We start from the raw sequence: 72,089 nt of genomic DNA on the forward strand, positions 1-72,089 counted from the left end.
ATTTTGAGTTACATACAGCAAGAACTGGTTTACACAACTCCATGGAGTGACTTCCCCTTCTGCCATCCACAGGCTCCAGTGACTGACTTCCTCAGTTTCAAACCCCAGTACTTATTGTTCCATCAAAACTGGTTTGATGCTCAGTTCATCTATATGTACAGGCAATTTAATGGAATTTCTGGAAGGCCACAGATATACAATACTTAAACAATTCGGTACAGTCCTCTGTCAAAATCACTCTTTCTGTGCAGCCATGGAAAGAACTTCTTTTTCCTCCAGTGGCAATTTCAGAAACATCCAGATGCTGACAAGTTCAAAAACCGCAAAGCTTTTCAGTGGGATTAAAATCAATCTAATCCAATATTTCCCCATTCTCTGGGAGAGGGCTTAAAACTGGAATATTGCACATAAGCATGAGCTTCTCTTGCTGACAGATATTAAGGGGCAATAAATGAATGGCTCAGAAATGCATGATCCCACAGTCAGTTATCAGACTGTGTGAGGCTGTGCTGCCTTAGTTTCAGTATTATTGTGGATCCAGGTAAGCAGGTGGTTAATTTTAATCCTGACCACTAAAATGCAACACAACTTGTCAAAGAAAAAGGAGGCATGGCTAAAAACAGGAGGTGATTTCCTTGAGTGAACTTAGACTTGATTAGATTTCTGAAAATATAATGTAACACTAATGACAAATTTAAACTTTGACCGAGGTTAGCTCTTTAATTTCCACTGGAATAAAGGCAAACAGATGTCTCCAGAATAACACGAACAAAACAAAAAATGCTATAAATTTGACAAAAAGTCCAAATCTCACTGGGGCAGTTGTACATTCAGTTTCCATTAATATTAATTGTAAGCATTCATTTATGAAAACATGTGTCATCAGCTGCTACAGCTCAGCTGATGAGTGGCAACGTGGTGACTTGAGGCCAAAATCTACTAGAGGCAGCCTCTTTGTGCTGCCTGATGTTTAAAAAAAATGTGGCTTTCAATTAATATTGAGGGACTTAAAGGTCAAAGGTTAAATATTTAAAACAAAGCTGACAAAACTCAAGACACATTCATTTCAAGGAGCAGAGTCCTCACTCCTTCCATTTTGCATAAATCTGCTCTGGTTACCTTTAGGCTTTCACTGAGCAGGCTCCTCATGGCAATGATGTAAGAACCCCAGCTCTGCCCTCTCTATGAGGTAGAAATGAGTTACCCGAATTCAAAAGAATCCAGTCCTATCTAAATCCAGACGAATATCATAGAGACGTTTCAATCACTCCCACAAAGCTCAGACTAACACATGTTGACAAAACTGGGGACCAGGGAGAGATAAAAGAGGCTTCCACAATGTCTTGCCTGAGTCCTTATCACTATTTAACTTTCACATTCTTAAGAAAACTCAGTCAAAAAGACCATACCACTAAATGGCCAGATGCTCTTCTGGTGTGAACTGGTAAAGCTCAAACCCATGTACTTTTTAATACATGGCTTTTTAATAACAATTCGGGTACAAGACATTTGAGACCTGATTCCTTATTCCAGGCAATCACTAGATCCATATTACTATATATTTACAATAATATATTTTTTATTTTAAAATATTTTAAGATTTTGGTCCAAGTGAAAAAAAAGGGGGGGGGGGGGAAGTGTTTTTTAATTTTAAAACCTTCATGCTATTTTTCTGGTCTTAACTTTGTGGTTTTCTGACATGACATATATTCCTAGATATCAGACGCTGAGAAACATCAGATCACATTGAGAAGCAAATTAAGTTGATTTTCTTCCCAGATCTAGATCACCTGACCTGGACCACAATTACTAAAGCTAATATCCTGTTCTATCATAAAGGTCAGTATTTGTCGATTACACTGATTTTTGCCATATTCAGCCTACAAAACTTGCTTTAAAACCTCTGAGAAAACACACAGCTTGTTTGGAAACGTAGAAATTACATACTTGGCTGTAATTTCTCTGAGCCTAATTTATAGATTAATTCGAATATTCTGGATGACTCCTTGCTTAAAATCTTCATCAGAGCACAGCAATAGTGCAGGAGGCGTTGGGGTGGGAGAGACAGTTGGACCAACACCATGGCACAACTGAAAGCAACACAGGGTTATTGTTTGGAGGAGGGAAAGTTTAGTGCAGAAAGGGAATGGAGGGCAGCCTGGAACAGGGATTGGTGTCAAGGGGGAATCCTGCTGCGAGAAATGTACTGAGCCCAGAAACTGTCTCTGTTTTTATTACTATTTATCATTATAAATAAATGATGGTAAGCTTTCAAACTTTCCTTTCACAGCAAAATCCCAAGGTCATGGGAATCACCAATGCCACAAATAGATGAGTGAGATGAAAACATGAAGACCTGCCCTGAACAAGGCCCGTCAGCTACAGGCTCCCATTCCTTCACCCTACGTCCCTCTCCTCCCAGTGCTCCTCATTTCCACTGGACAAATTCACTGTAAGGTGGGCACTACCTCAACACTAAGCTCCAGCAGCACTGGCAAATTTAAGAGTAAGCCCAGGTTCACCATGCACCGGGGCACCAAGCTTGCTGCTTCCCTGTGAGATCCTTTGGCTTAGTGCAGCATTCATCGGAGCTCCGCTCTCTGTGTTGACAGCGATACAACTGCAATTGCCGCGAGGCTCTCTGTCGTCAGCCGAGGCTGGGATGGGAGCCCAGCACAGACAGCACATCCTGATGAGAGCCGTGCCTGCAAGAGCACTTCAGCTGCGGCCCTCGCAGCCTCAGCGAAAAGGGGAGTAGGCCAGGAGAAAGAGACACGTCTGCTCTGAGTGATGGCAAGCAGAGAGAATCAGCAGAAAACAACCATGATTAGGACAGCTGGGCTTCCCTGATGGACTGTCTCCTTTGCTGCCCATCACCTTTCAACCCTTTTTTCCTGCAGATCCCAATCTTTTAAGATCTTCACATCTTACATCATTTGCACTCCAAGACTTCCCCAGACAGCCAAACCAACCCATTCTCCTGCCATGTTCTGCTTGCTGCTGTCCTAGCCACTTCTTTCACATCCACCTTCCTCTGCCGAAGGGAGGTGCAGCTGCCAGTCATACCACACATCTCCTGTAAGCTCTAAGGAGTTCTGTCTTTGCCAGTATTTAAATGTGAAAAATCATTCTGCTGGAAATTTGGGAACCATTTAAATTTGAATGAGAGTAAAAGCCCACAAACTACCTTCAAATCATGTAGAAACTCATATAACTTGGCTATGAATCAGTTTCATTCTTTGCAAAAACAACCAGAGCTTTTTTTACTGCAGGTCCTCGGCAATCACAGCTGTTAGATCACACAGCTCAATACAAGGTCTCACATTACAAGAGTTATTATAGATAACAGTAAATTTATTATTGAAAACAAGGTGTTCTGTGGCTGCTCCTGCACAGCACAAGGAGTCCTGGAATGAAAATTGCTTGTCTAAAAAATAATTTGAATTTGGACAGCTTGCAATGAACACAGCCACATGCCAATCCCAGGGTGCTCTGCCTGCAGCAGGATTACTGAAATAACTTCACTGTCACTTGGGAAGCTCATTGAAACACAGTTTCTTTTGAATGTGTGGAGCTGGTAGGAAATTCTCCCATTTAAAGCAACCTGTACGTCCCTCAGTAAGGTCCCCCCCAAAGTGGGGCTTTGCTTTCCACAGAAAACTGCAACTTTTCATCAGAAAGGCTAAAATACGCCCAGCAAAAAGATTTTCAGCTTTTCAAAGCACAGAAGTTTCTCAGAAAAATAAAATGTTTTCAACATCAGCACCAGGTACAAATTGCCTGGAGCCCCAGGACTAACTGGGCCACTGCTTCCTGCTGTAGTCATTCCCCCTCTGGAGCACTAATCCTCAACTGAGCCTTGAATTAAGAAGCTGTAACATCCACCATGAGTAAGCATTATAGCTGAGTGAAAATTTCCCTCAGCATTTGTTCCTTTGTACATGACTAACCAGGATATAACTTAAGGTATTTTTTCTACCCTCTCTTTTTACAATGCAGGCAGCACAGACAGTTACATTCTAGTGGAAACAATACTCAAGCCACTACCCTCACCAGTAAACACACTTGCTCCTTTCCTCTGATCTGTCCTGAATGGAGCCATTTACCAGCAGGTGCCTCTGATTATTTTGTCCTTGGAGCTGCATCCAGCTATGAACCAAAAACTGACACAAGTATCAGCACAACCACCAATTCCTAAGTCAGTATTACCTTCTGTCAGAAGGATCTCTCTAGAGAAAAAGTGCCAACGAGGTGCTCAGAGAGAGATTAAGGATCACCTTCTCAAAATTGTTTAAGCACAGGTAGGCACTTAATGGGGTTCTCAAAGGTCCCTACAGAGGTTAAGGATCCAAATCCCTTAGGTAACACAAACATTTAGGACACCTAGATCGCTACTGAAACAACAGTGAGGCCACAGAAGCATTCAGGAAGGCACCATACCTTTTACTGAAAGTAACATAATACTACTTAATCCCATATAACAAGGTCATATAGTTAAAAAAAATAACGTAGATGTTATTTCCACAGGAAAAAATTATCTACTTTCTGTAATCTTGGCAGCCAATGATGCACAAACACAGAAAAGTAGTGTGATCTTTCTTACATGACCAAGAGATGCTCAACTCTTACAAACACTGGAACTCTGGAGATATAGAAAGTGGCATTTGCTGTAAAACTCTGCTGCAGAATCAAAGTTTATGATAATGGGGTTTTTGTTTCTGTGGCTGCAAAAAAGCAGATTCAAAATGTGAACTGAACTCAGAAAACAATTTTCATTTTGTCAGGACTACAGATTTTGCTGTTTAATTCCACATTCAATGCCCAGTTGTAGCCAAAGAGAAACAACTCTGTATCTTACTGTTTGTGGGAACATGCACAGAGCAGTGAGCTATCTCTGTTCTTTCCTGTATCTGAGGTGCTTACTTCAGAAGCATCATTCTCTCCATTATACAACTAAATTCTCTAATGTTTTCCCCCTCTGGTCCTTAAAGCAGGGTTTGGAAAAGCAAGCCCCTAACTGTGCCATCCGCAGTGGAGATGCCATCTCAGCAGCCAGCCAGCTACACTTGGGCCAGGCAGCAAACACCACCTAAATGCTGTCTTCAAACATCTCTCACTCTATCCAGGGAGCCTTTTCCTCACACCGGATAAAATTCTGGGCACAGAAAGGGCCTGGCTGCGGGAGGGAAGGAGAAATAATATGGGATTTCCAGTTTCTTTTTCAGTTACTATGAAAATATCTTTTGAAATAACAACCTTTAAGGTGAAAAAACATTTTTACTGCTCCAAGATGTGATTCTTACTTATTTTGTAGTTTTTAAAGCAGAACAGAACTCATGCGTGCTTTGGTCATTTGTGAGCCCTGGCAGGTTTCAGAGAGGTTCAAACCCATGGGATATAGAGTTTTAGCCCTGTCTCTGGAGGCTTGCTGCTGGGAGACCTCTGAGAGCTGAAGGGGCCTCCCCTGTGCCCTCATACAGAGTCCAAGCACTGGAGTACCAGGGAACTTGGAATTGTGGATGCTACAATTAAATCAAGTTCTCACTTCCCAGACACACAAAGCCCAGCCACGTCACAACTGAACAGCCTGAATAAAATCTGTGCTTCTCAGACGACAGGAGACCTTCCTGTACAAGTACCAAAGCCTTAGTAGTGACTTTGTTTTTCTCCATGTCAGCCAGGAGCTGACCCATCCATTAACACAAAGGACACTTATTCAATGTTGATGGAGAAGGAAGTGTACCACCTACTGAGTCACCCATGCCACATCCTAACACCTGGCTGTGGCCTTGCTGGGCTTCCACTTCAACATGAATCTACCCCACGTACAGATGTAGAAAAAGTCTGTAATAAAACCTCAAACCCCACGAGACTTTCCTGATGGGAGGGTATACTGTGATCTCCTCAAGCACACGGACTCCCAGAAGAAAACTGAAATTAATCTGCTTTGCTTTTGTCCAGTTTCAGGGGGAACAACTGTGCATGTCACATCCCAAAGCAAGGTATAAAATTAAGTTTCCTTGAAATCGGACACAAAATCACGGCTACAATTTATTTTTTCTTTCAAATTGACTGCAAAAAACTATGGCAAATCTGGAAAGGTGTTAGAAGCCTAATCTACCACTTACCTTTACCTCTGAAAGCTCATCCAGCATTATCATCATCCTCACAAGACTTTTGAACATAAAATACAGGATTTTTTTAAAGCTAAACTACAGACATTTCTTACAAATTAAATTCTCGCCTACTGGGCAATGAATCACTCACCATCCACAGTACACCCAACAGTTGACAAACAAAACAGTATTTGCCACCCCATTGCAAAACATGGCACGACTGTATTTTGGGAAATGATTCTTCACTAAAAAAACATTGTCCAGTGCAGTACAATGCTACAAGAGTCCCACAAATACGATGCTACATCCTGTGACTGGCTCTGAAACAAGCGTGAAAACAGCCACGTTTTGGGGACTGGTGGAAGCACACTCTTTTCCAGGGAACTTCAGCTCAAAGGTGGGCTCACTCACCTTTGGTCTGTCCTCAGTCAGACCACAACCCCTTTAACCCTATGCTGAGGAGCTCAGCCCCTTGGCAGCTCTCCCACAGGCAGGATGATCCAGCCCCCACCTTTCAAAGGCATTTTCTCCAAAATGCTGCCACGTGGTTTCCCCCACAAAATCAATGTTTACCTACCTAAAGCTTCACGTCCTACTGGATCTTCCACATGAAGAAATGAAACAGCTCCGTGCTTGAGCTCAGGTCCCAAAACCATAAATGCAAAGTATGAGGGGAGGAAGACGCAAGCTCGGGAAGAGAAGAAGGAGAGATATTTCTCTAATTAGCATCCTTTTTAAATCTGAATTTCTTGCCTCTTTTAAACTAATGTTTGCAACATTTAATTTTGAAAAACCTTGAGTGCTGAAAGTATCTGCAACAGCTGTGCCTCTTCATATACAGAATATCAAGAGAATCACCCAGATTGGTGCATCACTGTACATGAAAAACACAGACAGTTCCAAAAGAAAAAAACCACCTCAGTTCATATGGCTAATAAAATTGCTACTATGCTTCACTGAAAATAAACTTAGGTCTTCTGGGACACTTACTGAATTTCCCCATAACTTTCCAATTTTCTCACAGAATAATTATTTTTATTGTCACTCAGACAGCTGTATTCTGAAATATAAATGTGACAAGTTAAATAAATTATTTGTTCTATTGCACAGAGGTCACCTTCTTGAAGTGCTCAAGGCCAGGCTGGATGTGATCCTGAACAACCTGGTCTAGTGGAAGGTATCCTTGCCCATGGCAGGGGGGCTGGAATGAGATGGTCTTTAAGGTCCTTCTCAACACAACCATTTTATGATTCTGCAAACCCTGCACATGAGGGGGCCCTGCAAGCACCCATCCTTTCACACTCTGATTTTCAGCTCCTCAAACCGTTTGGAGTAGAGATACAGACAGGCACACTGTAAGAGGACAGAAAAATCACCTCACAAAAAGGTGCAAAAGGAACACCAGCATCCATTCCCACACAGAGGTGAAATCAAAATCTGCATCATACATCAAATCCAAGAGTCTGGCAAGGAGGAAAGGGTGAGATTATTTGGCAGGTTTTGTCTGAGCCACAGCAGGCACCTCCAGTAGGGCTGGCAGGCCGTGACTTCATGAGGCTGCTTATGAAATCCACCTTCTACCTGCTAAATTAAAACATAAAGACTACAGCAGAGATCTCCTGGTTTTATGTTTGTAATAGGAATGAGCCACTTAAACAGCTCCATTTTCTCTAGGTTATGGACTAACTTCAGTGGCTTTGGATGCAAAGCCAGAGCAGCCTGGCTTCAGGGGAACTACTTCATGTTTCAGCCCGATGCCTCAGACTGAATTCAAGTTGAGGGGATGAGGCTATCACGTCAGCAGCACTCTTGCTTAATGTTTTGAGTCACATATTGTATTAGTCACAAGACACAGTAATTGTCTTTCCATCCTTTTTTTCTTACCAAGATGAATAACCTCTCTTATGGAGCAGGTTTTCCTAGGTACTTTTGATTAGAAACAAATGGGTCACCTTCCCAAAAAGCTACTGAGCAGATTAAAAAACCCAACCAGAACCCTACATACACACACACACACACAACTCACAAAGATCAAATAATCCTGCAGTAAAAAGAAAATTTTACTATTTACTTGTGAAAGAAATGTCAGCGGTCTTGGTCCTGGGAGCTGCAACTGCAGTGTGTGGAGCATCAGTGTGCAAACCTCTGGGTACAGCCCCACATTCCCTGGATGCAAATCGCTCCAGCAAGGCCCCTTCTCTTGCTCCCCTGCTGTCCAGTAAATCATGCACAGGTTATCCTTCTCATCCCACCTCATTATTAATTCTTTTAACTAAAAAAAACCTGAGGGCCTTCTCACATGCAGCCTCCACACTGAAATAACCTCCACATTTTGGATTACAGCAATGAAAAGATGGGAACAGCCGGGTTTCTGTCCTCAGCTCAGTCTGGTGCAGTTCAGTGCCAGAGGGATCAGGGAAAAGGCTCCACACTCTAAGTGTGTTGTTGCTCTTCCCTTCCACTTCTGCAATATTAAGCCATCCAAAAAAACCAGGGTGGGGGGAAGTTCAATTTACACAGAATGCCCCAAGTGCCTGTAAGTGAGACATGCCAGTACTACCAGCACATCCCTTGCTTTTTAAATCATTTTCAACTTTACAGCTCGGTGGTATAACAAAAACAGCCGCACAGGGTTGTCCTGTGTCCTTCCCTAATCTGTGCCTCCCTATTTGTGCCTTCCCTCCCTGCTGCTTGCTGATGAGCAGCTCCTCGAACCCTTCTTCTCACAGCACATCATGGGTTTACAGGTGCTGGTGGGACAATCTCACAAATGAACACTAAATGTTTCAAGAAGTTGCCTTTTTATCACGTAACTCTTTCTATTAAAAATAAGGCATCACTTAGTTCACCCTGCCACGTTTTGCAGAGCTCCTACATGTGAGCATGCCCTGCTTTCTTATTGCCCTTGCATGTGTTTCTGCACCTCAGTCCAAATTCCCCATGGCTCTCTCCCGCCCTTTTTTTGGGAGGGTTTTCCTCACTATTTTCATCACAGAGGCTGGAGGCAGGTGCTGGAGGCAGCAATTGGGTGGCCCTCAGCACCCCAAGATTCCTGCTGGGCTGGCAGCAGGGCTGGACATAAATTCACCATTATTTCTTGGGAGGTTGAGTTGTTTTGGTGGGTTTTGTTTTTGGGGTTTTTTTGGAGGAAAAGCTGGCCTTTACTTATGCCCCAAACACCAAGCCGCGGGCACGAACCCAGCACCGATGAAAGTGGAGGGGAGGGAGTCAAACATGGCCGCCCTCCCTGAGGGGAGCCCGCCAAAACACCCTGAGGGCAAAGCGCCGGGGCCGCATGGCTGCCGTGCCGCCCCCACAGCCCTCCCCAGACACCTTCCCCTCAATCCCAAAGACCCTTCCCCACCAGAAACTTCTTCGGATATTTGTAAATAACGACGGGGACATTCGCCCACCTCGGGAGGGAGTGGAGCTGCACCGGCTGCGTTTGCAATTGCACTGGGCTGCCGTGGGGGGAAGGCGGGAAGCGGTTTCCCTCAGGGGCTGGAAGTACGCAGCGGCAGCCCCGAGTAGATCTAGCCCAGGTTTTCCCTTTCCAGGGAAATAAATACTCGGTGTATTGCAGCACCATCTGCTGGTTCTTGTAGCTGGGACACACAGGGATCTCCCAACGGGGTAGGAAGGAATAGAAGAAAGTTGAGAGGGGATTTTGAGTGGATTCTTACGCGTGGTCTTTTCCTGAAGATTTTCCTTCTTGTAAAGGCACTGAGATGTCTCTAAATAAGCAGTATGCGAAACGCCACCACCCAGAAAAAAAAAAGCGGATATATTAGTGCCAAGTTCAGGGATTTTTTTCTGAAGAAGTACAAGAATCAAAACCCAGGTTTTTCCCTATTCCTCTGAAGCAGAGGGTGGTGAATCTGCAGAGCCCTTGGGGAAGCATTTTCTGAGGTGACCAACTGATTGTGGGCACTTTTATTTTTCCTGTATATCTAACTGAGGCTGCTTGCCGTTATTTCTTTATGTTTGCATTTCATGAAGCCCTAAACCTCCGACCCTGTGGTCCTGTGGAGGGGCTGAGCCCACCCGCAGCCACCATCACTTTGCTAAGCCCTTACTGCCTTCCAGTGGTTCCTTTTTCCAGCCGGTTTCCTTCCTGGGCTTGATCCATCCCAACAGTGAAGTCATGTTGGTGAGCTTTATTGAAAGTTGTTCCTTGCTGTTAATTTACAGCCTGGTGAAGGCAAAAGGAAGAGGTTGGGATTTTTGCCCTCTCAGTGGTTGATTTGAGATAATACAAATATTAAGAAACACATTACTTTGAAATTTTGTTATATAGAGAGGAATGGCACTCACCTCTTTTGCTTCTTTAAAATTCAAGTACAATACTAATTAAACCATGACTAAACAAAAGAAAACTGGTCCACCCTATAGAGTATTTGGAAAGAAAAAAAACTTCCCTTTACAGGGCCCAGCAAATGTCCAAGGTTCAAACAAAGTACGAGGTGCTAACGAACAGAGTCTTGACAAACCTTGTTTTCCTGCACAGGGGCTCAGTATATAATGATTTCATTCAGCAGCTACTGTTCAAGCATGGAAAGTGTTGGTAAAGAAATCCCACAGAGATCAGACAACCATTTTCCTTACTTAAGCTTCCCCCTCTGCTCCTCCCCCGTTTGCCTTTCGGGCCTCTGCCAGTCATAACATAAATATTCATCAGCTGATATTTGCAGTAGCTGTGAAGTTATGAATGAGGCCAAATGCCTTTCTCTCCTGCCCCATCTGCAAAATGGCAGCTTCTGGTCTTAGCTCATGGTCAAATGACACTTTCCAAAATCCCCAAAGTGCACTTGCAGGCTTTTCAAATTCAGTCGGGCTTTTAATGCACGAAGCAGAAATGCTGTCTACCTAATATTTACCCTGGGATTACTGGGAAAAAAAAAAAAAAAAAAAAAAAATATATATATATATATATATTACTTCGCTATGCTTTAAACTTTGCGATGCCTTGACGTAATAGACAGAAGTGTTGGCAGCTCAAAATGTTGGTTGGTTTATTTCAGGGGACATGACTGCTGCAGGTTTCCTTTCTGAATCAAATACCAGACACTTGAACCATTTGTTGTGCAGAAAAGAGAAATGGCTTTTATTCTTAATGCTGGTTTCTTAACCACCTGGGTGCTGTCAGAAGGAGCCACATGCACTGGAAAACACTTTTAATAAGACTCCTTTAAGCCTGTCTTAAACCCTGGATCCTGAAAAATGGAATCCCTACTGCCTGTCATACGTGTTTTCTCTCTGCAGATTAGTGAGGGGCTGCTGCTTTAGAAATGTTCCATTCTCACAAAGCCTGGAATTATGCTCTTAAACCTACCATGGGTCAGCAAGACAGCGAGACATCTGATGTAGCTACACCAGCAAAGTGAAAAGCAGAGATGTCAGAGAAACAAGGTGACAGTGCAGAGATTTAATGAGTCTAACTCAGCAAGGTATCAACACTGGATTTTAGAGGATTAAAAATCCTAAATGCCCAGAGCCATTGGCAAGTCCTGATAAAGAGGCTCAGCTCCATTCAGGATCAGGAAACTGGAACACCTTTTTGTAACTTGGGTTGCACAAATCAGTCATGCAAACTATTCTGTCTTGTCTGCTTCTCATAGATTCAGCCATAAATAAAAAAAATTACTGCCAAAAACAACACCTTCCTAAAGGAAGGTGATAGACTTAGAAAGTTTTAAAGATGTTGCAATCATCCCATTTGATTTTGACCATGAAAAAGCCAGAACATTTCAATCAGCAAGTCTCCAATATCTTTTGGCCAAAATAGATCATATCTTCTCAAAAAAAAAAAAAATTATGTTTCATTTAAAGACTACAAAGGACAATTTACCACATCCTTTGAGAATACTCCAACACTCAAAATCCTTGTTGCTAGAAAAAAAGCCCCCATGTTTTGCTTTTAATACCTTCAACTTTCAGCCACAGCACCCTGTATGTCCTTTTTAGAGATGAAAGAGCCTCAAAATCATCTCACTTGCACCTCCAAACCAAGACCAAGTACTCTTTCTATCTTTTTAGTAGTCAGCTGTAATCACACTTCTTGGAATATTTACACTGGCAAAGGCTGCAGAGGTGTTGGGTCTTGCATGGCTTCCCCCTACAGGCAAGAGGGTTTCACCTCGGGGAAATCAGACACAGGTTCACCATCAGGACATAAGTGAACTCCAAAAAGTCGTGATTGGGGCAGGAAAAATTATAAGGCAGATGTTGGATACACACCTTAGCATGGCTCCTCTGCTCCCACATACAGGTAAGTGCTTGGGGTGTGACATTACACATAAGAGCAAAAGGCAGCCCCTTAGCCAGACACATGAGCAAAGTTTTGTTTTACAGACCTAAATCATGTGCTGGAATGGACTTAGGATCACTTGATTTGGGAAGTTTAAATTCACAAATAGAAAACATTTTACTAGGAATTTCTGCTTTTGACAATAAACATCCCTTGAAGTTACAGTCTCTTTTTTTGCACTACACCCAAAAATCCAACATTCTTACTAGGCTGATGATCCTGTTTTTATCAGCTTATCAGCTGTTTACATACTGCTGTGCTGCTTAAAAGCATTTTCTTGGGGCAACAGAAGTGTCTGTGTGACAGCACAAGTGAAGAGTAATTAATTGACACACTTCACTGAACATACAAATGTTGGGATGAGCTGTTCTGGCATTTACTGTGATGACACAGCACCACAGGATGGACTAACTATGGCCAGCACTGCAGACAAAAACAAGGTGTGGGGGGGGGAGATTAATCACAGTGACACCTCCTCACACCCACTGAGGCAGTGTCAATAGAGTCTGTGCTAATTCCAAGTTGAAAAGGGAAGAGAAACTTCAAGGAATTTCTCCATAGCCATTTTCTCATGAGAGTGGGAAGGTGAGACTGAAAAAGGCTAGCTCAGGATGGTCTCTCCTGCATTCCCATATATTAATATTCATAGTAATAGACATATTATTTTTCCCGTGTTAACAACCAAAAAGCACCTCAGAGGCAAAAAAAATCCTCCAAGGTAAATATCCAGTGCACAGATTCAGTCAGAATGGAATGATTGTGCTACTGATGCCATGAAGATTTTTTTGCCTTTTCTTTCTTACCCCTGTTATACCTTTTTACAACTTCTGTATTCTTAGTGCTTTTTGCCTACATTCTTGGACTTGTTTGTCAAGCTGAGAGACTAAACATTTGAGAAGCTTCGTAGCTAGGGATCAGTGTGCCCCGGACCCCAAGGTCCTCTCCAGAACACATTCTGTAAACTAAGATAGAACCATCCAGGAGAAGGCTCCTTGGGGAGGGGGGCTCACTCGAGCCTCTCATTGGGGAATCTTTGATAGATATGCTAATTAGTAAGACCTATAATTATATAGATCTTTTGTGGGTGTGCATTGCAGTGTGCATTTTGGTGCATTCAACCTGGACGTGTGTACCTAAGGATCCTTAAAATAAATACCAAGGTAAAATCCCTTTTCCCCTTCTAACCATGTTTGACTCTTGATTTTAAGACCAGGAAAAGGCATGACTACAGCCACAGCTCTAGAAATCATGGCAGCAGCCACAGTGTTGGCTGAGACACACTTTATGTTGCAGCCAACATCTTTGCTCATCACATAGTACCGAAGATTTCCAAACACTTCAGTAAACAGCAACATGGATTAATAAATGAGCTCAGGGGCTGGATGTGCTCTACAGTTCCTTGTTCTTTGGATGCAGTCTACATCCTCTATAATAACTTGACAATATGGTCCCATCCATATCAGAGCAATAATGGAAAAAGGATTGAGAATCAAAAGGAATCATTTTTTTAATCTTTTTATCTTTATGGTAAAAGGGCCTTTCTGCCATAGATCAAAAGTATGGTTTTGTGCTTGCAGAGGGGACACGTACACCCAAACCCAACACACTTGAAATTGATAAAAAGCAGAGCACGCAGATGGTTGAACTGTCTGGGTTGATGCTCATTAGCATGCCAGTGAATTATTTCGGGCGGGTGTGGTTTTGTAGTCTGTTATGCAGCAGTTACAAACCTACACATAACTACTTGCAAGTGACTATCCCTAGACTAACAGGAGATGATGCCAGAAGGTCTCCCCAGTGTCTCTGGCACCACTGAATAACCAGAACATAAGCTGGAAATGGAACTATCAGAGATGTCTCTCAGACCTCCTGTACAGCTATGGCAGTCTTCCAGATTAGCAGGGAACACACAAAAAACAAAGGTTGGAAGACTGAATCTCTTTAAGGTATAGTTTATGGATAAATAACACAGAGAGTGAAGTACTGAGATCATAAGATATTTGGGTTATTTATACATTAAAATGTGCATGTCATACACCGGGGCTGTTCATCTTTCCGTTCACAAAAGATGGGTTGAGTGAAGCTCTGAGCAACCTGGTGTAGTGGAAGGTGCCCCTGTACATGCCAGGAGGGTTGGAACTAGATGAGCTTTAAGGTCCCTTTCAACCTAAGCCATTCCATGATTCTGTGATTCAGCACCAACTCTGTAACAGTCTGGGAAATACCAGCAGCATTTAGAAGGTAACTGCACAGGCCTTGCCAAACTAAGAACGATCACCACAGCAGCCTTGCCACAGAACTTGCTGCTTTCCTCCAGCTGTGGCCTCAAAATTCCTTATAAAAGCAACCATCAAGCACCTCACATGACAGCTGCAAGTCCCATCAATTCAAATACTGTGAGCTTGATGGGATACACACAAAACTTCAAGTGAAACCTGTGAAAACTTGGGTGTCTCTTGGGAAGGTAGGGAGAACTGCACGTGTAGGTTCCCTTGAAGTTTGCCAGTCTCCTTTTTAGATTCCTTACCATGGCTATGGTGTATGAGAACCAGGGACTGGGTTCCTCTGCCGTGAAACTCAGTGCTTTCTCTACTGATATAAAGTGTTGATGAAGCACCACAGGCCACCAAAGTCCCGCTTATGCAGGTCCCTTGTCCCATCTGGCAAACCTTCAACTTTAATCCGGGGTAGGGGGCTCTTGAAAAATAAAAATGAGCCCGTACCTTCTCACCAAAAACCCCTCAGCAACACCCACACCTGTCCACACCTCATTTCCAACTATTCCCAAAGGACAAAGACTCTGCCCAGTAGTCCCACGCATCTTTCTCATTCCAGGTTCCCTGGGAGATCCAACCCAAGGACGTCACAGCAAAGGCTGGTGTGGACACGGCAGTAAACACGCAGGATGCACTGAGGTGCAATGCCACAACCAAGTGGAGATGGATGCTGCCACCCCCAGTCCTGCAGCCATGGATTAGGAGCTGTGGAACAAACTCCCCAGTAGGCAGTAAGGAAATGAGGTGGATTAGTGCCAACTCTTTAATTGCAGATATATTCTGTTGGTCACAGTCTCAGGAAAGCACAAGTTCCCTTTTCCTAATATACATTTCTCTGTTTGTAACTCTTTCAAAGAGCTTGCCAGGGGAGTTTCTTGTATTAAGGGTGCTGCTTTAGTTTTTCCAGGTTCATGGGTAGAGACATAAGCTTGTTGAAAGGAATTTATACCAAATTCAGCGATTTTTGCTGCTCGTAACTACCTGAAGGGAAGGCTGCAGATGTGTAACTCCTAAGTCAGTAGCAATTTGTATTAAAATTATAATAGAGACCCCCACCTACACTCTTCAACCTGTCTCTTTGATAGGATATGTGCACAGACCCAGAGGAAGGAAGCTTAGATATGGGAGATGATCCTGCTGTTTGAATTCTCATCTCTGATCAGCATTCAGGTCTCACCTGTTAGGAAGACTTTTTATCTCACTCCCATGCTAGGTTTCTGGGTCCAGTAACAGAACATGCTGAACCAATTTGCTGACCATTCCAAGTAGAGATGTGTACAATACACATCCTGAATTTGTGTGACAGCTCAGTTTATGCCATGTCACCTTATTGAAGCATCTTCATGCCTTCCTTTGAAGTCTTTGTGACTGTTCTTGCTAATTAGACTCATCTCACATGAAATAAACCTAGCAGTGAATACCTGCTCTACGGGAACCTTTTTAATGACAACTAAGTGTTTAACATCCACTACTTCCAGTTCTCCTAAAAGGAAAATCTAATTAAGCACAGTGCACAGAATTGAAGAGGTTAGCATAGCACAAAAAGTGCTTGGGAAAAGTGAACCAAAATCATGTTATGCTATCAAATTTTAGAAAACCAGGGAGAAATAAGAGGTGTTCCATTCCCATACTGCAAAGCCACCACGATCAGATTTTACTTGGCAAAGTGGCGGAGTCTCAGTTGTATAAGGAGCTTCACCTTCAGCAAGGAAAAATACACAGGCTAAAGGCTCTGCTGTGCCCCAGCTCTACCTCTGCTCTGTTCACCTGTGGACCTTCCCCATGGTTGTTGAGTATTTGTGGTGTGCATTGTCCACCCCAGATTTACCTGCCTTAGGGAGAACAGCGAATTAAGATAGTGGAAGGGAAAGTTAAAGGACTTAGCTGGGGGAATCAGTTTGTTCCTGCATTTTAGAGAGAGAATTTCTCTTCCTCTGCCTGTCAGTTTACCCTTCTGACTCTGTTGAGCAGAGACTGCTGCCTGCACAAAAGCATCTCAACAGGCACAGTGCTGCCTTGACCGTCACTGGAATTTAACAGCTGCTGCTGTCATAAAATAATAACCAATATTAATCACTGTCAGTCTAGTTATGTGAATGTCTTCCCCTTAGCTGAATAATCCATCAGTATGCACCTCCCAGCCTTCCACACCATAGAGGTGCCCACTGATTACTCGGTCTGGGTAATTACCTGAGCATCCTGCAGGATTTTGACAGAGGAGATGTATTGATGGTCCCAGGGCAGTCCTACCAGGGTGCTCTCAGACACAATTCATCCTGCCCACCTGAAATGATGACTTAGGAGCTGGAAATCCCTAAGGGGGAATCAGATCTTTGAAGTTCCCCTGGGACAGCCTCTGGGTGTCCCTTGCAGAGCTCCAGGCCCTGGGGAAACACAGGGCTGCCCTCGAGGGCGTTCTTACGTTGGCACATAACCAGCGTACCTATGCAAAGGAAGAAGCTGAGCTACAACACAAAGGCATTTTGCATCTGGAGGACATGTTCTCAGTGCAGCAAAACATCTTTGTTATGAATGTAACATATGTGGTACTCTTCCTCTGTTTGGCAGGAGATAAGAAAAACAGAAGCAATGCAAAAATGAAAACAAAATGAAGCATATAAGCATCGTGAAGCAATTACAGTGCTGCATCTCATTAGGATCTAAATCTGGGATTGCCAGTCTTGTTTTAAAAACAGTTTTGTTCAACACCCAGTGACAGAATTTAAAAGCTGACATATCTTGCTGTAATTGTGGGCCGCAGTCACAGCTGGTGTAAATCAGTATAAACTAATGAAGTCAATGGAGCTTCTCTGATTTACACTAGCTGAGGTTATAGCTCAATAAGGTTAGGCTTGCTTTCTAGGAGTGTTCAAGGAAGCCAACTTCTGTGTGTCCTGTGATGAAGTGGTTATTTATAATGGCCTTCAGTGTGGTTTGGAGCCAAATTTCCACATCAAAAGTAGCTTTATAAGAGATATCCTTACAGTGAGGTTCAGTGCAAAATCATGACTTCAGAAGCCAGCTTTCCTCATGCACTCAAGTATTTGATTTCAGCCTGAAAACCATTTGAGAAGCCAAGAAAAGCAGAGCCATTCCTGCCTACTTCCCCAGCTCTGCTTCATCTTTGAGTCGCCTGCATATCCAGCAGGCCCCGACCTACACTGCCCATTTATCAAGGCGAGTTACTCTAAGTGTCTGTTTATTTATGTTCAGAAATTCCATGTAAGACAGACAAGTTTCATGCTTAACCTGAAAAATTGGGGAGGGGGGTGGAGTTCTAACCAGTTCCAGAGCTATTTGTTTGACTTGGCCACTGGCGAAAATAAAACACAATAACATGTCCCAGAGTCACAGCGAGAGGTGGAGGTCACAAGAAAACAGATCATGTCTTTCACAGCTCCTCAGCTTCAGTGCACTGAATTATGACTCCTATTATTTACTTACTGGATTCTCCACCCTGCTTGCAGGCTCCAAGCATTCGAAAAGCAGCAGGTCTCTGCTTCAAAGGACTGACAGGCAAGTGAGAGAGGAAAATCTGTCCTGAAGCTACAGTAACCTCCTCCTCCACGTTTGATCTGAAAGGTCAGATGTTCTCACAACCCTCGGCTGACTCCTGCCATCTGCTGAGCCACGCCTGCAGTCCTGCACCACTGTGCTCTCCTCTGCTGAATTAAACTGCCAGACTCTCACAGCAAAGATGTTTCCAGCACAGCCAAACCTGCTACCTGCTCAAGGTGGGCTTTTCCAAAAGGATATTGGTTTTTTCCTTAGGAGGGCTTTGCTCCCTGCATGTCCATCCTCAATGTGATCTGTCAGCTGTCCAGAAAATATCACAGGCTCTTTCACTGACCTTATCACTTTGAAACAGATTGATTTCTTTAGAACTTAGTGCTAAAAATGCATGTTTTGAGTCCAGGTGTTGAGATCCCAAACCAGGGCTGAAGCCTCTCCAAACGTCCTGAGTGGTTTCTATGCATCCTCTGGAGAATGCCACACTCTTCCACACACTCTTCAGTGGGTTTAATCCTCCACTGGCACTAAGGAGACAACTTTGTGGGGATGCTTCCCAAAAGGGAAACTTCTGAACTGCCAGCAGCAGAGAAATCCACACACAGACTGAACATGAAACACCAGTATGTAAGAGCCTGCGTCGCATCTTAACCTCTTGAGAGGTACCACTTTCTCCTAAAAAGCACAGGATCCTCCTCCTCTTTCATACCCTCAAGGTTTTGCTTTTGGTCTCTTCTCTCTTCACAAAACATCTGATAAATGTTTTCTCATTAAGAGCTGCAATCTCCTTTTCCAGGGAAGGTTCCTGGTCCATTTTGGGAGGTGGTTAGAGAACCCCACTCAGATCACTTTCCAGCCTCCCAAACCAGATGGGCTTTTTCTCAGTATCAAGCACACCAGTTGAGTGCTGTCTTTCTGGGTACAGAAATATCACTCACTGTTCTACCCTTGCTAGGTTTTTTCTATGTAGACATTTTTTCTCTGTATCTTTGACTTCATATGGAGCCAAGGTCAATACAGAAGATAATTTCACAATTAAACTCATCATGTTTGTTATTTGACATTTGGGTAGGCAGTTACATGAAAGCATCATAAATGCAAAATACTTCTGCTCCCCTCTACTTCTGTGCCTTGACTGTGACTAATTGTTCCTAAGAGTTTGTTGGGTTCACTTGTTGCTTAAGACAAATTATTTTCTACTTAACCTATTTCACAAAGACCTATTTTTTTTTGTTATATTACTTATGTTCTTCTCAGAAACACTCCCACAAACCATAGAAAGATCCACTACCACCTGTTCTGTGTGCTCTGTTTTCTTCTCAGCTCCTCCAGATGAAACGAGTGTGGAGATAATTTTTTTCTTAGCCTGGACATTGTTCAGCTTTTTAAATGGTTGAGGGCACTTGGTCTTTATGTTTTTTAACCCAAACCAACAGAATTCCTGCCTTTTTAAAATTTAATAATTTCAAAAAGTAGTTCTGTTTGGCTGTCTCAAAATCAAAAGAAATTCTCTTCACTGTGGAATATTTTAAAAACAGAATTCTACCAAATTAATTTACTTTCTGTTAACAGTTTCACAGCCTTTAAGTATTTGGCTCTAATTTTGGGTTTTAGTGCTTGTCTAGTCTTACTAGGGTTGAACTGGAAGGCAATCAGATGATTCTCAGATAACAGGCAGGAAAAAACAATGTAAACCCCTTATCCCAGAGGAACTAGAAACAGTGAATTACGCACAAGTAACGAGACCAGTTTCCTCACCATTGGAACTTCTACTGAACCACAGAGTTTCAGAACTTTCCTTGAATCTGATTGGGGCAAAGACAGGAAACTGCATCTTCTGAGCTTTAGAAATAGATCTTAAACACGTAAACATAAGATATTATGCCTCTATCTTTTAAGTAACATTTATATTATCTCAAATAAACAGTCTTGCCGAAGTTAGTCTGTAATTGACATCTGACACAGTCCACATTGCAACAGATATGATAAGTGCAGTAAACAGCAGAAATTATGCTTCTCTGTGCTCTGAGAAACATTCATATTTCCTTGCACAGATAAACTTTATTTTGTTGCTACGCAACTCTCACACAACAGACCACATTCTGCAGTAAATAAGAATACAGCTTTTACAACTGGAGGGCAAGCATGTGGCCTTTTGGGTTTTCTCCCCATTTCAAGTTCCAGCCCCAGCTTTAGTTCACATTATAATATTCCATCATTTCATTACAAAGCTGCCTCTAAAGCTCAGTAAGGGATATTTCAAACCCTGCAAAGCAGGAGAGTCAGAATGCACAAGTCCTTCTGAGGCTGATGGGAAACAAATGGTGGAGCTGGTGATGTCAGTGAAACCATGAAATTAAGGGGTTTTTCTCTTTTCTAGTCTTCTTTAAAAATTAACATTAAATTTTCACAGCAAGATATTCAAAACTTGTGTGGTCTCTCCCTGCTCCCTGTAAAACTGCCATACCTGCAAGGGAAGTGAGACAGGTGAAGAGCTACCCTTGGTTTTACCCAAGATGAGAACAGTACATTCTTACCTCCTTTGTTCTTTACAGTTGCAAAATTTCTCCTGAATTCAGTGGCTATTTGGATTGTTTAGAGAACAGAGGCACAGATCCTGCGTGTCTCTGCATTCTCATCATAAGCAGAGTGAAGAACACTAAGATTTATCTGACTTGAGGGTGTGCATGGAAACTAAATAGAGCCATTAGGCTCTTCCCAAGTCATGGGTTAATGCCTCAGTTATTCAAGTGTCCCTTTTGTACGTGGCTGCAAATTCTACAAACTCTCTCAGGTAGCATCAGTCTTCCCTTGCCACTGTTAGCAAATCAACCCAGGTGAAAAATGTGACTTGGAGTTCCAGGTGGATGCAGGTGGCACAGTTTGGGCTACAGGGATTTGCATTACCTAAGGATCTGACCTACATCCAATGCACATGCATAACAGTTGTCTGATTGCAGAGGGGTTTGTGCTACTTAAACAGCAGAATTTCCTCATTTTTCCCCAATTTTGCTTTGTTCTTTAGATCCTTACAACAAAGAGCCCCTTGGGCTCCTACAGCCTACGTGCCACAAGCCCAGATGCTTATAAAGTCCTGGCACAGAGTCACTATGGAAAGGACACTCTGTTATAGGAAAGCAAGATTTAATCTCTGCAATCTACAGTCCAGTTTCTCTAAACAGTGAGCAAGAAGTATCTTTTGCATTTTAAATTTCAGCATTTCTGTTTGCTATCAAAGCATTTGTGTTTATAGTTTCATTTTAAAAGCTAAATTAGTCCCACGCATGGAAATTAATATCAGTGTTTTTTGCAAAACACATTGAAGTTTCTACACTGGTCTTGTATAAAGACCCATCTCTAATCACACCTCCCAGTGGAGCAGCTTTCCTTAAGAGCCTGAGAGATTTGGAAACACCTGTAAAATTTACTTCGAGTCCTCTCTTCAACAAGTGACCTCCTACAGAGCAGAGCGTTCCCTCAGTCATGACTGCAGGATGAGGCCCACAGAGGGAATGCAGTTGGATTTTGTCTGGAAGCACAACAGGCAATGCACAAGGCAAGAGTCTTCAGACCTAAATCTTGGAAAACAATACTTGATGTCTTCGTATCAGTGTCCTGCCAATTTCTTCTACTCTCCGGCATCCTGGAGGAGAAATTGCAGATCAGTTCAAACCTCTGATTTTCCAACCCACTCTAAGCCTTTTCTTTTTCTGCCTCATAAAAATCTACATTCTGTCAGATGAAATCCACCCCTTAGCAACCAAAGATTTGCCCCTACTTTTCGCTGGATTTATTGCTCTCCTTGTGAAAAAAAGAAAAAAAAAACCAAATAATTTTTCACTTAATCTACTCAGTTCTCCCTTTATAAGGCAGGGATAACAAGTCCTTTTCCCATTTCTCCACAGACTAACCTGTTTAGATTGCAAACATTCCCCTCATGCAAGTTGCTATAGCATCTTGCCTGGGGCAAATGAAAGCTCTGAGAAAATGTGATTACGGAGAGGAAATGTTGAGGTCCCACCTGTCAGTGCCATTGCCAGGCGAAACTCTTCCTTCAGCATCTGGAGAACTTCTTTTGCTCCTTCTTCACCCTGGGAGATTAGGAGACAATGTGAACTATTATGTGTATGTGTGTAGGTACAGACATGTACACGTGTGCCAAGAAAAGTTTTATGCACAAACATAAATCCTGAGTGTTTGTCGTAACAAATCTTACATCAGATGATCTGGATGCACACAGACACCATCACACACACGCTCCTCTGTGCACACAGACACACGTGTGTGCATATAATAAGGCTAAACAGTGAGTCTAGGGATCTGAATTTGGATGATCATGCATTTAAGCTTTTCCTAACTTACTTGATAAGCCAACCCCCAGAGAAGAGGTCTCCCAATGAAAACAGCTTTGGCACCGAGAGCCAGTGCCTTGAGAACGTCCGTGCCTTTTCTTACACCACCATCCAGGAACACCTCCACCTTCCCCTCCACAGCCTCCACGATTTCAGGCAAGACATCAATCTAAAAGAGAGAAAGCAGAAACACAGCTTGGTTGCTCCTGAAACCCTATTACAAAAACCCTATTTATTTTTTGAATGAGTTCTTACACAGAGGATCCAAGCTTTACAGCAGCATAAGGAGCAGTTGCATGCCTAAATCTATACCCAAATAACACAGCTTTGTATTGACAACCAGCAGTGACTTTGCAGGGGAGAAGGTACATACAAAGGTCAAATTTATTTGGAGAGTCACATAAACAGAATGAGGATCAGCAGGGTCTCACAAAACGGCCATCTGACCCCATGACACATATCTGACACAAGCCAGTATCTGATTTTTATGCAGAATATGAGAAACAGCCAGCACTAAGGAAGCCTTTTGGTGGTGTTACCTCCCAAACTGCCAGTCTTCGCTAGTTTGGGGATGAAATTGAATCACTGTCCCTTTTTAAATAATCATCTTTGCTTCCCTGTTTAAATTTACCATTCATTTATCCTGAGGGCCAGCTTGGGAGCCCAGAGGCAGGCACCGTACCTATAGACAAGGAGTAAGAGAAACACATGCCTGGAGGAACTTCAAGTTGGCTGAAAAATTTTAATTAATGTATTTTCCCTTTGAAAATGCATCTAATTACAGGAATGACTGTAGAGAAAAACATCTTAATATAAGAAAAAAATGAACTTTCCTCTAAGTTTTGAGCAAGGTGGGAAATAATTTATTTTAATGCACATGTATGTTGCTTTCACCAAGCTCTGCTCATCCCCTTTCTCTGCTTAACCCCTACACCAGTGATACAAGTAAGGGGGGAAAAGTATTTTTACTGTTCTCAAGTTACAAGTAACCAGGGAATTAATTCCTCTTGCCATGCAAGAGGTCCCAATGAAAGGATGAGCCTCCTGAATTCAAGCCTGGAGCATTAATTACAGGGCAACTTCTCCTATAAGGCCAGCTAAATAGTTCTTATTCATGAAAATCAGGAAAGGAACACCACCAGAAGCCAAGTATTAAGGAGACTGGAAACAGTGTGTGGAAGTAAGACAAAAGACACACAAATTCACGTCTTTCAAATACGGATGTAATTCATTTCCTTTCTAATGGATAAAAATGACTAGAAGATGGGGGAAGAAAACTTGAAAGTGCAGTTTGTTTTTAGATTTGGATTAAAATTTTCTTGAAGTTTGGCACTTGCTGTGATTTTCCCCCTCCCTTTGGTTTTGCTCTCTTGCCAAACATATTTTGGATCTATTTCTATATCCAGAGACCACTTTCTACATCCTGACAAACTGTACCAACATTAAAGTGCTCTAATAACTAAAGCATGATGCAAACCATAATTAAAACATAGATTTCCTCACTGTGTAACTAGACACTAGAAATATTGACCAGTTTGGGTTCAGCTCACGATCTGAAACCCCATGAAATTGAAGCAAATTATTATGTTTCTAAATCAGAAACATTTAACATGATCTGATACAGATACATTATAAAAACAGCATTGTGAAGTGTTGTTCCTTGTACCATAAATCCAGGGAACGCATCAGCTTTAGCAGTTCTCCTCTGCCCTGTGGTGTGGCAAAGGAGTAACCCCGAAAAGGGAGTTCGCATATTTCTGTTCTGCTGCAGCTGTCAAAAATTAATTTGTGTTTCTTGAGCTCTCTCATTCCTCAAAATGATGTTTTTAACATCCTTATACATTGTTGCTGTTGGATTACCTCACACACAGGCTTGCCCAAGAGTTTTAAATACTCTCAGTGAAATTAAGGAATACATTCCCAGGAGGTGACAAGAGGACCTGTTCCCCTCTCCCTTCAGGGAACCATCATGGAAAACAGGAGGTTTTTCATCGAGAACATATTGGAAATACTCAGAGAGGCACAACTGGGCTTTGATTCTCCTCCCTTTCATTCTCTTTTTATTTGTGCAGCTTTCCCACACCAAATGAAGCAAGATGAGTGATGACTGGAATTTTGGGGTTTTTCCTTCATCCTGAGCACATACTTTTTCATTTTCCTTTACTTCTTTCTTTTTTGCCGACCAAGAAATTCTCAAATCCCTTTCACCTTTGGAAAAGGCATGGGGTAGCATGACAAGGAAAAGGAAAAAGGAAAAACTGTAATTTAACCACTCTCTCCCTTTTCCAAAGGTGAAAATATTTGAAAGGAGAAAAATGGAGAGTTTTATTCTGCCTTTAGCTGTTCCTTAACTGTAATTTTTCAGAAGCCCCCAAAGAACATTAAAAGGGAAAACTTACTCTAATACAACCTTCAGTGTGCTGCAAATGGCAAGAAGCGTTTTTCAAAAAGGAATGAGAAAGAAGAAATTAAAGAGGAGACTGGAAAAAATTTCTGAAAGATTTTCTGATTTGAAAGGAAATTTTCCAATTTCCAAGGAAAGGCTGTGTCTAACTCAGAGTACGATGTGACATACATAGAGAAGTGGAGAGAGGTTAAAGCATGGCTTAAAGCATAGAACAGTTACTCCAGGTTTTTCCTCCAGCTCCCACATGTTCAGAGAAAGCAAACAAGAAGCCAAAAGGCAGAGAAAATTAGAGATAACTGGAGTGTATTGGCATCAGGACTTACAGTAGCAGGGACCCCATCGAGCTGTCGTGCTCCGTGATTTGACACCAGGATCCCATTTACCCCAATCTTCACAGCTTCTTTGGCATCATCGTCTAGGAGAAAACCCAAACAGGAGATGCCTTTCTGTAACTGGGGGCTTGCAGACACCCCAATGAGGGAATCACTAAAAAAACCACTGTCAGCTCATGCAAAGCCACCTTGGGGCTTCAGCCTTCCAAAGCCTCGCCTCAACACAGAAAAAGGTTTTATCTCTAAGTAATAAGGGCAGAAAAGTAGTTTGAAATGTTGGAGCAGAACATTTTATCCCTTTGGATCAGCCACTTCAGTTGCTAGCCTTTATTTTCTCTATTATGTTCCAAAACCCATCAGTAAGAAATTCTTTTGCTGAACGATTTTGTCCACTGCAAAATTATTGGCATGATCACATTAATGGTGGTGGTGGTGACAACACCAGGCACTTATTTAAGCAGCTGCTTCCACAAACATCTTCACTGCTGGGTTCCTAAGGATGCTTGAGGAAGTGACAGCTCTTCCCTCGCCTTTCCCTGGGAAGCAGCAGAGCTACACACCCCTGAGGATCCCTTTCAGCACGATGGGCAGCGAGGTCAGCCCCCGGAGCCACCTGATGTCCTCCCAGTTGACACTGGCATCAATGGCCTCAGCAACGTACACAGCCAGGCCGCTGTTCTCTCCAAAGTCTTTCCCCGAGGAAAATGCCAGGTCATTGCTGGAAAAGTTTTTTAATCTAAAGTGACAAAAGACATAGAAAAATAGTCTGAGAATGATTCACTGTAGCCACAATCAGTCCCAAATGCCAGCATTCAATATACCTGAGTTAAAGCTTTGCTGCACTGCAGGGCAGGAGCAAAACCAGCCGATGTCAGCATGTGAGATCCCAGTCCTCAGTGAGCCAGAAGCTTTGGCTGGCAAAGTGTTTGATAAGCAGCATAAGCATTGGATCTTTAATGTCCCTTCCAACCCAAGCCTTTCTATGTTTTTAAGATCGTTTTGTGATAACTTTGGGGCAAATTTCTCTGGCCCAAGATAACAGTCCGACTTCTACAGCAAAAGAAATAGGGTTGGGTTTTGTTGTTTTTCAAATCCAGGGAATTCAGCTATGAGAGGAATAGGGGATTGGGTAGGCAGAAGGGAGAAGGAGGAAATGAAGTTTTCTTAAGCTCCATGAGTTAGATGGATGTGCATGAAGCCTTGCAAAGAATTCAGAATTTTCATCTGTCCAATAAGGCAAACAGCCAGCCTGTTTACCTTGTGTCCCTTTTGTGCATTTCCTTGTAAAATGTAGGGAGGAAAGGAAGTTCATGTGAAAACATTAGCTGTTATTTGGGTTTTTCAGCAGCAAAATCTCACAGGTTTTAGCACATCCATGTCCCATGTGAGACCAATTGCCGTGTTCTTCGGAAACTGTGTCCTGTTCCACATTGGGCTATTTAATACTCACATTTCACATTTTGGGAAGTGCATGAGTGTTTTTGCATGGAACCTGGCTGGTTTCACTGCTGATTTCATGCCTACAACAAGCAGCATTTCACATGGCTTTTCTGTTCAGCTCCAGGCCCAGAAGCAAATGAGAAAGGAGCGGGCTCTCAGCAAGATCCAGCTTTTCAGCTGTTGGTTTGTGGAGGGTGGGGTGCCCAGAGAAAAACAGAACCATGGATAAGATTATATAAATAACTGTTGTTTTTCTTGGCCTGGGAAATGCAGATCAACACTTGGATGAATGTTGCCTTACATACATTTCGGAGCACAATGGCACCTTGTTGTTGCTTTGAAACTTTGTTGAAAACCCGAAGCCAAGAAAAAGTTATCACGTAAATGAGCAGAGCCCTGCGCTAGGAGAGTTTCACCGCGGCCTCTGCAACAAAGCGCTGCCCAGGCGGCGCTCGGGAATCTGCAGTGATTAATTGGAACCTTTAAGGATTACTCCAATTTCATATGATTTCATACGGTTCACTCGAAACCTTGTTATGGTTTGGGCAGGTGGGGTCAAAGTGTTTAAGAAACGCTCTCCCTCTTTCCTCAAATGTCTTTGGGTTATTGGACTCACATTCAAGACCTCCTCAACCCTAGGCCTTAAAATTCTATTGCCCCTAAAAAATAAGCTACTTAAATAATTGTTTGATTTTATTTTTAAGAGTAACAGGTCAGTGTATACTGATAATGCGTCAAACACAGATCTATAGCACGACTACGACACAGGGCATACACATCCCAGTGTGGTACATTTTCATGTTAGGGGCATAAGGATTTTTTGCTTTCTGGTGCCTTCCTCCTAAAACTGTTCTTCAACACAGAAATCAGGGCAGAGTTCGGGTTGCTCTGTCAACCTTCATCTCTTAGCTTCAAGCACAAGTGCATGGGGGAGAGCCAACACCCCAGGCTCTGGAGGGGATTTTGCCAGAGAGTTAGAGAATGAGATTCACTGCAGAGTCCCAAGGCTCATCTTCCTTTTGAATAGTATGGAAATTAAGAAAAACCTCCAGATGTGATTCTTGCTAAGTGCATGTTACATACAATGTGTATATAGTGTAACACAACAGTCTGGAGACACAGGAAGAGCAATTCAATTACATTGATAAAACTCAAAACTAGCTTTCACCCAGAACTCACCTCAAAGTTTATCTGCTTCGAAATACATCAAGCTGTCTTTTTTTTTTTCTCTCCCTATCCATTTTTGTGTTCATTTGCAAGCTCTAAATAATTTTAACATGTGCCATGGTAGACTGTGGTTGTTACCAAGCTCTACATGCAAGAATCTCGCAAGATTTTCAACTCCAAGTCCTGGAGTTAAATTATTCTTCCAGCCAGTCCTTGGCTGCTAGAAGTGTGCCAGCACTTCAGCCTATGTTTATCAGGGGGGTCTCTACAGTCTATCAATTTGTATTTACAAAAGGTCAGGCAAATCAGCACCCGTACAACCCCGTTGCAAGGTTAAAATTCTGGTTTAACTCTGTTGTAATTTAATTCCTCATTGGCCCTGCAGTGTGGAGGAACTAGAATTAGTGCTGAAGTCAATCATGATGCCACAGATTCTGAGACATAGAAAATGTCCCAAAACACACTTTGGGGTAAAAATTGACATCATGGAGGATTTAGAAAGACTGATACCCATGTGCTTCTGTATTTGAGTAAAAGAAGAGTTGAAGTTGCTCTGAAAGAGGCTCTGCAGTCAGTAGCAACACGGCTCTGGACCCAGAGCAATGTCATAGGATAACACACAAGGAACCATAACGTCTTTTGGAAGGGAGTTTCGGCCCACTAAGTCCAGGCCACTTTCAGAGCACAGCCAACTCTGCCACTGGATCCCAGTTCAACATCAGAGCAGGTCACTTCGGGCTGTGCACAGCTGAGCTTTGAAGGTAGCCAAGAATACATTAACACATGTATAGAGAAATGCCCCATGTCTCTTACTTCAGCAGCCTCACATTGCCTGGCACAGTACCTTTTACAGCTTCGTTTTGACCCAAAGCAGATCCCAGCCCAAGCACAGCACGCGATACACACACAGATCCACGGAGCTGTTGCCCAGGACAAACTTCTCCCCCACCAGCCCGGGTGCCCATGGCCCTGGCACAGTCCCACCCCACACCCAGCAGCAGAGGTACCTGAGGTGTGGGGGCAGCTGGAACTTGTTGCGCACGTCGGCGACGCGCCGGCCGAGGTACGGGGTGTCCACGGTGACGAAGATTCCTCTGTACCCGGCTCTCTCCGCACGCCTCACCAGCGACTCCGTGACCTCCCGGTCCTTGTACACGTACAGCTGCAGCCAGCGAAGGCCGGCCGGAGCTGCCTCGGCCACCTCCTCGATGGAAGAGGTGGCCCAGGAGCTCAGCATCATCCCTGTCCCCACGGCCTGGCAGGCTGGAGGAGCACAAAGTGATATTCTTTAAACAGGAGCATTCAAATAATGCATTTGAGGCTTCCAACTTTTTGAACATTGCCACATTGCCTCCCAAAAATCGCCCTCCCCAGGCTGACCTCATACAGATACATTTCTATGAATCTATCACTTACTTTTTTCGATATAATCTGTCGCTTATTGTAAAATAAAGGAAAACATGCTGTAAAACTCCAAAATATTATAGAAAGCCTTGTTTTCCTTGGTCTACCACAGTAGGCATATTTTTAATGTAAATGGACCTCTGTTTCAAGACGTCATCCCCAGCCCATGGAGGAATTAAAAAGTGGTCTTTATGACAACATTTTATTAAATAAGGATTACAAACCTCTTGGAGTGGAAACTTATGAACAGCTTATTCAAACAAATTGGTTACACCCTCCCAGGGCCACCAGGCAGTTTTCCCTCACTGGAAATACAGCAGCAATCACCCAAACCACTCTAGTTCGTAGCCATTCCGTTCCTCTCCTTGAAATTACTGGACATAGTTCCCTCTATATCAGGAATGAGCGGGAGGGCTGCGAACCCAGGAATTGCAAAACCCTCCCATCAGATAAGGGAGAAATGTAAATGTTATGGTTCAATCTGCCTTTAGGTATCCATTTCTTTCCATTTTTTCCTTTGATTCCCAAGTCTCTATGGCTGCAAAAGCAAAAATTAAGTTAGGAACTGCACAATAAAACATTTTTGGTGAAGATTTAAATCATGGTGTATCACCATCTCCTTTCAACTTAGCTGCATATGTAGCAATAGAGAAAATAGTGCTTTTCTCTTATTTAAGATTAGATTTAAGCAGTTTGGTTCAATCAGAGTTCAGCCATCCCAAATGGGGTTATGGCATTTTCATGCAAGCATGCTCACAAAATTCCCCTCACCTCTCCTATAAAGTTCACAGCTCTCTGGTGAAGCACCAGCTCAACACACATAGTTTAGATCTCTCAGGCAAATCCAAAGTTCACAGACAAAATTTTTCAAAGTTTTGGAGATTCCCAGATCCAGTTTTGGTCGATCTGTACTTGATCTTGATCATTTTAAAGCCTATTTTGACAATTTTCTAGACTTTTAAAACCATGAGATACAGAGGCCTGAAGTGTTGCCAGGTTTGGTTGGGGTTTTTCCTCTACCTCAAATTAGGTTTTTCTAAAAATACACTTCTCACACATTTAGCTGCAGTTAAAGAAAACAGAAGCAATTCATTTCCTCAAACAACCGTATTTTACACTTCACTTTTGGGGTGCTGCAAATGATTTAATATTTCAAATCAGTCCTACTACAGCCACATTCCCACAGGACGCTCTTGCTGCAATACGTGACATTTGCCAGTTTAAGCATCAGATGTTTTTGTAAACCAGCCTTTCCTCATGCCATTTCAGATTGCTTTTAGTTGTTTGTTTTTTGTGGGTTTTTTTCCCAGGTCTTCTTTTAATCCTGAGCATTGCCCAAAGGACACATTCACCCTTGTACACCCTGCAGGCTCCTGCTGGGGTCCAGGGCAGCGCAGAGAGCACGGCAGGAGCCACACACACGGAGCTGGGGAAGTCCATGGGATCACACAATGGCAGAGAATCTCTTCCTCCCATCTAATCCAAACCTGCCCTCTGGCAGTTGGAAGCTATTCCTTCTTGGGGAACGCAACTGAAGTATTTTACATAGCAACAAATGGGACAGGACCCACTTGGGAGCTTCACTGGGGAACAGAGGAGTGACCTTTTTTAGCCCTTTTTTCATCCTGAAGCCTCAGAGTATCCTCCCCCCATCTGATGGGGCATCAGCTCCTTACGTGGTTTGCAAAGGGTATGGAATTTGTCCCTGTGGGCAAATCAGAGACAACAGACTTCAGGGAGGACACTGGAGAGGAGCCCAGTTCAAGCTTGTGTATTTTGTCAGGGTTACCTTGTATGGGAATGGGAACTCGCTTTTTTCCTCTAGCTGAGCAAATTCCCATCATTTCCCTTTTAGGGGCATCTCTGAAGCACAGCAGCCAAACTGCCCCACTGCAGGCATGTTTCCCTGAATCCACCAGTGAATCCACTGTCCCCAAGCTAAGGGCCAGAGGACGCTCCTTGAGATCAACACGATGTCCTTTTGGCACAGTGGTATTTCTCAGGAGCAGCAGCCGTGTTCTTGGAGCTGCATCTCCCGAGAAACAGAGTTGTTTAAAGAACTTCACGTTACTCTCTTGACAAACCACACTTGGCTGAGAGCTCCCTGTCAGCCTCCCCTTCCTCAGCCCTTACAAAACCCTGCATGCGAGTGGTGTCTGCTGTCCTCTTGTTGACACAACATGTTTTGTCAGCTGTGCAGGAAGGCTGCAGAGGAAGGGACACGTGGCCAAAACGGATCTGGGATCTGGCTGGCCCACGAGGGATGGCATGCCAGGCTGCCTGGGCACACTTGCAGCACAGAGTCCCCCGGCCACGCCGCTCTCCAGGGGGAATCCAGGCCAGGCCAGCCCAGGCCACATTGTCCCATGTGAATATTGTCCTGTCCATGACTCTGGATTAACATTAATTTTCATACTTCAAAATCAACCTCATCTTTTGATCACCACACTGGTAACAGGTGGGTTCAAAGTCCTGCTGTTTTCACTGAGCACAAAATGTAATAGGTGGCCAAATCCCTCCTTCCCAGTCAGAACCATGTCTGATGGGGACAAGAAACCCACATTTCAGTGCTCAGCAGCATCATAGAGAGCAAAAGCACAGTAGCAGCCTGTTAAGAGCCAAAGGAACAAAGGTGTTGCTCCCTCTCTAGTGGGAAAGCCAGAGCTGCCAGAAACTCAACTAAAACAGGGGGGGAAAAGGCTTTTCAGTCAATACTCCTGTTCTCCATTTGGCAAAGCAAACGGTGCAGTCACGTCGCAGGTGATGGTGAAACCCTTCCTGCGTCAGCAGCAGCTTGGGGAGTGGTTTGAGTGCAGCTGCAGAGGGCAAACACAAAAACTTCAGCCCTGAGCTGAAGTCACTGACAGTTCTCAGAAGACCTGGCCAAGAAAACAGTCGGGTTCTCAGCCTGATTTGCAGCCATTGATGGAGAAGTCAGGTATTCCAATGCTGCTTTAGGGTGAAAACACAGGAGTTTGAGGTACTCAGTAAGTGCAATATGGCATAAGCAGGAATATAAACAGAACAGAAATCTCAATAAAATAATGCTACAAGTTGGTTTATAATCAATTAAGGTAGCAAAAAATTGCTGTTTCTTGCTGTGCAGCTGGATGGTGCACAAGATTTTGAGTCAGTGTACTCGAGGTGGGTCCTGTTGACACGGGGATCGTGTTGGTTTGCAAGCACAGCATGAAGTCAGGATGGTAAATGAATGCCTTGGCATGGAACAGTGAATCTTATGATGGACAAGCAAGAAAAAAAGATCCCATAGAATCAGAAGGGTTCTGTTGAATAGAGGACAACCTTTTGCTCTTTAGTGGCTAAGATTATTCATTGAATTTGGCAAATATTTTTAGTCAAAGAGGTTGAAATTGGAGTGGGAAGGATGAGAAAAAAACACCTAAGTCAAAATGTCATGTGTTGATCTTTTCAAAATGGAAATGTTTTCTCCTGAGCTAACACTTTTGTTTCAAAACAGAACTATAGCTAAAAGCATTAGCCAGTAGGAAAATGAAATAAAACATTGTGTTTTGGATCAAATGAAACATTTCAGTTAATCCAAAACAATTTTCCTCCCAATTTTTCAGTTTCTACTGAACAGAAAATCCATTCTTTGGAAAATTGCCACATACACTGATGAACTACAACGAAAATGCCAGGGAATATACTTGAAGGAAGACCTAGAAAAACTGGGAAAACTGCCAAGGTGCATGAAATTGTTTCATGGACAAGAGAGCTTTTTCTGTAAGGAAGGACTCCTGCTACATTCAGACATGTCAAAGAAAACTGAGCGGCAACCTTATTGCAGCCTGCATAGACTTTTTAAAAAGTCATCTACTATTTTAAAGTCCAGCTAACCCGAGTACAAGTAAATCCAACACCTGGATTTGAGGCTGTGCAAGGTTTGACCATGACTGCAGTTGATTCTGATCAGAGTGGGGTTACTTAACCTTTGGAATAACTTACATTGTGTTGGCTGGCCTGTCACCAGCAACTCTTAAAACTACAAATGGATGTTTTTCCCAGGAAAGATCCTTTACTCATGCAAAAGAAGTGTCCATGAAGGGGTGTCTAAGGTGAGAACAGCCCCTGCCCTGTTCCAGGAAGGTGCACACTCCTCTCCACCAGCTTGGTTGCTGCGGGAGAGCATCCTTCAGGAAGCAGCAGCCCCCAAAAGGCTGACAAGCCCCAGAGCAAGGGGGTTGTGAGCGCAGGGAGTTCTAAGGGACACCATGACATGCCCTTGCTCCTAGAGGGGACATCCACCCTACAACACGTGAGCAAACCTGCCAGGAGAGCAGAGCAGTTCCAAGCAGGACACTGTTGCTCAAGGAAGTTCCTCTGTGGGATCAGGCATTGTTCTCAAAACACCAGAAGTTAAGAGAAGGAGCTGTCATTGCTCTCTTCACCACCCTGCTCTGCAGGGCAGCGTGGTGTGAACCAGGATTATCTCTTGGGGTTCCAGCCCAGCCAGGCAGATTCGTGGCACACAGGGATGCTCCTCTGGGAGCTGTTCTGCCCCCAACACGAGCCAGGGCACAGGCTGAGAAGGGGCAGGACTCAGACCATGCTGTGCTTCTCAAGGATCACGACCACAGCAGAGACACCACCTCATACAGTGCTTCCTGCACACCTGAGCCAAAGAAATCCAGGCTTATGGAGCACGCCAGGCTTTGCAGAAGCCACAGGACTATGGATCAGACTTCCTTGGCTTGTGCAAACTGGTGTGGCCGAAGCAGAAGCTGAATTAAAGCAACCAACAGTTTGCTCACTTAAAGTCTGTGCTACCTCTGGAATAGAAGTTGGATGTGGCAAACCCCCTGATCCCGAGTGTCCCAAGTTTCAGGGAACCTTTAAGCCAAATGTGTACTTTACAGCTAACTCCTGTCATCTTATAAGGTCAAACCAAAAGCTTGGCACTGAGTGCCCCGCTCCACCTCTAACAGCACAAAACCAAAGCCATTTTTTTTCTCCCCCCAAATGCCAATGCAATATAAAGTGTGTGATTTTAATACTGCTCTCCTTTGAAAGCATTGAAAAATTCACCAGCCCCAATGGATGTTTTTTACTGGACTGCACATTCTAACTGGTGCCAGTACACCGAGCTGTCCCACCTAGCTTGAAAACCCAGGAACACTGAATGCAATAATAATGTGTTAAAGTTTGAAAATGTAAGTGCACAAAAATCAGGAAATTCCAGAATTAAGTTATTACCACAACCATAACTCAGCCCTGGTACTCAGCCTTATTGTACCACTCAACTTTGCATGCCATTGTAGATTTATGCCTTAAAATGTGGCCAGGCTGCAGCATCAGTGGGAACTCTTGCTAAGAAACATTCTGAATTTGGTGTGTTTCAAATCTTGCTCTCACCATTGCAATAATGTGGTTGCACTTAACAGGGTAATGCTTCAGAGTTTCCTCCCAGCACAACCTGGCCCAGAACTGATCCGCGAGAGTTGCCAAAGGATGGGACAGCACCAAGGCCTCCCCCGGCCCTTCCCACACCGATTCGAGGTGCTGGAGCGCCATCGTGTGGAGCACGCTGGCACTTACAACTAGGCAAAAAAGCGTCAGCTGCCTGATAAAGCTCTTGGGAAGGGAGAAAACGTGGCCCCAAACATACTGTAAAGTTGGAGAGATGTGTTTTTCCAAGCTAGCTCTGGAGATGTGCTGTAACCCATCCCCGTGCACATCACAGCGATGAGAACTGAGAGCAGCTCCCACTGCAGGGCTGAGAATTCAACTCGCTTCACACCAGTACCTGCTGCATTGGGCATGCAAATGCTGTTAGATGAATAAGCCAACCATGCACAGGATTAATTTTTTTAAAAATATCACCTATTTAGGGTTTGTATCCTTCTTCTTTCAGCGCTGGAGCACTGAAATGCACAGCCCAGACCTCTTCCTCAGATTTGGTGCCATTCTGCAGCTTGAGTTAAAGGGGTAGGAGACAGTTCCCCATCTGAATTCTGGTTAATATCCTTTGAAGCAGCAGCCTCTGTGCTGGCAACATCTTTGTGCAGCTTCTAGCCCAGAGGGGCCCTTATCTCACTGCCTCTCTGGGATGCTCTCAAAGAGCTCTCTTCAAAGCAAGGATTTTTCTCAGGCAAACAAAGGCCTCGGAATTTCTAGAGTCAATTCTCTAACAGGAAGACTGTTGCTGTGACAATGTTTATAGTTATATAGAACGTATGGGTAGGTAGATAGATGTTTTCAATTTTCTATGTGACAAATTATTCCCCTCTTCCATACTTTGTTTCCCACCCCTGTTTCATGGAGAGAGAAACCATGCTCAGACAAGTGAAATGGTAAAAAACAAACCCAAGAATCAACCTGATTACTCCGAGCAGCAACTCAAACTCCCCCCAGGAGCAAGAAACCAAGCTGGGATGCCCAGGCAGCAGGCACAGCGCTGCCCTGTCCCTCTCCACGCCCTGCAGGGGGACGTGGCTGGGCTCACCCCTGGCGGTCGCCGTCTCTCCGTGCGGATGAGCCATGCGCTGCATCGCGGTGGCGGCGACGCACACGGGCATGGTGACCCTCTGCCCCAGAACAGAGGTGGACAGGTCCATCACCGACACGTCCCTGAGCACCCGGGGGTACAGCTTCCACCTGGAACACACACGAATAAACTGAGTTTCAAACGGCTGCAGCAGGGGCGGAATTTACAGTTCCCAGTAGGCAAGAGCAGGTTTTCTTGCTGTGAACGTGGTGAAAGCTGTGCTGGGGCTGGAACAGAATCCCACTGTGTGATCCAGAGCTGCAGCAAAACCCCTGCAGGGCACAAAATCTGGAGGGAGCAGGCAAGGAGGGGCCAAAGAGCAGGGAGGGTGAGGGAGGCAAAGACACCCGGGAACATTATTGGCTGGTATTGTTTGAAAGGAAAGACAGGAGCTGTAAAACAGTAAGGTTCATGGTGAGCTTCAGCCCCCTGAAAGCCTCGGGGCAGAACTGAGGGACAGACACTGTGTGCAAATAGGAAAAGTCATCAGCTACCCTCAGTTATTCCTTCGATGGACTAGGGAACCGAAAGACACGGGATTCTTGGATAACACAAGCCTGGCCTGCATGCTTGGAGCTCCCTTTCCCAAAGCAGGGCAAACTGAACCACACTTAATCTGAAATTACAGTTTACTGCAGCCAGGCTGGACACCACATGTCTGCACACACAGAAATTTATGTTATTTTTTCTCCCCCCACAAAACAGCATCACAAGATCATGATCCCTATCACGGGATCAACTGGGCACCATAACACACAAGCCTTTATGAAGAGGGTTGCATTCCTGGGGATATCTGTGCCGTGGGACTTTTCCCCACCATCCAGGTGTTGTCACAGCACTGCCACCACTAGAAGCCACAAGAGGGGGTGCAATACCTGGGGCTGGCTCTTGTGAGCTCAGCCAGGCCAAAGCCTCCCTGCAAGCACCAACCTCTCACTGAGGCCTGCCTCCCTCCCTCCGAAAGGGCTCCCATGGCTCCTGAACTGTAATTACAGAAAAGAATTAAAAATGTGTGGTCTAATACTGCTGAACCTGAGCAAGTGCTCAGCCCCAGAATGCTCGAGACTGATAATATAATTACCAGCACAGAGGTAGAACCAGGGCCACTGCTACCCTCCGACAGGGAGTAGGGGTGAGATTGAGCTTGTGTATTAAAATAACAATTCAGGGAAAGAAAGACAAATTCTCTGTTTTATAGAAAGATCAAGAGACATTTCCCCAAGAAGCCTGGGGCAGAGCCAGGACAAGACCCACCTTTCCGAAGGCCTGGAGCCATGCCAGCTCTCCAGGCAGTGCTCCCCAGGGAGGAGAAGGACAGTTATGATGCTTGGAAGGAGATGTGTGGTTGTGGAAGTCAGCTGTGCTGCTCAGTGCCAAGACACACACGGCAAGAACATCTCCTCACACTTGTTTTCATGCCATTGTAACAGTTTGTTGTTTTCCAGGGGAGGATGGGCTGAGGGTGGGACAAAGCAAACATGACTTCTTTCTCCCCCTTTTCTTTCTAATCCTCATTCTGAAGGCTTCCACTCTGCTCTGAGCCATCTTTCCCCAGCAAACAAAGAAAACAAAAATCCCTCTGAAACCTTGCCAATTAATACAGTCAAACCCAAAAGCATAAAGGATGTGGAGCATCTCCCTCTTCCCCAGGCTCCTGGTTTCTCTGACCTGTCAGATTTTTACCTGCCACTGCCATGTCACAGCCAACCTGTGAGGGTCAGTCCTGAGGTACAACATCCCTGTGGTGCTTTTAGCTGGGAAAAGAGACAGGAAGAGGCAAAATATTCCCAGCAGTGCCTACAAGAAAAATGATGCAGTCCCAAGCAGAGATACCTTATCAGGTCACATCCTCTCAATCAACATCCAGTCAGTGCTCCTGACCCAGGATTGACTGGTCCCACAAAAACACCGAAGGGGTTCGCTACCTGAGTATCATCCTCTTTTAATACAACCTGATCTTGCTTTGGAAACTTTTCCAGCTTGAGCTTGACAGACTTTGAAGCCAGGCATTTTCTGGACAAGCCATAGGGAAATGCCTTTATCAGCAGCAAGGAAACCCCACGGGCAGCGTTTCCCTGTCACCAGGGCACGCGTTCATTCGGCTGCCACACAGCACCTGCTTCCTCCAAGTCTTTCAGTGAAACATTTCCTGCATACTTTGGAAAAAACTTGGAATTTTTTTTATTTTAATTCATCATCTCATCACCCACATCTTTTTCCAGCCAAGTCCATGCTTGTGTGCTGCAATCAGCAGCTGAGAGTGAGTGCATCCTTCTTCCCAGCTGGAAGCGGGAGATGCCGCAGTGGGGAAGGCAGCGAGCGCTCCCGATTTAGGCAACTTCAGCTAAAAGCTGTTTTGAAGGAAGGATTAAAGGGAAGAAAGGAGGATTAATCTTTTGGGTTTTTTTCCTTTTTTCTCCATGCTTAAAAAAATTTCTGATTGGAAATTATCTTGCAGTGGGATAAGAGGGAAGCACTGGCTGCTTTCAGCTGGGAAAAACACTGAAGTTTTCAAACTGCACCACATTTTCAAGCAGCTCTTCTTGTTCCTCTCTTGAATCCCCTTGTGCTGCAGGGCAAGCAGCACATTTGGGAAAAGACACACTGATCAGGCAATCCATCCAAACCCCAACCCAGTTTGCTGGCCCTCTCCCCTACAGCTCCACTTCCCTTCAGAAGGGGCAGGGGCTGGTGCTGTGCCAGGCTAAGCAAGAGCTGCTTTTCCTTGAGGAAAAGTGATCTTCCCTCCCAGTGATGTCTTGCCATCCACACTCTTTTCGTGGTACCCTGCTAATCCAAGGTGAAAGACATCACAACGTAACGAAATTATTTTTCCAAGCATTCCTTTCCTTTTCTCCCCCACAGCTTTCCAGGTTGTCTGACCCAGACCCACTCCCAGCCTTGCCTTTTAAACCAATATTTAAATTAATTCTGTGGCCATTTTAATACCTTTAATTGCTACAAGGTAACACCACATTTGCAGAAAGCCTGTGCTGATGCTGGCACTGCTGAAGCAGCAGCTGCTGTGCCTTCCACATGACACAACAAGGCAGCTTCTCCCAAGGCCTCTGGGAATTCTGTGGCTAAGCACGTCAGGGTGGATTAGCAGGAGCCTGTTCCTACACACACCGAAGTCCCCCTTCCCTGGTGTGCCAAGAGGGGAGACTCCAGATTGATTTCCTGAATGCCATCGAGCTAAAGGCATCCCAACCTTGTCACAAAAATCTGTTCTCCATTCAGGCCCCTCAGTTCTGTGACAACTCGAGAGGGGATTTCAGTGCCAGACAGGGCTGGGAGGACACTCAGCATTCCGGGATGCAGAGCAAACCCAAGGTGAAAGCAGTCAGACACCACAAGGAATGACATATGCTCTGACATCCCAAATCATCTCTTCTGGCCTTAATGCCTCACTTCTGCCAGGGCCATTTGAGAACCATGAATAAGAAATACTCATCCAGCCTCAGCAGGAACATACTGATGTCAACACCCGAGTGCTGGTTCTTTTCTCAGTCCTAGAAGAACTAGGAGCTGGGGGAGAGTTGCTGCACCTGGTGTTAAACTCATTTTAAACACTGTCCTTGTGGAGACAGTTTATACCCTGGTATCTGAAGATCAAAAGGCCAAGACATTCATTTTATAATCCAATTAGTATGAATTGTGCTGCTCCAAAAATGGCATGGGGTGTTCCAAAGAAACTGTAGGATCCAGCAACACAACCATCCATTGGGGTTAGTTTTTAGTAACAACAATAATATTAGTCCTTAATAAGATCATCTATTTATTTCTCCAGAAATGAAAACATTTGCTTGCCAAAAAAACAAAAATAAAGGACTCAGGACTCACAGATGAGCCCAGCACTGGTTTTCCTCCCTCACACCTCACCTGAATAATCCTGCACCACAAAGGTACAGGCTAAAAATTACTGCTTCTGGTTCAGTTTTGTGCTTTCTCTGCCATTTAAACTTATATATATATATAAATACTTAAAAATGGCAAATTTTTAAAATCAGACTGAACCCTGCAACTAAGCTTCTGACAGGGGAAATCAATGGGAAATGAAGCTGAACATATTCCTACCTTTCACAAAATTATCTGACTTGGTGATCTTTGTGCCTCGGGGGTGTAAAGTCCATCTGACTTTATATTTACCCACAAGCTGCACTCAGGAACAGGCAGAAACACCAGGACTGTGTGAGGGTCAGAGTAACAGCTGGGCTGTGCTTCTCCTCAACAGCATCCAAGGGAAAAAGAAAGGTTTTTCCAAGTCCCTTACATCAACCAGGTCTTATAAACCAAAATATTGTCAAATCTTTATAGCAGGTTCTGGCTTTTAGAGATGTATCCCAAGGAAGCCATTGCAAACATGGTCTAATGACTGTTAATGGCAGGATCCCACGTGCTGAGAAAATGGGATCTTGTTTTATTTCAGATAAATATAAAAAGAGAGGGGGAGCAAAGACAGAAACACCCCCTAGCCCCTTCATCCCCACACTGCGGAGGGGCAGGAACCCAACACAGAGGGACTTCCAGCCACACCAAAATTTCATTGATTTCTTCTAATGTCTCAGGCCATTCAAGGCACTGCTAAATGAACATCTCCTCCAGTTCCAGGCTGCTTGCAAATGCCAGTTCTGAACACCTAAAACTGGAGGTTTTTATTGAAAATCTGATGGAAGATGCAGGAAAGATGAGGTAAGCCTGAACCCCACAGGCAACCAGCCCGATGTGAGGAGGTCTCTTATCAGAGCAGTCCATCCCTGTGGTGGGAAACAGCTTCAGAGCAGAGCTGCCCTTATCTCCCTACCAACACCCAGCTCTGCTGATGGCAGCACAGCAAGGGACATGCCCAGCTCTTTGTTAGCCTGTCTCTGGCAGCTTTAGATCCAACCTCATCATGATTAGTTCCAGCAGTTACAAGTAAAACGTTCACTGCTCCGCAGTTTATTGCCTGCAAGCATTTCCTTGGAGTGTCCTTTCCTTAATGTCTCATTTTGGTTTTATGAGGGCAAGTAGCATCAGAGCATCTGGAAGCATTAAAACAGATACAATAAAAAGAGGTGAGCACTACTCAAACCCCTCCTGCTCCTATCTACTCCTCAGGACAAGCTTTTGGCTTGTGTTTGAGCAGGGAATGGCAGCTTCTGCATGGAGCTCGGAGGTCTGGAATAAGCAGTGGAGGTGAGTTGTCTTCTCTTGACATTATAAAGCTTTTCTATGTGCATCCTTAAAATTAAGGTTCTGGGCCCATTTCTGCAATCTGACCTTTGAGATCCTGCTAAATGAATAATCACTGAGTTTTCTACAGCCTTCAACTTGCATGAGATTTCCAGCTGAATGGCCCATAGCCTATGAAAAAGCAACTGGAGCACTGAGTAGGATTGCTGCTCTGTAGCAGAAAAGCAAAGCAGGGAAGGAGAAAGACTAAAGATAAAATGGGAAAAATTGTGGTTTGGTTTGTTAGACTCAGAGGAATTAAAGACAAAGCCTTTGCAAAGACAAGTGCGGGGGGTTCAATGTCTGCACCAACACAGCCCTGAAGGAAGGAGACATCAGCAGCTGTTTGAGCAGCTCCATCGGGCTCAGCTGGGCTGAGGGGAGCAGCCTCCAGCTGCCTCCTTCCCTCTGCCCTGCTCAGGGACATTTGGGAGTAGGAAACCAACTGATGTGATGTGAGTTGTGACACTTCCAACGAATCCCACAGCAAATGCCAACTGACTGTGCTGACCTTGTCCTTCTGAGGCTAAGGGTGACCTGAGCCCAGGTTTTGACAACAGTTCAGGGGGTCAGTCTAAATCAAAACTGGTTTAGAACCGTTCCCAGCATTTACAGTTTCTACTGGTGAAGGGCTGACCTCCTGCTGGAAAGCCCCTGAGCAGAGCTGGGCCACCCAGGACTGAGCCCTGGCTTTCCTGGCTCGCCCCAGAGCTGGGAAATGCAACTCCTTCCTGCAGGGCCCTGCAGCTCTCATCTGGGAAGGCCACGGAACGTTTAGGAGAAATAAGGAAAAGGCAAAACTGACTCAGGACCTAAAAAGTAAAACCCCACCACAAGAACCCCTTGGTATGAACCATAACCCAAAATGTTGAAATTTCAGTTTCATTGGCTGATTAAATATTGGAGCTGAAGGACTCTGGGGAGAATTTCTGTTAACAAAAGAACCCAAATGCAGGCAAAGCTAAAAAGGTGCTAATGGATTTTAGGGACTGCTTTTTGACAGCAAATGTTCAGTGGAGGAGTGAAAGGGGAGAGAGTTGTCCTGAAAATCAGTTCTTTGAAAGTCTTTTTGCTAAAATAGAAAGAAGTTGCAGAAAATTTGAGTTTTGTTCACACAGAAAAGTCTAAAATTGCACCACATCTACCAATAAAGCAGAACTGACACCCCCTACCTCCCGCCCCAGCCTTCAATCATCCTCCTACCTGGAAAACGCTGCGACATTATCTGCCAGGGTTTCCTGGTCATCCGCTCCGGATTGGTAATAATCGTACACGGACTTGGGCAGAAAGGTTTTAGCATACTCCTCAAAATCTGCAATGCATGCTGGCTTGCCAGACATGTTTGCAGATCTCACTGGGCTAGTTTATTCCCACCTCCCACTCTTTTAAACTCTGGAGTTTTGCCTGTAAATCATTAATATGGGACCTCATCAGGACTCAACTTATCAACATTCCCCCCCCCCCAAAAAAGAAAAAAAATACATCAACTTGTGTCATACTGGACTTCAGCACCACCTTTTAGTTCATGTGGTCAAGGCCAACCTAGGACATAACAGAATAAAATATGGTAAAAAGAGAGAAAATGAGTAAGCAAGGAAAGAAATATGTAGTTAAACCTGCAATAACAGGAATGTACATTCCCCTCTGTCATCCAAAATATCCAGGAGGCTGAAAGCAGAAAGAGTTTGCTTACACCCAAAAAGCAAAATCTTGATTTAGATGATTTCTAAAAGCAGTTCCCAGCCTGGACATTTAGGATAACACCTAACACAGGTGAGACTGCAGTTATTTCCACTAAAATCCTGGACACCAAGGCTAGTTGCAGGGACCCAGCTGCCAGAGATCCTTGGGCAAACGGCTCCTGATTTTCAGGTAATTCCAGCTCCAGAACCCAGAGAGCTCTCGTTATTCTTAAAATGTTAAGGAGTCAGATGCACTCACCAGCTGGAAATAAAATCATCTTGTCCAAAAGATGACCTTCATCCAAAGTGTAACAGACTTGGTTAACACTTCTTGATTTCCGCTCGTTTTCAATTTTAAAAAATATGCAGAGTTTGCAACAGGTTTACAGTAATTGTTTGACAGGGAAAACTTAAGAGTATATCACGTGTGTATAATTCAGTTTTCCAGCTGCAGACTGCACATTAATATCAATTTACACACAATTACACCACAAGGTATTTGTCACATATCAGTGTCAGAAACAATTCAAATGCAAACTGCTTTAACCTTGGCATTTCACCGCGCTCGCAGCAAAAAGCTGGGGACATGTCTGCTTGCATTTATTTAAAGTTTGCATCATCTGTGCTAAAAACAGGTATTTATCCTGGAGCCTGAGACAGAAAGTGCTGCATGATAGCTGAACATTTTAATATGTGCAGCTGAACTCAACCTTCATGAACTCAAAGGGTTTTCATGTTGGGAGGTTGCAAATATTTCTGGAGGCAACAATAGCGTTGCACCACTGTTCCCCTCTCCCTGTTCTATAGTGTCTGTATTCTTCAAAACTCTTCCCACCTTGGTACTTCTCTTTCCACTTATCTACTTCTTTGCCACATTCACAGGATATTGGTCATTTACTTTACTGGTCATTATTTGCCACTTGGGCTAAAAGTTCCTCTTCCCTCCCCTGTTGTGAGGTTGCTTACCCTTTATGGATCCTTCCAAATGTGCCTGTCACATCCCTAGGCCCCTCTGGGATCACTGAATTCCTGCTGCAACCCAGCCAACACACCTTGGGAAGCTCCACAGAGCTCAGGGATCCAGCTAGAACTGGAGCCTGCAGCAGGATCCACCACTTCCCATGCTGGCCAGTTGCTGAGCTGTGGTGAGGTGGAAGGTGCCAGGATCAGCACAACGGAAGCAAAACTGAGGAAAACATGAAATGTAATGCCAAGGTCTCCCCAGCACACCTGACACCAAGGCACAGAGCTTCCCTCCAAGTAATTGGCTCCTCATTATAATGACTCTCTCTGGATGAGGTTTCATCTGGCTGCTTAATGAGGCATCAGCTGTTTGACCTTTAACCCTGGAGCCAAGGAACGACATCTGACTGAACAGCAAAGAGCTTGCCCGAGCAGCCACACAAACCTCACTGCCACAGTCAATGTCAAAAAACCCAACCAAGTCAGGGTAGTGTGAACATCCCGTCCCACATCTCCTGCTTCTGCCTTGTTCCTCTGGCAGGAACTACAAACAGAGAATGCTGTCACACCTGGAGCTCAGCTGAGCCAGGCTCTGCAAAGGAAACTTTTCACTGTGGTTCAAAAAGGTCAATCACAAATTCCAGACGAAAAACCCCACAGAGGGTTATTGAACAGAAACACAACTTGTGGCTTAGAAAGCTCTACTGGCAAAACCCAGAAAGACTTCAGAGGAAAACCACAATGTGCTTGTCCTGATGCCCGTTATTTGCTAGAAAGGGAGACTGTGCACAGCCTTCCAGTCTGGACCTGTGTCCTGCTGCAGGATCAGAGAGACAACACCAACAGTCTCCTGTCAGCACACTAAAACCTCTGCAGGGGAAAGATGACCCAGCTGGGACTTTATCCCTTCAGTTAACTGAAGTAAAGATTTACTGGAAAAGTTAACTGCAGCATAGAATTCAAATATTTTAATGTTCAAGCCATTGCCCATTCCTCAAGACTGTTGTGCAAAGCTGTTTTATCAAGTACCTTACATAAGTAAAAGAGTTATTTTGGCTTCCAGATTCCCCACAAACAATTTCTCCAAATAAAGTCATAAAATACCCATTTTCTAGAGTGGTTTTGGATAGCATCTCACATCAGTCAAAGCTGGACCAATTCACCTTGTCCCCTCCAAGTCAGTCAGAAGAACCAACAGAAAATATTTGTGGGGTTTTTACCCCAGCAGCCATCTGGCAACTCCACCATGGGAGTCTAAACCAATGGACGCTGCAGGGATGAGGACAGTTCCTTGGCCATCCAGCAGTGAGCAGGTGGCTGGAACAGGCCCCTGGATGTCTACTTTGGGAAGTCAGCCAGGAAGTCTGGAGGCTGCTGGAATGGCAGAAGAGTGGAGCATTGAGTAGAGGACTGATTCTCCTGGGAGGAGCTGGATGATTCTAAGTACAATGAAACCAGTCCATGGCAGATTCACAAAGAAGATCTGTGTTACTTTTGTCCCCCCAGCCACAGCAACAAAGACATAAAAAGTGCCCTTATCAAGGGTGATCTTTTAATTTCCTGATGTAGACTGACACTTGGAATAGCCACTGTCCTTTCTGCATCCTCTGCAAGCACGTGAGGCACTGGCACAGCCTGTGCCAGGAAAATCCATGGTGCCCAGGTTCAGCTCCCACACTCCCCTGGAATCCAGATTAACAGATATAAAAAGTCTGAAGTACCAGCAGGCTCCAAGAAACTCTAATGAGCCACAAAAAAGCCTTTCCATATAAAATGGAAATTTAAATTAAAATATTAGGATAACTAAATCCCCATTTGTTCCTGTATGTTTAAATATGGAGCTTTCCTTTCTCCTCAGGAAAGATGAAGTGAAAGTAAAAACTGAGTGTTTTAAGTGTTTTTCTAATGGGAGAGGAATGAAGATGTTTGGTTAAAAATAAGTAATCATCACAGTGCTCACTGAAGTGAAACACAACTTATTCCCCAGTAGGAAAGGGAATGACAGCACACACTGCTAGGCAGCTGCATTCCCAGAACTGGTCCAGTTCTAGACAGAAAAACCAAGCTTTTCTACCACTTTAGTTCAGCCACCAGACAGTATCTTCAGTATTTCCTCTACAAAACTAGAGCTTGGATTTCTCTGATTGCTTAACCAAAGTAATTTTCAAAACCTGATCAGATTTTGCCTGCAGCCTTCCACGTGCTGTTTTCACTGAGAAGACTTCATATTCTCGCGTCACAAAAGAGAACAAGAAGCAGCTGATGAAACAGCAAACAAAATGCTCTCAAGGCTTCATCTGATACCATTCCAGCTTCCACTTTGCATTAGGAAATGAACACAGTGGAAAAGAAGGAAACCAAAGTGAATGGCAAATGGCCCAGGCCCTGCAGCTGCTCTGTTCACAGGGAGAGGCAGCTCAGGTAACTCACCTGAGCAGAATGAACCCAGGTGCCAGATCCAGTGGCAGGTCACACCATCCAAGGAGGTCGCAGCGATGGTTCCTGGCAGTCTCTTCTCCCTCTGGCACAGCTGCCCCTACAGCCTATTCTTGCAGCACTGCCTGGAATGTGAGCCACAACCTGAGGATGGCTCCTTTAGGTCTGTACACTTCTCCTTGCCGACCTCCAAATCCCAGAGGGAGTCAGCACAGCTTTGGCAGAGTTAGGGGATTTCCCAGGGATGGTAAAGAATTACCTCATGTGGAGGTAAAGCCTTTAACGGTTCAGTTACGTTGTTGTGCAGCAACCCAGCTACCTTGTGTAGCTCTAAGAGCCCTGATTACTGCAGGAAAACCCTCCAAAAGGAAACACTTCATTGATGCCCAGGTTACTTTTAAAGATTTTTAAGGAATCTTCACAAGTCACAACCTCTATGATTAATTGGAAGATCAGCATTATATAAAAAAAATACCTTTTGTTAACAACACAGATGAGCCAACTCCACACCGAGGAAATGAAAATGACTCCAAGCAGGTCATAAATACAAAATTTATGTGGCATTTCAGTAAAAATACGCATAAGTATAAATTTGCAACACTTTCGTGTAACAGACAACCCTGTGTAACATTTCCAGGAAGAACGCCCACATAACACATGCCACCCCCACGGGGGCAGTAGAGACAGAGCATTCCAAGACATGCATAGAAGTTTCACACAGATCCCAAGGACAGGAGGTTTGGAATGCTGGATGGATAGCCAGCCTCTTGAAAAAGGAACATGCCAGATTTTTTTCATGACTCGCTGTTAAGAATTCCCATTCCAGTGGCAAGCAGCCCAATTGATATTTAAATTGCTTCTCAACAATCTTAAATTAATTTTGACACACAGCTCTAGTTCACAAGCCTTAAGGGCCTGTCCTTCATCAAAACATTTTGAACAGTGCCAGCAGCAGCTTCTCCAAGGCCCTTTTGTCTATACTGGGGTTGCAAGAACAAGTTCCATTTCTTTATGATTAATCCTTACAGAACAGAGATAACAGAACACCCAGATTGCACAAAAGGTTGATCCTGACTTTTTGGAAACACACCAAGTTTAATACTATTGTAACAGTCTAATTAGCACTACTCACATGATTCAATTAAAATGTGTTTTAGTGGAAAAAAACCTGATCCTGGAAGGTATATGAACATGACACTTCTACAGCTAATAGTTTTTCTGTTAAACACAAATTTAGCCTTTAGAGTGTTTGCTGCTTGCTGTTTTCCAGACAAACATTAGTCAAAAATTAGTATCTCCAGTACCACACTACAGTAATTCTCCTACAAATGTAAAATTAAGTCGGAGAGATCAGTGGTTGCACAGTATCACCTTTTCTGTGCAAAGCCTTACTCACAATTTAGTGATCTTTGTAATAAGATACGCCAATACATGTCAAATATGGTCAAATGCACTCCCTACTTTATTAATGAAAACTCAGGAACAACGTTCATCCTATGTTCAAGAACCCTCAGGAGCCTGACCAAGCTCATTTCCAGATTCCAGATTCTCCAAATAAAGACAGATCTACACTGCTGTCGCCTACTGCCGGCTTACTTAATCCCTGCTCATCAGTGATCTCACAGTTCAGTCTATCACGATGGAAAACACTTCCTTATCTTCGGTTTAAATAACCTAAACCCAACTGTGACATGCAACAACAGAGGAAATGTGAGCAGACACTTCAGACACACCACACAAAGGGACTTCTGATCTCTCCCACAGAGAGATCCTCACGAACCACGCGCCTCGTAGGACAAAGTGCCATTTGTGGGTTTGTTTGCTTGTGAAATCCAAAGACACCGCAGGGAAATCCAACTCTTGTGAGAACACCTTACTGTCTTCCAAGTGCACAGTTCTTCCCTTCACACTGCAGCGGCCACAGAGTTTTCTTGATTTTTGCAGATAGAAGTTTAGCTTTCAAAAAGCTGCTGTGTGCCTCACCTACTGCTGAGTTCTGCTGCCTGCCAGCTTTACAATTGCTCAGTTACACGGGACAACACCCAAACACCACAAACTATTCTCAAGATAGTGCAATGTATAGATATTATCAAGTCTATGTTTTCACCTGTGTGAAAGCACATTTACAGGTGTCCACTATATGGAACTCAAGCTCCAGACTGGGAGTATTCCATAAGAAACTTCAAATTCAGGATATGCAGTGTAATTTTCTTCTTTGAGGAGCTCTAACAGACAAATGCAAAGTTTCTAACAGTTTCAAAACGTGACAGGACATAGATGGTAAAGTTGAGCTTTCTTAGAAAATATGTTCTTTATGAGCATTAAAAAACAACAACAAAACAGCTTTCAACACCCATTGGCCCTATTAATCTCAGTCTCAAAGGAAACCAGCATTTTGCACTTGCAACTTCTCTGCTAATGAGAGATGATCTCATCTCTGACTACTCTTCATTCTTGAAGAACAAGATGAAATTCATGCATGCTAGCAAGGTTTATGCAATATATATATTTTTTTTTAAATAATATCAAGATTAGGACACATCTTACGCTCGTGGTCATACATCAACAAAGCAGGAACACACAGGATCTCACTGAGGGTACTCCTTCCCAAAAAAGACTTACATATTAACCCAAAGGGGTGATACACTGATACGTTTCATGACCCAAGTCTAACCACACCTAATGCTGTCTACCTGACAAGCCATTTTCACTTTACACAGTCCAACACACACACTTTTATTCTGATATAAAAAGCAAAACCCAAAGCTTCTCCCCACTACCCACATGTGCCCCTCTATTTTCCCAATGTGATGGTTCCAAAAGTAGAAAAGTGATCAAAGGTAAAACCCTAAGTGCCTCTTCAGATAACATCACTAGAGCAGCTTGAGTTCTGCCAGAAGCATTCCAAGGCGGAAATGGCAGGACAGCACTGCATGTGACAAGCTTGTACTGGCAAGAAATATACAACTTACTGACTCCAAAGTGAATATTTCCTGCTACAATCTCCTGCTAGGAACAAATTACCAAAAGAAAAAAAAAATTTCCCCTGACCAAAACAATTTCCTTTAAACCTTTTGAAAGTTCCAACATATTTTAAACATTTAGCTGCCACTCTCTTTTTGCCTGAGGTTTTTAATTACCCCAACTCCTTGGCTCAAACAACTCAAGCTGCAAAGCCTCAGGATCACCAAAAACTGACACACCTCGGGGTGAGCTGCAGGATCAACTTCTAAAACAAACATGAATAGAAATGAAAGAGAAAGGTGCTTGAAAGTGATAAAAACAAACCCATGGTACACAACATTTTTGATAGAAGACCAGTAAGGTGCCCCCTTTCACTAGTGAATCGTCTCTGTTGCTTCTGTGGCATTTGGGAACAATCAACATTCAGAAGAAAAGTCACAGTCCTGCCAAGCTACTGTGGAGTTAAAAGTCCTGATCTTGCCCAGGTCAGTCTTTAGAGGGACACACACAGAGTGTTCATTTCACAGCTGGTGAACTGAGGCTGACACCCCCTTTTTCTCTGAGAGGACATGGAACAGATAAGACACTGATTTTGATTGTCACAGCTAAAGTCACACAACACACAGCCAATGTGCTTATCAAAGAAAGTAAGCAAGTACTAAGCTTAAAAAAAGAGGAGCCTGCTGGCAGAGCAGAGCTTTGCGTAAACACCAATGACAAATCAAGTGTAAGCTCCAGCTTCAGACCCTGAGGGGGTCTGACACTTCTTTGGTCCAAGTGTACAAAATACACCACTGGGAAAACTATAGTTCCTTCTCAGCCCCCTGACTTTTCCGCTGTCTCACTGTGCTTTCAGTCTCTGATTCAGCTAAAGGTTGTTCACTTAAGTCTTCCATTTCTTCTTCCCCTGATTCTTTTCCAAGTGGTAAATCCTCCTCCAACTCATCAGCACTTGAATTTGCTGCATCTTCTCCATCTGAGAGATCTTTCACATCTGCAGCCTCTTCCACCTCATCTGCGGAAAGCTCTGCAGCCTCCTCCGGCTCTTCCAACGCCGCGTTCTCCACGTTATCCTTGGTAATTGCTTCTTCTAAACAAAGCAGAGACTGCAGTTAGACTGAATCTCACAACAATGCCTTTTAAAGTTGCATCACCAGGGACACACTCTGAAATACTGATGAACATTATTACTGATTAGGATTATTATTCCAACTGGGATTGGAACCAGATGATCCTTAAGGTCCCTTCCAACCTGAATCATTCTGTGGTCCTGTGATTGAAAACTTTTCCTTATCTTTCAGTTATTTCATTAAACCTTCAGTAGTATTTCTCCTCCACTTCCATTTATTTTCCTTGCGTATCAGGCACAGACAGGCTTTCATTTTGTTCCACCAAGTTACAAACCAAAGACAAACCAATTTTACTTGTCTCCTGGATTATTAGTACACACCTACGGTCTGAACAGTGTATTGCCCTCTCTCCTACAAATTTACACTTTAAACTACAGCATCTCACTCCCTTAAGAGCTCTTACCAGGCGTTTCAGCTCTGTATTTTGACTTGGTTGGGCAAAGGCAGTCTGAAATCAAAACCAGGATCTGTGGAAAGGAAGAAGGCATTTATTAGCAATAATAAAAAAGGTATTTATTAGCAATTGCAAGAGTCCCTGCACTCATTCTTTTTAGATAGATAAACACAATAAAGTTTACAAAATTGTATTATCTTGCTTAGAGATAAGAGCTAAATAAAACCACGTAAAAAAAGTGCTTTCTCAGTGTGTACTAACCAGCATTCCCTGCTTTCTACTACCCATTTTCTGCCTCCTACTTTCCTAAATTTATTCAGTACTGACACTGCCTCCATCTGAAGAACAGTTCAGAACACAGCTGAGGATTTTTACTTTTTGAAAATCTATGAAAAAATACTGGTCAAGTTTTTCTGTATTTTGGGATGTTATTCTATTCCTACCCCCAGCTCCCCAATACAGATGTGTGTTCCACCTTTTGTGCTTGTTATTTAACCAGCCCAGCACAGGACACTCAAAATGCAAGGAAGACATTTGTGCCTCACTGTCACATGCTAAGAATAGTGCAAAGAAAAAGAGAGAGCTGACACCATGTGAAAGAAATATATTTCAATCATTGAAAAGCTTTTTGGAAAGAGCTGAGAGATTAACTTCACATTTTTTTAGGTTTTTCCAGTTTGGGCATTTTTTAGTGAAGGAGTAAGAAGGAAAGTTTCTTTTAAAACATGATATTCGCTTGCTCCTAGTTATACTAACTTGATTTGCACTCGTTTGGTGAAAATCTATCATCTAGAAAAACGCAGCTGTTGAAAATGAATAATCAAAAACATTTGCTTGTATACAACAATTCTGTACGCACATCATGTATAAAAATGTGGTTTTGCCTAAATTCAAATTTCAACTGCATTGAAATCACCCCCCAGTACTACTGAGAAACACTCCCAAAATTTTTCTTTATTTCACTAATATTTGTGCTGAAGGGCAGAGATCCAAGTCCCAGAAACAAGCTTTAATCTTCCTATGAGGAATAGTGACTTAGCAGCAGGTTAAACCAGTAACTAGCAGAACTGTTTAAACCATTCTTGCAGTTGCAGAATGCACTTGTGGAACAGGCAACTAATCTGAACTTAAACCCCCCAAATCTTCAAAGCTTTAAAAAATATTTTTATCCTTTGACTTTGAGTAACAGTGTGGCAGCACCCTTACGTTGCTGACTCCTACAAAACCAATTCCTCTCTGGTTAATAAAACCTCCACAAAGCCTGTGCTCTTAGAAATTTGGAGTCTTGATCCACTGACCACACACATTCAACCCTTAAGTAGAACAGTCATAGATACAAAAAGGCCAATACAAGAATCACTCATTTTAGTGGATGGACGAAACAAATCTAAATTGAAGCACAGAGTTCATTAGAAGGTGACCTGATTTGTATTGAGAGCATTGTCCAAATGCTTCTTAACCAGTGACAGGCCTGGGGCACTGACCACCTCTCTGGGGTGCCTGTTGCAGTGTTTGACCATGCTCTGCTTCCTAATGTCCAGCCTAAACCTCCCTGGGACAGCTTTGAACCACTTTAACACATTCTGGATATCAGGGAAGAGATATCAGTATTTTATAATGTATTATTAAAGCAAGGCATATTTAAGTATATCTTATGAGCAAAGTTGGTTTTACTTTTTTCACATGTTTATGCAAAGCAAGAGTTCTAGGTAACTGGAAAAAAAAAATAATGTGTTTTCTTACCAAACCCAGCAACAGGCCAATCAGTAAGGTAGCCAAGATGAAGATGGCATAGGAAACCCAAACGTGAACTCCAAGAGTGCCAGTGAGGTAGTTATGAATTTGCTGGAAATGAGAAGAAAATACTTAGTAACTTCATACCTAAAACCACTTAGGAATCCTACTGCCAATACCATTACATAAATTGCTGTCTGATTAAGACCTTTCATTTAACAGTATTCATACTGAAGTCTTCCCCTTTTGACACCATTAAATCTTGGGGTTTTGTACCAATCTGTTCACATTAAAAGGCTTTTTAAGCAGAGGATGCACAATTCCTTCTCCCTGAGACGCTCAGCATTACAGATGCCATACACAACCTTACTGCAGATGGGTGTATGAGGAGCCTCAGAGGTGGCAGGAAAGTATCACAACATCCTCGATCTCTCTGTGCCAACTCTTCATTAAGTAGAATTAAGCCGTTTAGTTCTTACTGAAGCTTTTTAGATCTTAAAAGGACCCACACACTCTAGGCATACACTGAATAAATGATTTCACTTCTAAATTTAAATATAACAATCCAAACACAGTATTAAGATTTCTTTCAAATTCTAGTCCGTTCCTCAAACCTACAAATTCAACTGGCTGAATCAAGCAGCACATCGAGTCAGATGAGCTGGTAGGAAGTCAATTACGACATTAAATCTCTTTCAAAACAAACCGCAATCAACATTTACAAGAGTTTAAATACAGAGATTCCAAGAGTTTTCTTTTAAATGTCAGAACATCTTCCGGTATTTATTAAAGCATAAGACAGCAGAGCAGGAGGAATGAGGAAATGTACAGCTGAAATATTCAAAGTGGAAAGCAAATTACAGGTTTCTTCCCAGAACAGTTTATCTTTCAGGAAGGAAACTACAGTGAAACAACACCAGTACCGAGCAACCATGGAAGAGAAACACCAGAAGTCTATAAAAAGTAAGTACTACCCAGTGAAAGAATCAAAGATACACAACTCAGAGCTCTGCTTGATTCTGTGTTAGTTTGATGCTCAGTAGAAGTGATACAAACTGTTCTAACTCTCAACTACATTTCTTTTCTGAAGCACATTTTACAAGAATAATGTATTTTGCTGCAATCAAATACAGTCTCTCAATCTCAGTGACACTCAAAGGTTTTAAGAGGATGTTTTGTGACCAAAACCAGAAAGGTCTGAAATTTCTCAGTATTTGGATGTCATGGAAAAACCTGGATAGCTCCCAAATGAAAGCATCTTGAAATATTTTAAAGTAAAATATGCTTTGATATTTTAAAGCACACTTCAGAATAGCTAAGCATTTCTCCTTTACTTCTGATAATCACTTTATTATCCAAATTCATCATGTTCCTGTGTAAATGGTGTTGTCAGTTTGAACCCCAGATGCAGAAATTATTACTAAAAAATAACCCCCTTGCCCTCCCTTCTGTGCAAGACACAATGCAAACAAATTGCAGAGGAGCCTCATTCACAACTCTGAAAAGGAACCTGGGGATTATCTTTAGCAATAGCATGAAGTAAGAGAACCTGGTATACATTTAACATATTGCTGCTGTTTACAACCATTTTTGCAGCAGCTCTCAAAAAGCTACTTTATAGCCTTGAAGATTCTCTCATTCCAATCAGTATTTTCATCATGGATGACAATCTTTACAATCAAGCTGCCATAGTTGGCATAGAACCCTGGCACTACAGACTTAAGAGTGCAAAGATATCATACAACCAATGTGCAGTAGATGCAAGGCAAAATGAACTCTCATAAAAGGATAATGAAAATATTCAGTTATGTTTTGACTTTTAAACATATTATTATTCTAAACATAAAAAGGGAGTATGGGAAACACTATGCAGTTACTTACCCTGATCCATCCTGAGAAGTGAAACAGCCCTGCCATGCCATGCATCCTGGAAAACGAGGAAATGGAAGGACAGGTTCACAGTAGCCCTGTAGCTCGTCTCCCCATTCCTAAATATCCTACAGCTCTTCCTCCCTCTCACATGAAAAATAAGGACCCTCCTCCGGATCTTTGTGAATTTACACAAAATAGCTTCAGCCAGAATGAACTGCAGGCCACTCACATCTTTAGTTCATCCTGTCATGCAAGCTTTCTACACTATTTCTAAGCAAATCCACCTCCCTGAAATTCTTATGTATTCTGTAAGCACTACACTGTTTGGTATTCCAAAGGGGGACAAAAGACTCTCTTGTAAATAAATAAACAAGAAATCCTTAAAGCTGAAGGCTGCCCAGTAGCCAGAAGTCAGGAAGTAATAATCTACATAAACACATGCTTGATTCCAGGCCGCAGCAGATACTGGAAATGCCACTTTACATAATGCTCACTGGCTGTATTTTTTTTTCTTAATCTCTTTTCAAAGATGACATAAACAAGCCTTAGCAAGCACAAACAAAAGCAAATGCAGAAAATAAACTACCTTTAAAGGTGAGAAGCTGGGAATCAGGCTGTCAATAATGATTGCTTCTGCAAAGCCTGCAAGTCTAGGGAATAAAGGCCTTTTGTCTAAACTATCAACACAAGACCCTTAATGAATAACGAGTTACAAAACATAGTTCTTGTTAATAAAAGCCAAGTGTTACATTATAGAAGAGGGAGACTTCCATCCTGCTACAGGCTCCACAGCTTCCCATTTCCTCTCTAAGATGTAGCCTTGAAGATCTTCCAGGGTCCGGGAGCCGCGGTATCTGCGGAACACTCCATCGTTGGCACTACAAAACAAACTCCCATCAGCACAGACAGCCCCCAACCAAAATCCCCACATACATTATAGATTTCACTTGCTGGGAGCTGAAGGTTTGGGAACTGTAACCCATGATGGAAAAATCCCAGTTTTTAAACAGCATGAGCTTTTGCCATTTATAAAGATGCTATTTTTCTTAAATATTCTCTGGCACTACAGTAAATGCAATACACTACACAAAGCACACAAGGTTAACAACCAAACCATTTCTAAATACAACTCAGAATTAAAAGTTTACATATATATGTATTTGTTTGTATATCTGCACAACTCATAATGCTCTGACTTAATGAAGAGTTCAATATTTTAAGGATGATATCATCTCATTGGAGAAGAGATACAGCAAATGTCTTCTCTGATCCATTTTTAATTAGTATGGATAACAGGGAAACTTAGTAAAGTCATTTAAACTAAAGAAAAGCCTCAGATAAGGATTTTATCATGCAACCAAAGCTACAATAACCTGAGCTGAAATCAGAAGTCACTCTTCTTTCATGTTCCCCCACATTTCATTTACAGATTAAATCAAGTGACAAGTAGGAGTCAATAGCTGCAGTTTCCAGTATGACACACTTACTGGTAGATTGTAGGAAGTGTTGTGACAAAGAAACGACCACTCAAGCCTAAAAAGGGAAGAAGACAACACAAACAGATCAGTAACACTGAAATTTCTCAGCATTCTGACTTATCTATAAATACCTACAGATCCGTATTTTAGACTTGCGAGCAGCAGGCTGCACAGCTTTCACCACTGTTTTGTAAATACAGGTTAACAGTTTGTCTTCAGATATGCTACAAACAGGAACAGATACTAAATATTGGTAACAAATTAAGGAAGAATGTTTACTGAGAGGTAGTTTTCCTCATCAATGGATTTGTCTCATCAGTATTTGCACCCAGCTGAAGTTTTGGACCAGCCCAGCATTAGATGCGCTCGGAGTCCCTTAGAAAGGGCTGAATTCCTACAGCCAGCAACTGCAATTCATATAAAGTACCAGTGTAAAGAGTACAGTTATTTAACTTCGCCTTTTATAAAATTATGTGAAAATCTTTTGGGAAATGAAGGCCTTATTCAGCCTTCAATAAAGCAAACAGCTCTAGGCACCAGGATTAGCCATGGAAAAGTATTGTAGCAAGAGGGTTTCTGCCTTTAGAGACAAAGATGAGCCATACTGAAGTAAGCCAGGTATTTTTAAAAGTTTCAGTGGTGATGTTTTCCCTAGTTTGAATTACTCTATGGAATAGGCATCAAAGGGTTGTGGCTTTTTTCTCTGCCTTTATTGCTACGAGAGGCAGGGTGATGAAAAACTTCCTGAGACAGCTCAAAGTTGTGCCAGCACAGGGAGATACAATGCAAACAAACCCACAAGTGTAAGAGCAGAATGAATAAAGCAGACAGCCCAGCTGCACAAGGAAAACTGGGTGGAGAGTCATAAAGAACATAATTAGCTTAAGAACAGAGAAAGTCGTGGGAAGACTGAAAGGCTCTCTGAAGTTCTTACAAACACCACTCAGGCAAAGGAAACAAAACAGCTCAAACCTCTTACCTGTGGCCTATCCTAGGGTGAACACCTCAGAAGCCACACTGAGATCTAAAAGTTACGAAATACATCTAAGCATCCCCAACGCTTTAGGTGGAGGTTTGCTGGTTATCTAAGGCACCTCCCTAGATTGGTAAAACCAGATGTGAGTCAGCTACAAAATTTAAGAACACACTGAATTGTTTTGGTGCCTGTTTAATGCAAACTTGAACTGGCTACTAGTTCAATCTGAAATACAGTTAGGCATCTGTCTCTGTTTGCAAATCAAAAACTGACATCCATTATGAAAACAGCTAATCAAGAATAATAATTTTAAAAAATTTTCTATTTGCACATGCACGCCCCTGAAAATGTAGAGAGAATAGAGATGTCATCTAGAACTCCAGCTGCTTTCAGCCAACTACTCAAAGAAGACACAGAAGATCCATGGAGTCTTGTTTCAATTCAGAGGTAAATGTTGTGATTGGGAGCTTAAAGAAGTCACCACAAATATGCAGAACTTAAGGATCCAGAAGCATCTCCACAATTTGCTTGTTCCACACTGAATGTTTCAATGGAGAAGATGAGGCAAGAGGAAGCACTTTAAGGCTGGAACATCAAGTGACTGAAATCTGCTGTGAAGCCATTAAGGCTCCGCTGGGTTTATTCTTCAGGCATCTCCTGCAATTAAGCACCATGAATGTCCACTTTCTCCTGCCGGTTTGGAAGTGCAATTTTATGTAACTCTGCACTCATCTCTTGGTTTTCCCCTAATTTAACGCATTTTGACTACTTTCAATTCAATGAAGGGGTTACATAACTAAGACTAATTAAAGTACCATTGTGCAAGCAAGAAAGGGAGACAGAGCACTTAAAACACAACAACTGAAAGGCTGATGCAAAGCCCACAGTAAAAATACCTCAGTAACTTTGGAAAGCTCCATAGAAACTCACATATCTTCCAAATTACATCAGCACCAAAGGTCAAATATGTAATAAATGTTTAGTTTCCAGTTTGAGCATTCCTTAGTTTTAGAAATGCCTGCAGCTTTCAGTGCTGAACTGGATGCTGTAGGTTTATTACATGAGCTTTGGTACAAACTCATGTTTTGGTCAGTCCTTAGACTAGCAGAAGTTAGCCATGCTTAGGGATCAGGACTCTCAGCAACATTAGAAATTCAAGTATTAAGTTTACATCTATTTAAAAAAGGTTTCATCTATTTTAGAAAGGTAATATTAAAACTCATCTCTTTATTACACTATATAATGATTAGTTTATGCAGCTTTTTGATACAGGATTTTTGTATACTTGTGAACTTTTAACAAGACATGAACCTACACAAGGTCTAGAACAGCTGGCATTTTCTTGTCAGCTTAGATTGCTGATTCTGAGACAAGGGCTTTGATACAGTAAATCTGTTCAACATGTTTTCAACTAATAAAATGAACACATTTTTCACACACTTTATAAAGCAAAAAGAAAAATCAGAAAAGCTTGGCCTTCTTTTTCTAACAACATCTCATCTTTCAGTCCTTGGATACTACTGATAAAATCCTTTATTCCCTCAAAGCCCAAACAAGCACAGAGCACTCCCAGGAAATGCAGAGGTTTATACAATATTAATATTGCTTGTACAAAGACACACTCAAAACTCTGAAAGGAGTCACCAAAGGAATAAATTAGATTGCACTCGTGCCTCTGTAAATAGTTAGGAGAAGTGTTTTTATAAACATATTTGCATATGCACATCACCAACAGGAAACAGCAGTAACCTCTGTAATCTAACACACCACCACAATTAAACCAGTCAACAAACCAGCACCATGCTGGAAACGGTTAAAAACTTTTAATTAAAGAAGGCTCCCTCTATCATACTCTGAAATTCTCCTAATGGCAGGCTACAGAATGGAATCTTCTGTGGACAGGTTGGAGGAATGAGACAGGCAACAGCCTCCAGTGAAGAAGATTTAAATAGAGAATAAGCCTCTTTTAATTCAGTATTAAGCCAGATCACTCCCTCAATTCTTTAATCCTTCAAATTGAGTTTATAAACTTCAGTTCAGAAACATGACTGTATGGAGAAGCAAAGTGTGGATAACATTATTTTGACTTTGAAGCCTAAGAAGTAGTAACTGGTACTTATATTGAATAATTGCTGTTATTAAAATAGTCTGTTTCATGCTATACCTGGTTCTTGAGTGACATCCACTTTTCCAACAGTGATCCCGAGCCGTTCGCTCTCCTTTGCAAAGCTCTCCCAGGTCGCCTCAAACTGCTGACAGGCTGGACACCAAGGAGCGTAACTAAAGGGGGAAGGCAGTGTAAATATTTTAATACTCTTAAAGACATTCAAATTGATTCATCGTACAGAGAAAATAGAAACACATCAATCACAAAAGGAAAGAAAACTACAGTTTTTCTTAATCAGGTCTACTGAATCAGACAATCAAGAAAGCTTTTTTATCAATCCCTGTGCTCTTTCCCATATTATTAAAACAAATCACAGATTTAAGAAATTCATATCCAAATTCCTCACCACTTGTGATTGATTCTATTTACATAGGAATAAAATCCATTTCCATGGCAGCTACCTGAATTATTGAACCCAGGCTGTCCTATGAAGCAGCATCCTTCATCACAACATTTTGTATTGATTTCCCACACCTCAGAACTTCCCAAAATTGCATTTGCCTTAGCCCACTACTCCATACATCACAACATGCCCTTTTTGATCTCAGTCATTAGAGACTTAAAAGGAGCACACATCAAATTTCTACTGCTCATACTTACTGTCATGTTTTTTCCCAGGATTCATTTCAGAAAAACAGGAGTGCATGTTTCAAGAGCTGAATTTTCTACACTCTCAATCAGAATAATTAAACCAATTTTGCACCTACTGGTAATATCAAACAAGAAACAGAACAGCTAATATGAAAGGATAATAGCAGATAAAGTTGCTGATAAAACCCCTTTTGCCACTTTTATTTATTTTAGCCTAACTTGGTTGGCCAAGTCTGCCTCAAACTTGTGCAGCTTGCCATGGCCTGTCACACACACAAGGGAACCAGGACTGGTAGGTACAGCCTGTGACTGAGCTGGGGCAATTGCCCATGCACAGACTTAGCCTTTTACTAATGAGGAGAGACCTTTATGGGCTTTAATCTGATTTACCACGGGGATGGAGGTTTCTAAAAGCAAAAGCAGTGAGTCTAGTGACACTCTCCTTGTCACAGTGCTCCACAAATGCCACCACGCATCCATTGCGAACCATAGAAACACATTCCCTCCTGGGCAGAGTCCAAGATCCTTAGCACAAAACCACCACTGGGAACCTTCACAAGGTTCTCTACTACTTCGGTTTGTCTGCCACCACTGCTATCTGACCTAGGGACTGGCAATTCCTATTCTCTGGCTGTCAGCAGGAATGCTTACTTAGTGGCTGAGATATCCCCAGCCACCCCCAGATGTTTCGTATCAATAAAGCTTAATGTAAAACAGGTCATTTCTCACAGAAGAGGTGGAATTAAATTTACTCTGAGTGCTTTGTACTTTTAAATACTCCTGTATTTAAAAAAATGAAATCTTGTCACTTGGCAGATAAAAGGACACAATTTAAAAATACTTCTTAATTTAACTGTACTAGAAATTCATTATTCTGTGAAAGCCCATATCTTGTCTTTTTAAGTCAATATCATTCTGTGTGAAAGCATCTGAAAAAAAGGACATAAATCTTATCCTGCCAAGAGACAGACCCTCAGTATCTTTCAAAAAGATGCTGGAAACAAGTCTCACATGCAGCACTGCTCTCCATTGTGCTGCTGGCTTGTAGAGAGCTTTTAATATCAGTCTGACAGATACTGTACTTTACAAACAGGATTATTTTATTATAGGAGCTTGACTGATAAATAAGAAACTGCAAACATCCATCAGATAATGCAGCTGACGTTGATCTAAAATGAAAGACAGAAATTTGACTGTCTTCTAAATCCAGCTTCTCTAGATGTGTCAAATTCACACCATGAGATTTTTGAAATTTAATACATCCTTTAGCCTGTTAAATCTGATTTTGGAATAGAAATTTAGACCCCATCAAAATTTATATTTACATTTGACATGCATGAAAATTTCTCCCGAATGAAATTAAGTGGAATATTTAATACACATGACTAACAGTCATACGATTGAAAATATTTCATTTAGTTCAAAGCAGTATTAAAATCTACCCACGTCAGAGTTTAGAAGTGACAGGACATAACACTGAACTTCACAAAAAGCTGTAGTTGTTGGCTGCCTGATTTTTAGTATCAGTACTGGGCATGGGATGGCAATAGATCCATACAATGCTACAAGATCCAGCCACTCCAGCTGAACATCAGCACAGGATTAATCAGGATTTATATTTTATAATAATTTAATTATTTATAATTATTTATAATAATTTAATCAGGATTAAAATACTTGCTTTACATTCCTGAAATTACACATCCAATTCTTGCCAGCCGGGAAACAGTCTGTTCCCACATGTTCAAGAGAGAACTTGCAATACACATCAGATTTCTGCAAGAGTTACCACTGCTGTTCACCTCAACACCCTCACTTTCCTGAAGCTTTCATGTCTGCATTTGTTGTGCAGCATTTGAGGCATCAAGGAATTCATGACTGCCTCCTGGAAATAACAAAATTATATTACCAAAGCTTAACTGTGTCTCTTTCTCAGTCTTAAAATGATGCAAAAGAAAGTGTAAGGGGAGGTTAAGTTACTGAAGATTAAAATACTTGACACTTACATCATCTTTATCAAAAGTTTCAAAAAACTTCCTGCACCCTGAAGGACTGAGGGAAGTACTTCATTTCAACAGGGTCTTCTAATGAATCCTTTAGAACTGTGGCTGATTCGTATTTCCACAGAAGTTATGGTACAACTACCATTCTTAAATTCCTAGGAAAAAAATGTAATTGTAGGAGCAGGGAAGCAGACCCCCATGTCTGCTGTGGAACCAGTCTTTGCTACTTTTCAAGGCACAAAATGCAAGAGCAGGTCCCTGGCAAAAGCAGATGTAACCAAATTTCTTCTGCCATGCTCCAGGCAGGCCCGGAAACAATTAGCACTTTGTCAACACCACCAAATTTAGGGCTGTTACTCCCATTTCTTCTCTCTGTGCACAAGGGGGTAGCGCAATTAACTTGGAGGGCATAGGGTGCAGTGCAAGCAGGCGTGGCATGAAAAAAGGTCTTTCCAAGTTAAAAATCAAAGTTCACTGGAATTTAAATCAAGACTTGGGCACTCGGTTAAGGAAAGAAAGCTTTCAGAAGCCTGTTACACATTAAAAGGCAATTTGCTGATCTTCATCATTCAACAATCAGATTGAAAACACCACATAGCTAAAAGTGAGACCCTGCCAAACTATTCACTGCAAGCAGATATTGTATATTGCTCAACACACACCTCATTCCTGATCCTTCCAGACCTCTTACTTAGCACAGTTTTACAGCTGAAATGCTCTCACACACGGTCAGCCCTCCATACATGAGGCAGCAAACATCTATCACTGCAACGACGACTGACCTCAGTGAACTAAAATCACTATTTCCAAGTATCCAGGTGTTTTCTCCTGTTCCTACTCCATTACAATACCTAAAGCTTTTTGCAGAGGGCATAAAGAAAGCAATTGAAAAGCAAAGTTTGACGCTCTCAGACACAGACTTTGCTTTTGACTTCTATTTATCTCTGATCTAAAGCACAGAAGAACAAGCTTTGGATTTCGAATACCAACAACTTCACTGAGGCAATACAAAAAACCTCACTCAAGTTAAAACCAGTTTGAGCAAAGGTGCCATTCTGCCATATCACCCCGAGTAGATCAGTAAACACAGAACGACTTTGCCAAGATGTGCTGATACACAGTTTCCAGCTCCAAGCCACTTATCTCTCCTTGTACCTGGCTGGTTACTGAATTCACCAATTCACTCCTTTTCAAGTACATTTAACTGACTCTTTTTATCTGCCTTTTCACTACCATTACCAACAGTATCAGTGAACAGATGTAACACGGAGTACCATTCCACACTTTGCTCCAATGGCAATTTCACCAAGTTGCAAGAATCTAGGAAAAAGGAAAAACAGCTTACGGGTAGAGGCATGAGAGTATTTGCTGAAGAAAAAACAGCAAAACTTGCTTACCCCAAGCTGCTTGATGGAGCTCATATTGGGAGTACCATCAAAATTAGAGTGGAAGTGTTGAGACAGTATCCAACAGAATGGTAAAAGCAGTATCAGAATTAAGTTCTTATTTGTAGTCTTCTAAATAGTTTTGCCTTATTGCTACAGATTTCACAAGCATAAAAAAATGAATAATAAAAAGACACTTTCTCAATACAGATAGGTCTTGAGGCAGGATAGGCAGCTTTGTAATGCCAACAAAAGAAAAGTCCCACATCAACGGTGTAGTTTTAATGACTTTTCAAGTGAGCAGGTGGCAGCCAAAGATACAGAAGTTGGTCCCTGTCATTTACCCAGATCTGTATCACCACAACACAGGCCCTGGAAGCTGACAAGGAGCTTCCTGCAGAATGCCAAACCCCTCCAACCCAGACAAGCCTTTTTTTTTTTAAACACGGAGAAATTATTTTTAAAATAGAAAGCAAACCAATCAATGAAAACTTATGTGAATTCTCAGAGCTTCAGCAGATTAAGCTCCATCATTCTACGTATTTTTATGTCCCCTTCTGCACCTGTTTTGTTTTGTTTCTTCTACAAAGGAGGGTACTTCACCATCACATTTTTGCAATTTTTGTTCAGCCAATGCCCAGCACAGCACTCAGCTGTGTGTTCAGTTATTAAATAAAATGTTTGGTCACTTCTTCTGGACCCAGCCAGCAGAGCTGCAGAGGCTTCAAAACCAGAACAGAGTTTTGATAACTTGATTTTTATTCCCCTGGCTTTTTGGTTTTTATTAGGTTTTGGGTTGTTTTGGTTTCTTTTTGTTCAGAATAGGACAAAGAAAAGCCTGGATACTAACAAGAAATAAGAGACTAGACACTCTTAAGTGACAGAAAATTCTCAATCTTATTCAACTCCTAACCTAACTTACAGCAATTGTTAAATAGTTTAGCAAATTCTTTGGGATTTTATTTACACAAAGTATTTCAAGCCATCTGATTAAAAGCATTACGCCATCTAAATACCAAAACATTCAGCTTCATTTTAAACACATTCCCTTGAAACTACAGACAAAAGGTGCTGGTAGGAGGGCTGAACCCTTGCAATCAGCTGTCCAACGAGACAGTAGGGAAAGTTTAATGACAAATGACAATGAAAAAGTAAAAAGTATGGGCCTATACTATAAATATAACAAGCTAGCCTTGGAAACATGACTATTAACCTGTCTCCTGATTTTCACCTGGCTCGAATTAAAATGGACAATGAAGACATTCTTTTTCAGGTACACACAGCAGTAAGTCTGTGCTGAAACAAAGGGGAATCAGAACATTTAACACCCTATATGGGAACAAGCACATAAAGTACTGCAGATGCACCAAGAGCATAAATAGTTTCTTTTGTAACCAGAGGCATGAAGACTACAAGTGCATTGATGGGCTGCATTTTTTTGTTTCTTTGCTTGTTTGAATTTACTTAAAAAGAAGAGGATGTTAAATTAAGATAAATCAAGCTTGGAACAAGTGTTGTTTACAACAGTAAAATGCACTTTTAAGTAAGCAGACCAGAAATAAGTTTTCTGTGTTCCAAACAGACACAATATTAAAGACAAAAAGAAAACTCCTCATATTAATGAATCATTATCTCACAGTGACAGACTAGAGATAAGGAAGTAGGGAAACGTTTTAACACAGCTCATTCCAGCATCAGACTCACAGCACTCCAGCCCAGACCTGTGTGCTGTGATAGTAACAACATCCAAAAAATGGTGCAATGTCTGGCAGATACAGAACCTTCTCCAAAACATTTTTATCAAGAAAATGCAGCAGCGCTTCCAGAGCCTGCAATTTTTCCAGCTACGAATAACCAAATATTTACAAAAAACCAGCCGAGTACACACACCTCAGCTAGGAGGGATGAAGGAAGAAAAATCCTATTCCTGCTACAGATCCCACACACAAGTAATTTCAAACTTAAGTTTCTCTATTTGTGCACCTGGGAACAACAAAAAAGTGGAATTACACAGTGATTTTCCACCTTCCCAAATAGAAAAACTGGCATAAAACAGCATCTGTACCTGTTCCTACCAGGGCAGGAGGCTGCAAAAGAGCAGTTGATGAAAATAAATATTTTTTTTCATGAAGATGCTATAGTAACAATTGCATTAATAAAAGCACTGCTTGTAAAACAAAGGTCTTATAAATAAATAGGAGGTTCTTCAAACAAATGAGGTTTTATTGAACATTACTGCAGTCCTGCCAAGCAGCCTGAGACAGTATGGAAGGAATCCATGGACTGACATGCAGGATTCCTGTCTGGATCACCAGCTCTAAACCAGATACAAATCAGTGAAGCCAAAATCCACCAGCATAGAAACTGCTGCAAGAATCGGATTTGTCTGTGTTCACTGTTCTCCTGACTGAAGCCACTTGGGCTGAAAATTCTCACACAGAGTTTCTGCCACAAGCCTTACCAGGCATATTTAGGCAAGAGGGAAGCCGCTACCGCCCATGGAAAAACTCACTGGCTGTAACTGAAAAACTCACTGCGTCCAACCCCTGCCCCAGCTTCACTTCCAAAACAAAACTGAATTTCCCCCTTACTCCTCTCCTCTTTAAGAGATATTTTGAGGACGAGGGCCGGGAGCAGGGATGGAGGAAAACCCGGACCGGATTTCATCCGGAAAGCGGATCGGGGGAAAACCCGGACCGGATTCTGCTCGCAAAACATTAAAAAAAAAAAAAAAATCAATCCTAGAGCTCAAACTCTCACTAATTCCACACCAGCAGCATGGAGTTTTCATCCTCATTAAAGACAAAGGCTCCTCCTCAGGAGAAAAGCAGAAAGCACCAGTAGTGCACCACAGGAAATAGCATGGAGACCCGAGGATCTTTCACACATCAAACACTGCATAAAATTAATTAAGAGTCTCATTTAAGCAATGCAGAAACACGTACCATGACCAGCTAACACTAAAACCAACTCTGCCACCATCACTACTGTCAGCTACCTCTCACTCTAAACCAAAGAGCAATTTTTCAAAAGGAGAAAAGGCTTCCAAATGATTTTGTTTGCTATCCCAACCACTTCTGATTTCCAGTCAGTTCCTCTCTTTTTTCTTCTTCAGAGGCATGCACCACTAGTTATTTAAGTATTTTCTCTTAGAAATAAAAACCTTGAGTGGCCATAAATAATCTTCCTCCTTAAAACTCATCACCCCGTGTATGAATCAGTAACTTTTATACAATTGCTTCCACATTGGACTAAGATAGCCCAAGAGAAAAAACTTCAATTTAAAACATAATCTCGCAGTGTGAGAAAACAAATTTATTTTTTCCCCACCTTTTAGATCACAATAAATGAAGTGAGACACAAAATCCATTCTAAATCCTCAACCTCAACAGTTGGTACACCTGGGTCACTATCAGCTGTTTCAAGATTGTTCCCACCTATTCACTGACTAACACCAGGGCCCAGTAGGATCCTGAGCACTAAAGCCTTAAGAGAATTGATAGTCCATCCTGCTAAGAAGAGACTAGAGATAAACAAAATACAAGAGCAAACCGAAACTTGAAGTAGCTAGCTAACTACTTAGGAGGGAGAGCGAGTTCAGATGTCCAAAATGTTTCAAACTCAAGCACTTGCACAGAGTAGCGCATATGCCACAATAAAATCCTATTTCGTAGCTGCACAGCCCACAGGTACCACGTGACTATACTGCCTACTTAAACTACTTTTTTACTCACTGCCGTCTTAAAAAAAAACCCACAAGCTCCTTTTCCCCTTCTAAATACAAGCAGGTGAGCGACAGTTCCACCAAAAAAAAAAAAAAAAAAAGGAAAAGTCAGGCGCATTTCAAGAACTGTGTCATGGCACAAGCAAATCCACCACACCACTACAGTCAGTCAGAAGTTAATGAAATCTGATGCATCTCCCTTGAAGGAGAACTCCGAGCTCAAGTCGGCTTGGAGTGAAGGCAGGCTGGGACATTATGTAATTCTGCTTCGGAAGCCTACTCCTGCGAAATATTCTGTACCGAACTCAGCCCTCTTGGAGCTCACACAGAGCCCAGTGCCAGCCCCTCGTGTGGGAGCAGGACAAGGAGCAATGCTGGACACTATTCCCCAGTGGGGAGCTGGCTGGAGTGGCCCGTTTAACCATAGACACTCGGACAAGAACCTGAGGGACAGCTGCTTCACAGAATCACTGAATGGTTTGGGTGGGAAGGGCACCTTGAAGACCATCCAGTTCCATCCCTTGCCATGGCAGGGACACCCTCCACTAGACCAGGTTGCTCAGTGCCCCAGCCGGCCTGGCCTTGAACACTTCCAGGGATGGGGCAGCCACAGCTTCTCTGGGCAACCTGTACCAGGCCTCACCACCCACACAGTACATAATTTTTTCCCCAATATCCAATTTAACCCAACTATCTTTCAGTTTGAAGGCACTCCCCCTTATCCTGTCATGACATGCTTTTGTCAATAGTCTTGCCCCATCTTCCCTGTAAATTTCCTTCAGGTACTGGAAGGCCACAATTAGGTTACCCAAAACCTTCTCTTTTGCAGGGTGAACAAACCCAATTCTCTCAGCCTTTCCTCAAAGGAGAGGTGCTCCATCCCTCTGATCAACTTGGTGGCCTGCTGTGGGCTCGCTCCAACAGCTCCATGTCCTTCATTCCATACCCCTCGTTCCCCTCTGCCTGGAGTGACCCATTTAACCTTGGGCACTCTTACCCACACAGTATGGGACCCAGCGGGGCAGCTCCTTCTGTCAGACAGTTCCTACCGAGCGCAGGGTGTGCCCGGCGGCTGAGGGCGGGCAGAGGGGACCACGGGCACCGCCCGCTACCTCCCTCACGCCGTCCCCGGGCAGCCACCGCCGGGGCGGGGAAGCTGCGCGGCCCCTCTGCAGGGCGGGAAGGCCAGACCGGCCCCCTTCTCCCCACAGCGGGGCTGGAGTCACCGGCCATGCCCGCCCCTCGCAGGGAACCCCTCTCACCCCCCGGCCATACTGCCTCCGAGGCGGGCGGGAAAGCGACCGCTACTCACAACTCCAACATCCACTGGCCCTGCAACACCAGGCTCCAGTTGGAGCCGCACAGCACTCGCACGCTGCTCCGCGGCTCGCCGGGGCTGTAGAAGGTGGAAGACAAGCAGACGGCGGGACCCAGCGCCGCTACGAAGAGCAGAGCGCAGAGGAACGGCCAGCCCTGGCGCCAGCGGCCCGGCGCCATGTTCGGCCAGCCCGCCCTCAGGAAGTCGGGGCGCGAGCGGCCGCCGCGGGGGCGGCGCCTGCGCGGGCCAGGGGCGGCTCCTCCCTCAGCGGCCCCGCCCGCACCTGCTCCCGGCGCCCGCCCGCCCCTCACGGCGGGAGCTGCCCGGGAGGAGGCCCTGAGCTGTCCGAAACCCGAAGTCCTGCTCCAACAGGGCCTCAGGGCAGCTGCTCCGGCCACTCTCCAGGGCGCTCGGTCAGGTTTTCTGACCTTTCTTGTATTGGGGCACATAGCTGGGAGGCGCGCTCGCGGCGCCGTGTTGTGGGAGCTGCTTAAAAAGCGCTAATGGCTTCACTGGGGTGCTGGGAGACACCAGTTCTGCGGGATCACACTAAAACAAGTGTTCCCCGTTCCAAGGGACTGCCACGGAATCACAGAATCCCAGAATAGTTCGGGTTGGAGCAGACCTCAGTCCAAGCCCAGAGCAGGTGACAAAGGAACACGTCCAGGTGGGTTTGGAATCTGTCCGGGCAGGAATACTCCATGACCTCCCTAGGCTGCCTGTTCCAGTGCTATGTCAACCTTAACGTGAAGAATTTCTTCCTCATGTTGTGGTGAAACGTCTTGTGTTTTAGTTTATGGCCATTGCTCCTCTGTCCTGTAACTGGGCACCACTTCTCTGCCTCAAGCAGGCAGCCCATCCATCTCAATGCATTCTTTACCCCATCCCAGACACATAACTCTCTGTTTTCCTTGACTTCAATGAGATTCCTGTCAGCCTCATCCCTTTGGCTTGTCCAGGCCCTTCTGAACAGCAGCCCTGCCCTTGAGTGGAATGATTGTACTGTCAATTAATGGAAATTAAGACAATCGACTTCTTTAGTTAGCCTGATAAATTGACCACGTAAAAAAAAAAAAAAAATAAGAGATCACTGGACAGGTCTGGGCTGCCATCTTGTCTGTTATGAAAATCCTTGTTTGGCTGGAGATTATCTTGGCATGGAAGTAACTTGTGCTGAACAATTTTCTAACAGTTACTGCAACACAGTGCTGATAAGTCCTGTTGGTAAAACATTCACACTTTTTTTTCCCTTCAGAAGAGGAAATAGTAGCATTTACCACCTGTGAATTTTGTTGCACTTTACCAGTTTATTTAATGAGGCTCCTTTACATCACTCTCATATTTCCCCATGGGATTCTGGGCTTGATCAAACCATTCCTTACAGCCCAAGTATTGGTCTGCCCTTTATTGGCACTGAAGCAGACTCAGGGTTAATATTTGGTAACAGAAGCAGAAGGTGCCCCTAGCACCACTCTCACTATGCAGAAATGGAACCATGACAGCAATTTTCCTCTTTTTTTACTCCTCAGGAGTAATGAGACCTCTCCCAGTGACTCAGTGATACTCTCATCACCAGGTATTCCAACAGTACCTGCCCTTACCAAAGAAGAGTTTTGCTGACAGCTTCCCAGCACTGCAGAGAATCCCTGACTTTCTGAGCCATCTTGCCATTTGCACTTAATGCCAGCTGAGGATTAAATAAGTAAGACCCTCTCAGAACACATGATTCTTGTAATATTTTCTGTGTGATACACAAACTCGGAGTCTCTATATTACAATCTTTCTAATCCTTTTGTGGTTTGTAAAAGAAAAAAAAAGTTTCTCTAATTTATCATTGCCCTTCCTAAATGGATAGTGTAAAATTGGATGGTTTAGCAATGTTTAGACCTGGGATAGGTAGTGAAGAGAAAAAAAATACAGCAGTAGAAATTATTTGAGAAGACACACACTTGGCTGAAGTTCCCTTGTGAGAAGATAATACAGAAAGGACTTTTTTTCTGCTGCTAGTAAGAACTTGGGAAACTTGAGGGAAACGTGCTAATCTTTCTATAGATTCTCTAGGGAAGGAATTGGCCAATGAAAAAAGAGGGTTGAGATCTGGTGGAGCCAAATTAAGAGCATTTATGTGACAAAGAGCTGATGTGCAAAAGGGAAGGCTGAGGAACGTTTTATTTGGTGGTGGCACAGGGTGGTGAATAATTTTAGTTGTGTCATTAAAGAACATGCAAATGAAGGGGCTGGGAAGGAACAACATGTAAAATGATGGCTCCAAATAAATGGGAGTGTTCCTGTGAATTCCAAAGAACAAGGAAAGAAAAACTTACTTTGTAACTAATTTAGCAGTAATTTCTAGCCACTTTCAACACAGAGGAGGTTTGCATGTCAGGCAAACATTGATCAGGAGCAAGGCAGAGTTGGTTTCATTCCTGAAAGAGAACAGAATGTTCCTAAACCAGGGGAGACCTGTCATGGAGCTGCTAATCCCTGTGAAGTAGGTCAGGCTTGCCAAGATGGAGAAGGTACAGCTCATTTGAACCTGGTTAGGAACATCCATTAGGAAATGGATAAAAAGAGAAAGCAAGGAGAGCCAGTTAGAGAAAACAGGTGTCTGGGCCAGACCTTCTCTTGCTTCTGGGATTACTTCAATCACTCTGTTCCTTACACAGTTTACTCCCCTTTAGCTTCAGTGGGCTTCTGTTAACCTGTACTGCTCCAACTTTGACACTGTATGTGTGTGGTGCTCTGTTGGCTTTGCACAAACCTTGAGAGCTACAGTTTTCCAATTGCCACACTCCCACTGCTCCTACAGAAGAGATTTAGGAATCAAGCTGTCACTTTAGGTTTCCACAGCTGTTGATAGAAGTGTAGTGATGAACCCCAGGTAAGTTTTAGACAGCATTTGATTTTAAAAAAGAATTCTAGTCTGTAAGTGTTTGTTTTCTTTTAATCTTGATTATAAAATGTAAAGTTCAGCTACAGTGTGGAAAGAACAAGTGAATCTACATGAAGGGGAAGATGTCTTTCTCTTGTTCTGGGACACTCACCTCACAAATATTTCCGTGCTGGAATGATAATTTATCTTGGCGACCAGCCCTTGCTCTGTACAGAGGACACCACCAAAATACATTGTTTCCTGTAATTTCAGTAATTTCACTGTTTCTCTTGAAGGATGTGAGGAAGACAGGACTTTGTGTTTTCCCACTATTTTCTATATAAGGAGGTTGAAAAGGTCCCTTCCCACTCAAACTATTCTGTGTCTTTGTGTTAACTGAACTAAAATTTTGCCTCCTCTGATAGTGTGGTTTTCTAATGGAAAAAGTAGGGAGTTAAAGAGATTTTAGGTGTGTGGTAAAGAGGATGAAGTTGGAAAATTCTTTCTGTAACTTGGTTTCTATCAGGTTTATTTTCTACTTTATTGAATGTTGTCCTATTATTAGTTTGTGTGGGTGTCTCGTGGTAAGGAAAGGTATTCCAGCATTCTTGACATGTTTTCTTTCACTGTGTGCCATGATGGATTCATGACACTGCCTAGAGCAGAATAAATTACTGCAACACTCATTTTCCTAAAATACACTTGATATCACCATCTACGTAATTTTTTCCAGTTCTCTACTGGATTTCCAGACCTACCCTCCTAAACTTTTGGCATTTGTTCTGGCTGGATTGTTTGTAAAACTAGAAAATAAGAGGTTATCATCACACAGACAATAGCAATGTTGGTATTTCCAATTTTAATTTATACATGTGTCTAACAAAACAACACAAATAACAGTTGCAATATGCTTTTCACTATGTGAATGCTAAAAGAGGTTTATAACAAATAGTGTAGTAGAGAGTAAACAAGATGTGAGCAAAAATACATATTCAATGCATTTTCTCACATGGGTTTATTAACCATGAAGCTTGTTAAATTTAAGGAGAATGGTTTAGTTTAGAATAGATAAATCAATAAATACACAGCAGTGTAGCTGTTGGGAAGTCACCATGGCTCTGTCTTTGATAGACAATTAAAATGAACAAAAGCTTTTAAATAAAACTTTGACTTTTGACCTGGAATATTCATATTTGTGCTTCAAAACTAAGACTGAAGAATTCCTTGGAATAGTAAAAGAATATACATAAAGAGCTTTCTTGTTCATATGAGCCAACTTAATGTGAATTTAATGACTACTCACCAAAAGGTAGGTATGCAATGACAGGAGGAAATCATATTTACAGGATACTGTCCCCATAATACATCCA

The 72,089-nt window shown here is 42.9% G+C and overlaps 2 protein-coding genes across 2 annotated transcripts; both read right to left on the reverse strand.

The window, feature by feature from the left end:
* Positions 1–21,667: 21,667 nt before the first annotated feature.
* On the reverse strand, positions 21,668–42,370 carry HAO1 (hydroxyacid oxidase 1; the record flags this gene model as incomplete). The annotated part of the gene is made up of 8 exons (XM_082302323.1): positions 21,668–21,852; positions 22,231–22,300; positions 22,572–22,730; positions 25,292–25,383; positions 25,861–26,036; positions 28,915–29,170; positions 35,775–35,926; positions 42,234–42,370. The coding sequence occupies 8 exons, from the start codon at positions 42,368–42,370 to the stop codon at positions 21,782–21,784; spliced, it is 1,113 nt and encodes a 370-aa protein (XP_082158449.1). The 3' UTR covers positions 21,668–21,781.
* A 4,333-nt stretch (positions 42,371–46,703) lies between these two features.
* On the reverse strand, positions 46,704–68,026 carry TMX4 (thioredoxin related transmembrane protein 4; the record flags this gene model as incomplete). The annotated part of the gene is made up of 8 exons (XM_082276708.1): positions 46,704–50,165; positions 50,609–50,672; positions 52,343–52,444; positions 54,215–54,260; positions 54,955–55,083; positions 55,693–55,738; positions 58,824–58,939; positions 67,842–68,026. The coding sequence occupies 8 exons, from the start codon at positions 68,024–68,026 to the stop codon at positions 49,879–49,881; spliced, it is 975 nt and encodes a 324-aa protein (XP_082132834.1). The 3' UTR covers positions 46,704–49,878.
* Positions 68,027–72,089: the final 4,063 nt, after the last annotated feature.

Source organism: Coloeus monedula, assembly GCF_965178545.1.
Source record: "Coloeus monedula genome assembly, chromosome: 2".
NCBI classification, from domain to species: Eukaryota; Metazoa; Chordata; class Aves; order Passeriformes; family Corvidae; genus Coloeus; species Coloeus monedula.